The sequence below is a fragment of the Nicotiana sylvestris genome, chromosome 8 (genome assembly GCF_000393655.2).
Source record: "Nicotiana sylvestris chromosome 8, ASM39365v2, whole genome shotgun sequence".
Taxonomy (NCBI): Eukaryota; Viridiplantae; Streptophyta; class Magnoliopsida; order Solanales; family Solanaceae; genus Nicotiana; species Nicotiana sylvestris.
In genome coordinates, this window is record NC_091064.1 from 78211544 (window position 1) to 78283632 (window position 72089).

The 72089-nt window shown below is 41.6% G+C and overlaps 2 protein-coding genes across 3 annotated transcripts; both read left to right on the top strand.

Moving 5' to 3' along the window:
- Positions 1–26820: 26820 nt before the first annotated feature.
- On the top strand, positions 26821–30307 carry LOC138875256 (uncharacterized). The gene is made up of 6 exons (XM_070154079.1): positions 26821–26948; positions 27032–27098; positions 27313–27725; positions 29227–29307; positions 29559–29676; positions 29804–30307. The coding sequence occupies exons 1-6, from the start codon at positions 26821–26823 to the stop codon at positions 30305–30307; spliced, it is 1311 nt and encodes a 436-aa protein (XP_070010180.1).
- A 31306-nt stretch (positions 30308–61613) lies between these two features.
- Positions 61614–69087, top strand: LOC104230802 (ribose-phosphate pyrophosphokinase 1-like). 2 transcript variants are annotated; one of them, XM_009783683.2, is made up of 8 exons: positions 61614–61814; positions 62527–62691; positions 63624–63872; positions 65004–65153; positions 65240–65407; positions 66538–66607; positions 66957–67038; positions 68618–69014. In XM_009783683.2, the coding sequence occupies exons 1-8, from the start codon at positions 61719–61721 to the stop codon at positions 68796–68798; spliced, it is 1161 nt and encodes a 386-aa protein (XP_009781985.1). In that variant the 5' UTR covers positions 61614–61718; the 3' UTR covers positions 68799–69014. The 2 variants fall into 2 exon arrangements, with proteins under 2 accessions (XP_009781985.1, XP_009781986.1); XM_009783684.2 differs by having other exon boundaries at positions 61615–61814; positions 65010–65153; positions 68618–69087.
- The last annotated feature ends 3002 nt before the right edge of the window (positions 69088–72089 follow it).

Below are 72089 nucleotides of genomic sequence, written 5' to 3' on the forward strand. Positions count from 1 at the left end.
AAATATGTCTCAGACTGCGGGTGCATTTCATTTGGCGTGGTCCAAAGACGTGTTTTAGCTAACGTTGGAATCTTCTTAAAAATAAGTAAAAGCAGTTTTCAAAAGTTAAAATGCACATAGGTCTAAGCATGTATGAAAATCAGATAATAGGCCAATAATAACAGTTGAGCGACCGTGCTAGAACCACGGAATCCGGGAATGCCTAACACCTTCTCCCGGGTTAACAAAATTCCTTACCTGGATTTCTATGTTCGCGAACTGTAATACAGAGTCAATCTTTTCCTTGATTCGGGATTTAAACCGGTGACTTGGGACACCATAAATTATCCCAAGTGGCGTCTTTGAATTATAAATAAATAATCCCGTTTCGATTGTCACCTTAAGTTGGAAAAAACTCCCTTATATACTCCCTTCCGGGGGTGTAGGGAAAAAGGGGGTGTGACACCCTACTGAGGGAGGAGCTTCGGGCTAGAGACTCCAAGGTCTCCGAACTCAAACATTGTGAGAGAGAGACAACTTCCGAGAGGGATGCCCTCAAGGAGAAGGTGACATTAGTTGGGTGTCAGCTTAGTGATGTGAGGGAGGATAGTAACAAGTACAGAGGCTTCCATTATGAGTTGGTGGCTGCATTATCCAGGATCAAAACTGAAGCCGAGACACTTATATCTTTGCATGGAGAAGATACTATTGCGACAAGCGCTCAAGCTAGAGGGGCGCCCAAGGGGGCTGAGCCAAGATTGGCTCGGGCAGTGGAGTGTGCTCAATTAGGATCTCGGGGGCAGACTTTTGGGGACATACATGCGGGAGATATCATTTTGCCTGCCGAGTTTGAGAGGGTGGAGACCCTAGAGAAGGGAGATGCCGCCTTGCTTGCTTTCGGAGGTGCACCGAACAGTGGCTTAGGAGGTGATAAAAATAAAGGCGAAGCCCTAAATGGGGAAGAGGTCATCGAAGAGGGGCCGCTGAAGGACCCATAGTTGTCGGGGTGCAACCTTTGGTGGAGACATCGAAGATGTAGGTTCGATGGTAGATTAGGATTTTGTTCGGTTCTCTCTTTGTAAGGTTTTTTTGAAGACTTGTAAACATCCCCCTGGAGGTTATAAGAAGGCTTTTTATTTCCTATTCCTTCCTTCATTTTTGTTTTTCAGAAATGCTATGTGATGTACTTTGACTTTCAACCCAAGGTCCCAAACTTCGGGTTAGTCCCTTGGGCTTTCGCTATCATCGAGCGACTCGGCTTTTATGTATCCGTCCGGCATGACCTTTGATCTTGGCACTAGTGAGAGTGACTCATACGCACTGGGTCGGTTACCCCTTTTTAGAGTAAGCTGGCATTTGAGCTCTTATGCTTTTGCTTTCAGGCATTTTTGTTAGATTGATCTCAGTCTCCGAGTCGGATCTCGACAGAGTTCATCTGACCCTCAAGTTTTAAGAATTTCGAGCTGACCCTTATGCTTTTATGCATTGAGTCAGAGTGACCTTATGTGTGGGCTGGCGGCTATGGCTCTTACGCCTTAGGTCGAAGCAACCTTTTATGTGTATGGCCTGGCTCATTACGCTGGCGGCAATGGCTCTTACGCTTTGCTCTTAGGCATATTTAGTTAACTATTTTATGTTCAGTCTCCAAATCGGGTTACAACTTGAGCTCATTTGGCCCTCAAGTTTTGTATTTATGTGGGCTGGCGACAGTATCTCTCACGTCTTGGGTCGAAGCGACCTTTTGTGTGTATGGCCATGGGGCTCATTAGGCTGGCGACAATAGATCTTATGCTTTGGGTCAAAGCGATCTTTTATGTGGGCTTTGTTTTTCCCTCGATAAGGATTTTTGAAATAGTATTTTCCTGACTCTTCGATGGCTTAATAAATAACCTCGATTGTGAGTCGTTATATGGCGATTATCGAGCACCTCGGGAGGTTTGTCTCGGAGGCTGAGTATCTCGAAGCCGATGTTTAGGAACTGACATGGTCGAAGCTCTTTTGCCTGTATCGAGAGTAGCCTGTTTAATCGGTTCTTTTTGAAGTAGCTTCGAAGTAATTGAAGGCTTGTGATTTTGTAGCGACGGTCGGGCATCCTTGAGTCGCATTAGTTCGGCCGGTACAGCCGTGTGACCGGAGTCATTTGCATTCGGCCGGAGCCTTTGAGTCCCGAATGAGATAGTTTTGGCATCTATATCGAGGGTATGCCTTTTTAGGGGTCTTACAAGTTCGATATATAGCCGAAACTTTGAGATCGAGTTTATACATTTAGTAAGGTCTTACAAATTTTGCATGCCTTTGAGGTCTTACAGTTTTGGATACTTGGTACAAGTATTGTTCATGCCTTGCTTGAGGTCTTACAGATATTGTCACTTGGTACAAGTATGGTTCATGTCTTGCTTGAGGTCTTACGGATATAGTTGTTGCCTTATGTAGGTCTTACAAGACCGAGTCTGCCCGCTTGGGGTCTTATGGACTTGGGTTTTGATAAGTCGATGAAGGTGGCGTTTGACGGTAGTCCCCGAGTCATCAAGGGCTTCTTGACTCGGGAGCCATTATTTGCAAACTTGGTATTGCCTTATTGAGGTCTTACAATTTTGGCGATTCCGACCCTGAGGTCATGCAATTTTTGAGATTTCGGCGTTAGTCTTCGAGTGTTCGTGACACCTTTGGTTTTGGAGATGTTTTATGACCTTGATGTTATCTCGTTGAGAGCTTACGAGTTTGGAGTTTTGACCCGGGGGTCGTTCAGGTGCCGAATTGTTGATGCCAGTCTCCGAGTGTTCGGGACATTTTTGATAGAGGAATCCTCTTTGCTAAAACGTTGAGTTTCTTTTGAATTGTGAATTGCTATGATAAAAAGTGTTCTTTGATTACTTGGTACAAGTACACAAAGTTTTTGTCGTTAAAATCTTGCCTGCTCTATATGGGCACAGTTTTTTCGACCGTTTGGCCCAGTACATTACTTTTCCTATCAAGGTCCCATTTGGGGTGCCTTGGCTTTCCCGAGCAGGTGACCTTCTGGGGGGGAGGCACCCAAAATTCGAGATGGATTGTAAAAGAAATCTCGAATACTTGTTGAGTCTCCTTTAGGTGTCGTATGGCCGTTGCCTCGTTAAAAACCTTGCCGATAAAACCCTTCTAGGGACAAAATTCGATCAAAGGAAAAGAGTGCAACGGGTTCTCGAAGATGTTCTTGGAATTTTCCATCGGATGCCCTAGCAATAATATCGTTTTAGCATTGATATGTTCCAGTTGCTTGGAAGTTGTTCGCCCTCTATGGTACCGAGCTTGTAAGACCCTTTGCCGACTACTCCGAGGATGTGGTACGGTCCTTCCCAATTTTGGCCTGGATTTCCTTCATTAGGGTTTCGAGTGTTAAGGGTGACATTCCTTAGAACCAAGTCCCTGACTTTGAAATGCTGGAGGTTTGTTCTCCTGTTATAATATCTTTCGATCCTTTACTTTTGGGCAGCCATCCGGATCAGCGAGGCTTCTCATTTTTCATCTAGTAGTTCGAGGGCCGTTGCCATGGCCTCGTTGTTCGAGCTTTCAGTGGTGTGTTGAAATCTGGCACTCGGCTCCCCGACCTCCACTAGTATCAAAGCCTCGGCATCGTATACTAGAGAGAAAGGTGTTTTCCCTGTGCTTGATTTTAAAGTTGTTCGGTATGCCCACAACACTTCGGGCAATATTTCTCTCCACTTTCCCTTGGCGCTTTCTAGCTTCTTTTTCAAGTTTTGGATGATGGTTTTATTTGTGGACTCGGCCTGGCCGTTTGCACACGAGTAGTAAGGAGTCGATAGGATTCTCTTGATTTTATGATCCTCAAGGAATTGTGTTACCTTGATCTTGATGAATTGCCTCCCGCTATCGCATGTTATCTCGAAAGGAATCCCGAATCAGCACATAATGTGGTCCTATATGAAGTTAATGACTTTCTTTTCTCTTACCTTCTCGAAGGCCTGTGCTTTCACCCATTTTGAGAAATAGTCAGTCATAAATAAAATGAATTTAGCTTTATCTGGTGCCGTCGGTAGGGGTCCGACGATGTCCATCTCCCATTTCATGAATGGCCATGGCGATAAGACCGAATGTAGTTTTTCACCGGGTTGGTGAACCATAGGGGAAAATCTCTGGCATTTATCGCATTTTTGGATGAACTCCTTAGTATCTTTTTCCATGTTATTCCAGTAGTAGCCTGCCTTAATTATTTTTCCGACCAAGGAGTCGGCGTTGGAGTGATTTCCACAAGTACCCTCTTGATTTCTCGGAGTACGTAATATGTATCCCCCGGCCCCAGACATACTTCTAAGCGCCATCAAAAGTTCTTTTGTACAGAGTCTTATTTTCATCGACCGAGAACTAGGCTGCTTTGGTTCGCAAGGCCCTCGATTCCTTTGGATCCGCGAGCAATTTTCCGTCTTTCAGATAATCGATATATTTATTTCTCTAGTATCATGTTAGGCTGGTGGAATTAATCTACGCATGACCTTCCTCGATCACTGATTTAGATAGCTGAATAATAGCCCCGGGGAGTAGGTCATCTTCTTCAACAGACGATCCCAGCTTTGCAAGGGCATCGGCCTCGCTATTCTGCTCTCGAGGTACATGGACTAAATTCCATTCTTTAAAGCGATGTAATGCGACTTGGATCTTGTCTAAATACCTCTGCATCTTGTCTTCTCGAATCTCGAATCTCCCATTCACCTGGTTCACTACCAGGAGTGAATCGCATTTTGCTTCGATGGTCTTGCTCCCAGACTTTTGGCTAGTTCTAAACCTGCAATCATAGCCTCGTACTCGGATTCATTGTTAGTCAATTTTGTAGTTTTTATAGATTGTCTGATCACGCCGCCCGTAGGTGGCTTTAGGACTATACCAAGTCTGGAACCTCTCACGTTTGTGGCGCCATCAGTGAACAGTTTCCATACCCCGAAAGACGTGCCTGATTTCAGTAAAAGTTCCTTTTTTACCTCGGGCACGAGGGAGGGCGAGAAATCGGCCACGAAGTCTGCTAGGATTTGGGACTTGATGGTCGTTCGAGGTTGATACTCAATATCATACCCCCCGAGTTCGATGGTCCATTTGGCCAATCGACCCGATAGTTCGGGTTTGTGCAATATGCTCCGGAGGGGGTATGTTGTTAGAACGCAAATATGGTGGCATTGAAAATAGGGTTTCAACTTTCGCGATGCGCTTATTAACGCAAGAGCTAATTTTTCAAGGTGTAGATATCTAGTTTCGGCATCTCCTAAGGTCCGGCTTACATAATAAATAGGGAATTGCGTACCTTGCTCTTCTCGAACTAGCACGTCGCTTACCGCTGTCTCAGATACAGCCAAGTATAAATATAGTGTTTCATCCTCTTTTGGCGTGTGGAGTAGAGGTGGGCTAGTCAGACATCGCTTCTGCTCTTCTTAGGCACGTTGGCATTTTGGAGTCCACTCGAACTTGTTTTTCCTTTTGAGTAAGGAGAATAAGTGATGGCTCTTGTTGGATGATCTTGATATGAATTTTCCTAGAGCCGTTATTCAACCTGATAACCGTTGCACGGCTTTTACATTGTTTACCACCGTGATTTCTTCGATGGCTTTGATTTTATCGGGGTTAATCTAGAACTCCCTGTTTGATACCATAAAGCCTAAGAATTTTCCCGAACCTACTCTGAAGGAACATTTCTCAGGGTTGAGCTTCATGTTGTAACTTCTGAGGATGTCGACTGTTTGCTGCAAGTGAGTTAAATGGTCCTCTGCGCGCAGGGACTTAACTAGCATGTCGTCAATATAAACTTCCATGGATTTACCTATTTGACTCTCAAACATTTTATTAACTAGACGTTGGTATGTAGCCCCTGCGTTTTTTAGTCCAAAAGGCATTACATTGTAACAGTAGGTACCAGACTTTGTGATGAACGAGGTCTTCTCCCTGTCTTCGGGGTTCATCTGAATTTGATTGTACCCCGAATAGGCATCAAGAAAGGTGAGGGTCTCGTGGCCGGCCGTAGCATCGATCAGACGATATGTTAGGCAATGGGAATGAATCCTTGGGACATGCCTTATTTAAGTTTTTATAGTCTACGCACATTCTTAGCTTATTTCCCTTTTTGGGTACCACTACTACGTTGGCCAGCCATTGGGGGTACTTTACTTCCCTAATGGACCCTATTTTAAGGAGTTTTGTTACCTCATCCTTGATGAATGCGTGTTTTACCTCGGACTGGGGTCTTCTTTTTTGCTTCACCGGTTTAAACTTGGGGTCGACACTTAATCGGTGGGAGGTTATTTCTGGTGGGATACCTGTCATATCTAAGTGGGACCATGCGAAACAGTCGATATTATCGATAAAAATAGAATGATTTTTTTCCTGAGTTCGGGGGTTAATCCTGTTCCTAGGTATACCTTACGATCGGGGAGGTGTTCCATCAAAACAGCTCGCTCCAGATCTTCGATTGTTGATTTTGTTGCATCTGACTCTTCGGGGGCAACGAAAGTTCGAGAAGCGAGGAAATCTTCTTCGTCATCCTCGGGGGTCTGTATGCTACCAGACACATCCGAGGTTGGGAGTACGGGGTTTGACTCCTCCTGGTAAACCGCGAACATTTCTTTTGCTGCATGTTGTTCTCAATATATGGTTGTTATGCCATCCTTTGTCGGAAATTTAATCATCTGGTGCAGAGTCGATGGTACTGCCGTCATGATGTGTATCCACGGCCTGCCAAGCAATGCATTATACCTTATGTCACCATTGATGACTTGAAACTTTATGTTCTGAACCATGTCGGACATGTCGATTGGGAGGGTGATTTCTCCGTTTGTTACTTCGTCGGTCATGTTGAAGTCGTGGAGGACCCGGGAGGAGGGTGTGATCTGGTAGAGTAACCTAAGCTGTTCCACTACCCCTGACCTGATTACATTGGCCTAGCTGCCTGGATCCACAAGGACACGTTTAACACGAACGTTGTTTAAAGGAAATGAGATTACCAGCGCATTGTTGTGTGGTTCTATCAAGGTCTCGAGATCCTCTTCGCTGAACGCGAGGGTGTCTTTGGCCACGTGATCTCGGATCGTCCCTTCTATTGCGGCGGATATTTTTGTTCGCTTGATCATGGGCCCTTGGGGAATGCCGATCCCTCCAATAATCATATGAACGACATGCCGAGGGATCTCTTTTTGTGCCCAGGTTGGAACAACCATACCATTCTCTCCCTGGTTCTCCAGGTAGTTGTTTTCATTTCTATCTACTATGTTAGGCATTTCAACCTGAAATTTGAAGATCTTGGACAAGAACAGGTGTGAAAGATAACTTGCATTACGTGAAGAAACCAGCAAGAAAATAATCCCTATTATTTTTAATCCCACGGTGGGCGCCAAACTGTTTACCGTGAAAATGGTAATAACAATTAAATTTCATTATGGGACTCTAAAAATACGTGATCTATTTTTATGCTAGTTGTTAAGCAGTTGATGCAATGTATGTGAGACTTAGAAACGAAATGAGAGTCAAGGATAGGGCAATAATAAAATCGTTAGGCCAATTATCGGGGCCTCGAGCTTGTCGATTAGGGGCCTCGAGGTCGATTCCGGAGCTCGACTGTGAGCTATCGAAGGCAATCGAAGTATGACTAACAATTATAATAAAATTAATGGAAGCTCTTTATGGCCAATGATAAGCAATAAATGATGAACAACAATGAAGATAATAAATGAAAGCAATAATATCAAGAGAATATGTTAGAGAGAAAATATAATGTTCTTGTATATTTCGTGTAGAGTAATTGAAGCAACGGGCCTTTACAAGATGAAAAGGATCCCCTTTATATAGGAGGGGAATCCCAACATAGTACAAAATACATTAATTACAAAGATATAGGAATGGGACAGCTAGATGACACCCTGATCCAAGGCTAGGATAGTCCACTAGGCTCTGTCAGTCATAGCCGTGTACCTTGGGAACTCCCCACTCCTACCATAGTTGTGGTCGACATTGTCCCAAGGTCGGGCGTCACGAACCTCGAAGGGGAAATTCGATCATAGCCTTGAAGCCTCGAGGCTTCGAGATGATCTTCTGCGGTACCATGTAAAATAAATTCATATGCTATTATTTCATTAAAATATCCATGTAAAAATACATACATTTTCACAATTTATAATTTTCCTAATCTCATATAAAGAGTAAAAATTCTCATACGCTTAATTTTTAAAATAGTAAAAAAAATAACTTTCTTTGTGCAAAAACAATTTCTATCATTACAATAAAAAAAATCTTGTAAGCTTTTTTATATTATGTGTATAATTTAAAATATATTCGGAAGTAGTAATATTAATAACTATATAAAAAATTATATTTTTCAAACCATTTTTTTTTTGCAAAAATGTTCCACTTAAAATACCATATCAAATATTTATACAACGGTATCAAGGTTGTTAAACTTACGGGGTGTAACATCCTCCTCCCCTTTAGAACATTCGTCCTCGAATGTTAACTCTTAGAGATTTGCAAAAATTTTACTTGGGTCTCCTCTGTAACTTAAACTAAACCTCCAAACTATATCCGAAGTCTCGACTATTAACAACCTTTTGTACTTGGGTATCTCGTATGTTCTCTACTTTTACCTTTCTTACCTTTTAATCTTGAATCGTATCTTCTGTTTCTTTCATAGCCTTCCTTCCACATAGATGGAAATTATGCCTTAAAGATCTACTGTAATACATGCACCTCTGGTGCATGCAAAATTTGGTGAAAGCTTCATACTGACTTCTTACGAATCAGCTCTATAGCACTATCTGGAAACAAAAGAAGGATAACATTTCCTAAATGCCCTATAGCCTCTCAATTATAAATATGGCGCGCAACACACCCATAAGTGAGACTCTACTAGGCACGACTTTGTAGACTCCCTAGGACAGAACTGATCTAATACCACTTTATCACGCTCCAAACCTAGGGAGGCGTGGATGGCACCCGATGTCGTAGTGGCCCAAGCGAACCACTCTGTAACGCATTCATTCCTTCTGTAACTATCATAGGCCAAAATGGCCACAACTCATAATATAAAATTGTAAGTAGGAAAATATTATATCAATGAACCATCGTTCATAAAATATGAATACATATGGGCCATCAAGGCCTCTCACATACTGTACAAAATGGACCTATGTCTAGAAAGCCTCTAAGATTGTTTGACATCGAATGGGACAGGGTTCCGGCCTACCCATAAGTCTGTAGCAAAATTCTGACACGATGACTCACAGACTCGATTGCACTCCGAATGAGGTGGAGTCTTACCGATCCTTCCCTGAATACCAATTTTGTCTTCTATGAGGACACGTCAAACTGATTATATATACCTGTAGGCATGAATGCAGCGTCCCCAACATAAGGACGTCAGTACGAATAATGTACCAAGTATGTAAGAAAGAACTGAAACATAATCTTAAGTCAATATTAATTAAAGACATATTGTGACGAAAATTCAGGCATATACAAATAATCTAGAATATTAGAAATGAAAATATTGACAACAGAATAAAGCTTCAAATAATTTTGGCTAACATGTAAGACCTAAATTATCAATTCGATCTGCAATGTTATCATAGTGATTTATTAAAGGCCTTATCCCACAAAAGAAAAGACTGGAATTTTAAAATCAACACTTGCACTTTTGGGAGTTATATCTCTTATACGTACTATTCAACAATTACCATTTCCCTTTTCTTTAGAAAATTTACCAATACGATAATGCACATGTAAATTTCTTCTCTTTATCAGCCATGTATTTTCTGTTATCTTGCAACAAGGAAATTCATATATTTGAAATCACATCAACTGGCAAACTATAAAAATAAAAGAACCTGCCTGAGAACAAACTTCATTTTTTAGAACTGGAATAACTCTGTAAATAATGAAATACTCATAGTGTCATGCATATGCGTATGTATGTCATGTCGTGCATAGATACATATGTTCATAACATCATCAAGCCTCTGAGGCATCCCATCATATCATCTCGGCCACGGTGGGCAAATCATCAACATATACCAGCTGATCAGGTGGTGATACGTACATAACGTCGTAATCTTTTCTCATATCCCATATACATATATATACATATATACGCGTAAATAACGCCATCTGAGTCATGAGTAAATGCACATGTAAATGAATGCAATGCATGAGAAGTACGTTAAAAAAACTTTTGGAATGTCATAAGACCATTATGCCTTTGATTAATATCATGAAGTAAAAATTTTCAACTTGCGTATTTTTTTTAGGCCCATGAACATATGATCAAATAATACGACACATAAAAATTCAAGAACATAGGCACCTGTAATACTTCTATCAATAGAGTCATTTATAAAAGTTGTGCATTTTCTAGTTTCGTTTGTGTCATATAAATCTTTCCAAAAGAAAGAAGGGATAACCTTAATATACTTGTAAGCTTCAGTACTCGTATCAACAACCTCCTCTTGAACAACATCTAAGCTTTTTTTTCTCAAACACTTGCGCAATGATATTTTTCAGATTCAGTGAGTGGCATTCAGATAACACAACTTAAGCGGACCAAAAGAGCCATCCAATGAAACACAAATCTAGTTCATACAAAGAAGCTTATTCGATCATGAAGAGCCTTCTTGATTCTTTGATTTATTGGAACCCACTTAAATACTTCCAGCAGAAAAGTACTCCATCCCAATATTAATATTTTATCTTTACTTGATAACAGGGAAAGCTTCACTAAAGTGAACCAGCCGACATGGTTTTCCAAGATGCGTGGAAAAACTATATTGCTGCCTCAGCTCCCTCGTCCAAGGCAGAACCAGACCACTCCCAGACCGAGACACCATCCGTTACTTAAGATGGATTACTTAGTGGAATCAATATGCCGGAAAGTGAGAAATATTATTGCCACCTTATCAAACGTGTCCATGAGTCATAGTTTTAGATTGTGGCTAGCTGCCACGTTTGAGACTATCCAACCTTACCCAATTACACTAATTAATCAATTAGGTAGTATCCCGCTACTCGGTAATTAATAAATTACCCGCATAATTAAGAATTGTCTCAAATTACTTAAAATTCTATTTATTTTTAATACACTTTATACACTATACTATTACGGTCATGTGGTACCATGTAAAATAAATTCATACGCTATTATTTCATTAAAACATCCATGTAAAAATACATACATTTTCTCAATTTATAATTTTCCTAATCTCATATAAAGAGTAAAAATTCTTGTACGATTAATTCTTAAAATAGTAAAAAGATAACTTTCTTTGTGCAAAAATAATTTCTATCATTATAATAAAAAAAATATCGTAAATTTTTTTATATTATGTGTATAATTTAAATCATATTTAGAAGTAGTAATATTAATAACTATATAAAATCATATTTTTCAAACCATTTTTTTTTTGCAAAAATGTTCCACGCAAAATACCATATCAAATATGTATGCAATGGTATCAAGTTTGTTAAACTTACGGGGTGTAACACCTTGGCAGACGAATTGTGTGATGACTAGCTTAAGTATTGCCATTAGCATATGCATAGACTAACTACACTGCTTGAATTTCTCAGACAACATCAACAAAGATTTAAACAAAACAATTACACCAAACAACTTTGGATATTATCAGAAGTATCAGAAACATGATTAGGGTTCTTAGTGGGATCATATGTTATAGATTTAACATGAGTTCCTAAAGATGCTTTAACAAAATCATTTCTCAAAATGATACTCATCTTGAACAAACCACTATGTTTAATTAGTTGCAATAGAGAACTTCTCACAGGATTGTAAATTAGATTTAATCTCAGAGTAACATAAAAGATAGGTCTGAGTATAACCTCAAAACAAAAGCATGGAATCATGGAGTCATGAGGATAAACAAGGATACATGCAATGTTCAACCCATTATACATAGACACTCCAATTGAGATTGTAATCTATACAAGCAGGGGAGCTTTATATGTTACAAAATAAATCTAAACATGTCATGAAAGGAAGGGGTTATAAACAAGGAAAGTGTCATAACAAGAAAACAAGTTTAGTTCAAGTGCATAGCCTAAATTAGTATCTGGACATGAAGTAATCATGCTCCTCTCAAAAATCATCACTTGACTATAACAAATAGCTAGGTCATGCTTTTATAGAAGATCACTTAATGATAATTGCATGTAAGCTTCACTGAGTCAACAATGTCATAAAAGATTAAAGACCAGAAAGCATTACACTTAAATAAGCTTTGACTTAAACATGCAGCTAGAGTTATATCTAGATATGAGACAGCCAAGTTCAACTTAATAGCAACTACCAGTTGACTATAAAAAACATGATTATGACTTTTTTTTCTAAAAGAAGGATAACTTAATCTTAAAAGGGTGTATTTAACAGAACTATTGGTATGAAAAGAGGAGAGTTAGCTCAACAAGACTGTTTCATACAGAAGCAAACAATAATTAGATATAATCATGAAAATGTCATAGTGATAGCCCAGAAGTTGCCCTCAAAGCTAGCATATACAGATATAAAGAAGGAAAGCATCTAGATATTTAGATTTTTAAGGATTTAGTTAAGTGATACGAACTTATGAACTTTCAGGTTTATTCTTGTTAGGATTATCAAATGATAAACTCGACCACAAGACAAATAGGATGCAGGAAAACAATATGTAGAGATAAAGATCACAACAGAATCATCAGTGAAAGAAAAACATGAAGTTTAGTTAAACAAGATTAGATTAACAGAAATAATAGTAATTAAACAAAGTGATAGACCATAATAATAACTCAGAAAACATTCTAACAAACATAAGCAGAGAAGAAAGCATTTAGACACTTAAAGTTCATGCTTACGGTTAAAATACAAAGGATATAAACTTAAACAATTTCATATTTATCTTAGTGATGAATATCAAGTGATAAATTCAACTTCAAAGCTCACAAAACTATAGAGATGCAACAAGACAAAGATAAGCTTACTGCAGGTCAATGAATGTTATGAAGTTCATATTGAACATGAACATATAATAACTTAGGCATGAAGAATGTTGAAAACTCGGAACAAAGATCAGCAGGTGTCAATCATGGTTTAATTAACCATCACTTAAAGAATTATAGCAGAATAAGCTAATCACAAGGAGTCGTTAAATTAACATAGCACATGTATTAAAATATTAAATACCATAGAACAATTGCAATATACAGAACCTAACTTAGCATGATTGTAGTATTCAAATAAAACGAACAAAAGAAAAGAACGAGAGGTGCTGACCTTTTTGAGAGCAGCAGACCAAAAGAGGGCTCTTGTCAGTCGCTTAAAATCCCAGAACCCTCAAGTTTAGACCAGCGATAGAACTCAGCAAAATAAAACAAAAGCAGTAAGAAACCTAAGGCTTGAAACCCTAAACTTCTCAGTGTTTGTGTGTGTGCTTCTCTTAGATAGTAGGATCGTAATTTCTCTTGTTAGGTCTTATTAGATGAGTTACAAACTTAAAGAAAAAAATGTGAAATAGGTAAGAGAAGAATAATATACCTTAAGAGTGGAATGAATGACATCATTCATTAGAGTGATGGAGGTATGAGACTCAGGCTTTTTTCTTTCAAAAAGTACGATTAACGGTTTCAATCAAACTGCAGCTCGTTTAGACTTCTTCAACAAATTTGAGACCTCGGGGACTTCAATCAAAACCTATTTCATTCTTCTTCCACTAGAAGGGCTGGCCTCTCCACATGGAATGACAGCATGAGTCACAACAGAAGTACCAAACGGGATAACAACAGGAGCAGCAGGGGTTATAAGAAGAGTTATAAGGGGTGGCTCTTCAGAAGTAAGACCGAACTCTTCTTCTCCGCCGTCAAATACTTGAGCAAAAAGACTTTTAGTAGGCCTTATGGGGGGTTCAAAGCAGGACCAACATCTTCGTCTTCTGAGATATCTAGAGGAACATTCTCAGGCGCATCAACTAGCTGGAAAGGCATGGAGTTTGAAGGTTGATTTTGAGAAATGGTGGGTTACTATCTAGAACAACGTGCCTCCTGACCCGTGGCTTCTTCACTAAATAGACCTCATCTTCTTCTTCCTCCTCAGAGATGCAGGTTTCTTTATTTTCATCCTTGAAGAGGATACACTTAAAATTTGTTCTTGGTCAGTGCTAACTAGGAGTCTAGCTGCAGGAACAGAAGCGGGACGTATGCCATGAATAGTAAGTCCTAAGAATAATGAAAGATGTCAGAATAAGAAAAGTAACAAAAAAAAGAATTCGTGGTAGAGTAAAGTAATATACCGTAGGTCTTCACTTTCCACCCAAACTTTTGGGAGAGAAACTTCCAGGATATTTGATCCATAGGAGCGACATATAATATTTTTCCTACCTAATCACAAAAGTCAGGAAGTTCACAAAAAACATCGATGATTGCTGAAAAATAGAAAAATATGAATGAGGAAATCAAAAATTCTAAAGAGAAATTGGCGTAGTAAAAAAGGAAAAAAATACTTACGTGCAAAGTTCCACTTCTCAGGAAAAGACATGTTTTCATCACTCACTAAGTCACGAGTGGGAACAGCTACGAACTGAGCATACTAGCCCCGATCACGGTCATCTTTAGGACTAACCAAGACTCATTTTCTTCTTGCTACAAGAGAGAAAACACCTTCGCATAACAACTTCGGGGAATACAGATGGAGGAGGTGGCGAAAAGTGAAAGGGGCTGAGACTAAGCCTGACAAGTGATGAAGGAAAGTTACCGCCCTCCACATTATCAGACCTATTTGACCAAGGCACACCTCGAAGTAACAGAAAAACTTGATGATTGCTGGATCAATAGGAGGTTTGAATCCTAAAGTAAAAGGATAAGTATAAACAAACGAATAACCGTCACGATAAGAGGTTATTCGATCATCAACACTAGGATCTACGATAGGGAAGTTGGATTTCCAATAGCATTCACGGCGTATTAAAGGAAGAAGGCCGGAAGTGATTAAAGATGGGTAGTGATCGACATGTTTAAGTGTTGCTATGGAAGAAACCTCTTTCATCCACTCCTCACATTCCTATGTGAAAGAAAATTCCTGAGGAACAATCTCAGAAACTACAGACTCAGGTAATGGTTTGTTTTGGTCACTAACTTTGGAAGAAGATTTAGGTGTTGACGAAGCTTTAGCTTTTAAAGAAGTATATTTAGAAGAATTCTTCTGGGAAGGAGTAGTACTATGACTTAATATGGAACCTAAACTACGAAGTCTATCACCTCTTCTACTTCTAACAAAGATTGTAGAAAGAGGAAATTCGTCTATGATGATAGTTTTTTGGGGATCCGATGATGAAAAGGGGTACGAAGAACGGAAAGCCATTTTTTGTTAATAGTAAAAACATGAAGGGAGAAAATAAATTATAGAAGAATTATTTACCGTGAAAATGGTAATAACAATTTAATTTGTTTGATGGGATTCTAAAAATACGTGATCTATTTTTATGCTAGTTTGTTATCAGTTTATGCTGAGTATGTGATATTTAGAGACGAAATAAAGTTAAGGAGAGAGCTATAATCAAACCGCTAAGCGAGCTATTCGGGGCCTCGAGGTTGATTCCAGGGCTCGGACTCGAGCTGTCGTAGGTGATTGGGGTAGGGCTAACCGTTATAAAATAATAAACAAAGGCTCTTTATGCCCAATGACAAACAATAAATGATGAACAAATATGAGGACAATAAATGAAAGCAATATTATCAATAGAGTGTATGAGAGATCAAAGAGAGTGTTCTTCTATATTTCTTGTGGAGCGGATGGAGCAACAGCAGAGCATTACAAAGTGCCAAGGATCCCCCTTATATAGGAGGGTAAATCCCAATATAGTACAAAATACATTAATGATAAAGAAATCGGGATGGGACAACTGGCTAACTTTATGATGCAGGCTCAGACTAGCCTGACAGATTTTGTCGGCCCCGGCTGTACTCTTCGGAAACTCCCCATGCCTGTTGGGGTCACGGCCAACGTTATCCCCAGGTCGGGTGTCGATAGACCTCAAGAGAGGGTACTCGATCCGTGGTCTCAAACCTTCGAGGTGATCTTCCGAGACGCCTTATTAATAAGAAATTGGTTCCTCCGATTTCGCCGTATACAGATAATCCTCGCATTTCTTAGAGAGGAGCAACAAGAAATGATTTTGACATCCGACTCTTCGGACTTCCTGTGATGACATCATACTGATGACACAAGCCCCCATGCTTACCGAAAAGTTCTGTCGTTTCACTTCTCCAGGATCATTTAACGTATTTTAGTTTCTCATTTTCCAAAGTCATAATGTCATCGTCGATTTAGATCTCAGGGATGCATTAAATGCACCTATCGTTACATTTTTCGAGGGCGATAATGGCATCGTCGGTTATGTTGCCCCCTTTTCTATAAATGGGGGCCTCCTGGGGTCACCCTTTTATCTAAGTATATTCCCGTACCTATCCATTCTTCCTTTCTCGCTATCTTTATTCTGTGTCGTTCACCATGTTTGAGGCCCACAGCCTCAACATTGTATGGCGGTACTTCTATCAGGCATGTCACGGCCTATCTCCCGGCCCTTCTCTGGTCGAGCTAGATTATGCTATTTTTTGTTGTTGTTGTTGTTGTTGTCGTCGTTGTTGGCTCGGGAAGACGAAGTAGAGGGCCTATTTCCTCCGACCCAAGGAAATATTTGGATTATACACCGTTTCTCAAGAGGGGGCTCGGACTATACACCGCTGCTCACCTTCCCTAATTATCCGCTGCAGCACCTCACTCCCTTCGCTTTCCATGGAGTAAGGTGGTACTATCTACTAACTGTTGCATCCCTCGCCGGGGCAACGTCTCAAGAAGTGGATTTACAATAATAGCCTGGCAAAATCCATACTAGCCAGATTTTTCGCCCAGTCACTTCTTCGTTCCTTCCTGCCTCTTTCGTGTCACTTTGCTCTTCTCCATTTCTTTCCTCTTCGTCGTCTCCCTTTTTGAAGATTCCATTCTGGGGAATTGAGATAAGACTCTCGAGGGGATTGTGCTTGGAAGATATTGTCTTTGAGGATGTGTGCCTGAGGAGATGATGCCCGAAAATGTTACTATCAAAGACGCACCTTTGAGAATAGTCTAGGCTCTTAGGCTTTTATTATACGTACACCTTCCTGCTTCTTTATTTCTGTGTAAGGACCCCTTGTGGCTTTTTTAATTATATGTAAGGACCCCTCGTGGGCTTTTGTAATCGGATGTTTCATGAATACAAAGATATTTCTCCAATTTGCCTTCAATGTTTGCTATATTCTTTTATGTTTGTGGAGACTCTGAATGCGTGACTATGTCTGTTGTTGCCAATATCAAGCCCGGGTATGAGCATTCTTTCTGGACTTTGGTTGATAAAATGGCTTCCTGTGGGATCTTTTGCCGTTCCTCGGGCCAAACCTGGATTGATCCGATAAACTCGGGACGTCGGGACCCTTACTTTGAGTGGAAAAGAAGTAGGGCTTCGAACCCCTAAACTGAGACTCAGCCTTTAGACCTTTGAGAACAGTCCTCGAGTGAGGGTTGATCCGGGGCATTTGGAGACTTGTCTTGAACTTAATGTATGCAATCTTAAGGCATTGTAGATAGGTCCCAAATGAGGCACTGCTCGGTTTAGGATGATATCTATAATGTTGTTTAAGGCATCTTGGAGCCTAACATATTTTGGATGGAGGTCCTCGAGGTCGGGTACCACCTCGGGACTGGAGAAGGTGTTATTGGCTTTCTAGATCCTAACCTTGTTCTAATGGAGGTCCTCGAGGTCTTGTACCACCTCGGGACTAGAGAAGGTGTTATTGTCCTTTTGAAGCCTAACCTTGTTCGAGGTCGGGTACCACCTCGGGGCTGGCGAAGGCGACATCGGTCAGTATTCTTAACCAGCTTTGAACTAGGAGAATCGTTGTCATTTTTTCCATACATAAATAGGGTGTTTCTGCTTTTTTGGGGTTCTACCATTTTAAGCAATTCCCTTCTTTTTCTCCGCCAGACTTTCGGCACTTCAGCACTAACGCGTCTGCACATATTCCTGCTTTTTAGTTCTCCAATTTTGTCACCGCCACGGCCGCTATGTCGGGGTCTGTCCGATAGGGAGGAGAGAGCTCCTCTTTCGGCCTTCAAGACCAACGAGAGTACGCCTTGAAGACCACTTCATTGATAGGAGAAGAGCATCTTGAGTTAGTGACAAAAGACTGGATGTGGGAGAAAGTGATGTTATAGGCATTTTCCCTGGGTGAGGGCATCATGGATCGTGCCAATGGGTTTTTGAATGTATACACGTATCCTTTCACACTGGGCCCCCTTGATTGGGTTGTGCTCAACTTCTGCTTAGCGTATCGGGTTACCTTGGTGCAGGTCAATCCGTCATTTTGGCAAACAGTGCTGATGGTGAGATTTTTTGCGGAGAAGGCGGGGCTTGAATTTTTGCTCAGTCACCTTATTAGGCTGTACCGACCTTTTCACCATCAAGGTCTGCTGATCTTGTAATGTCGATCGACCACACCCTTTGTTGTTCATGACGAGGAAGATGGAGATCGGGGGTGGATGAGTCGTTTCGTCTGAGTGTGGACCGCTAACATTATCCCCGTGGAGCTTATGCCATTCCCTGAGGGATGTAATTATACACGTAAGTAGTGCATTTCGCGTTTTCTCAGTTTTGCCTATAGCCATAACTGGTTTCGTAATCGTGCCTTCCTTTCTTCTTCTGTAGTGGTTTCGTGGGCATCGGGTGATGATACTGATCTACTGGATTGGGTCTGAGAATTGGCGACCCATCCACCTGTGATGAGTGCAAGTGGCGAGCTTTTTCTCGAGGCAGATGGGAAGCAAAATAACATGGTGAGTGTTGTGCTATTCTTTCCTTTCCCTTCTTTCATGTGGAGAAGCATATCCATTTTACGCATATTAATCTTGTTGTTGTAGGCATTGGAGAGCCTTATGAGGTGAGGCCACGCTTCTTTAGAAAGGGGGAAGGGTTGCCAACTTCCAGGCTGAAGAATGGTAGCAATGAATGAGAGGTGCTTTCATAGGGCGATGGCTCTCAAAGTAAGGCAGAGGGGGACCGGGGCTTCGGAGTAGAAGCATCATTCGAGCATGTCGTGTCCGCAGCTCCTGGTTTTGGAAAGAGGGTTTCTCCGTTGATGTCACCTTCTTTTTCCATCGATAGCATTTCGGGAGATACTAGAAACCCGGGTGGCATACACCGAGCGACCATGCTTCGGTCGGAGTAGGCTCTTTTAGGGCTGAAGGGACTGGATTGGCAGGTGTGCATTCGGCCTTCGAGGAAGCCCAGTGGCTTCACTTTACTGTGAGTTTCGGCACAAGTTTTTCGAGTTTCACGCCTTCTCTTCCTTATTGAGTTTTCTTTTGTAGGCATTCGACAAGCTTAAGTCCGGGCTGCTTTGTTGTGAAGCCAGGCTACGGAAAGATCTGGATGAGGAGAGATCCCTGAGGCTCTTTTGTGATGAAAAAGAAGTCGAGTTGGTACATTTGCAGTATGAGGTGGGCCGGATCTTGAATTACGAAAACCACCTGAAGGAGCAGGTAGTTTTTTATCCTGAGTGAGTGTGTATTCCGCCTCCTAGCTCCTAGGGCTAATACTTAGTTTATTTTAGGTGCAGAGAAAGATGGAGGCCCTAGAACGCCTTCGAGATGAAGTTGGCCAGGCCAGGCATGAGCGTGATGAATTGAAAGCTTGGGCGGAGGCTCAGGCTTTAAGGGGGAAGGATGCTCTGGCCAAAGTTCCTGCTTTTGAAGCTCAACTTCGCCTAGCTCGCGACAATGCTTTGGTTCAGACAGAAATGATTGCAAAGCTCGAGTTTGAGCTTTCAAAAGTTAGGGCTAAGATCGTTGATGCCCATGCAGAAGTTGCAATGAGCCGAACTAAGGCTGACCAGGAGATGGTGATCTACTCAAAGAATGTTGCCAATTCTCAAGCCAAGCTGAGAAGGATCCTTGACCGCGAAGGGAGGATTAAAGAATATGCTCGTTGTAAGTCCCGAAGAAAGACCCTCAAGGAGATCCGTGATAGGGGTTTTTCCCTCTCGGAAGGATTGGCGCTAGTAAGGGCAAATGAGCGTGATGCTCGGTTGCTTTTGCCCAATGTTGAGGAAAGCGAGGATGAGACCCGCAGGCTGTAACCCCTGGGGGGAGCATAGGTTTTGTCATCTGTATGTAGTATTTTCAAAGCATGTTTGTAGCTGGATGTTGCGTTTCTTGCACGTGTATGAAAGAAAACCTTGCGCCTTTACTCCTTTCGTATCTTTTCCTGTCTTGATTTTTGACCAGGCAAGCTGGTGTTTGTGTTGGTAGTAATCCTCAGAGTAGTGATGTGGCCCCGAGGCGCATTGGACTAGCCCGTAGGCTCTTACGTACTTTCGCTCTTAGGCATACTTAGGCCACCTATTTTGGGCTCAGAGTCGGGCGTCGATTAAGCTTATTTGACATTCGAATGGCCGAATTTTGGGCTGGCAATAGTGGCTCTTATGCTCTTGGTAGATGCAACCTTTTAATGTAAGTGGGCTGGCAATAGTGGCTCTTACTTTTTGTGCCGATGCGGCCTTTTAATGTATGTGGGCTGGCGATAATGGCTCTTATGCCTTGGGCCGACACAGCCTTTTAATGTATATGGGCTGGTGACAATGACTCTTATGCCTTGGGCCGATGGGGGCTTTTGGATCCAATCTTCGAATCGGGTTACGTCTCGAGCTCGTTTTGACCCTCAAGTTTTCAGATTTTAGGCTGGCGACAGTGGCTCTTACGCTCTTGGTCGATGCGACCTTTTGTGTGTGTGGCCTTGAGGCTCATTAGGCTGGTGACTATGGCTCTTACGTGCTTGGTCTATGCGACCTTTTATGTATGCTTTATTTTCCTCTCGTTAAGAACTTTTGAAGTAATTTTTGCCTGGCTCATCGTCAGTTTGGGAAGAACCTCGATTTAGAGCACCTTGCGGCGATGTTCGAGCACCTCGGGAGGTTTGGCTCGGAGGCTGAGTAGCTCGAAGCCTGTGATTTGGAGCTGACATGGTTGAAGCTCTTTGGCCTATGCCGAGGGTAGCTAGTTTAACCGATTCTTTCCGAAGTAGATTTGAAGTAATGGCCTATGATTTTGTATCGACGGTCGGGCATCCCCGAGTCGCGTTAGTTCAGCTTGTACAGCCTTGTGACCGGAGTCACTTGTGATTGGCTGGAGCAATTTTTATCCCGAATGAGATAATTTCGGTATCTATATCGAGGGTATGCCTTTTTAGGGGTCTTACAAGTTTGATATATAGCCGAAACTTTGAGATCGGGTTTATGCCTTTAGTAAGGTCTTACAAGTTTTTCATGCCTTTGAGGTCTTACAGTTTTAGATACTTGATATAAATATTGTTCATGCCTTGTTTGAGGTGTTACAGATATGATCGTTGCCTTATGTAGGTCTTACGAGACCGAGTCTGCCCGCTCGGGGTCTTATGGCCTCGAGTTTTTATTAGTCGATGGAGGTGGAGCTTGACAGCAGTCCCCGAGTCGTTGAGAGTTTCTTAACTCAGGATCCATTTTCTGCAAACTTTACATTGCCTCATCGAGGGCTTATGGTTTGGAGATCCTGACCTTGGGGTCGTGCAATTTTGGAGATATCGGCGCCAGTCCCCGAGTGTTCGGGGCACTTTTGGCCTTGGAGATGTTTCGTGATTTTCATGTTGCCTTATTCAGGGCTTACGAGCTTGGAATCCCGATTCGGAGGTCGTTCATGTATTGAATTGTTGACACCAGTCCCCGAGTGTTCGGGACATTTTCGGCGGAGGAGTCATTTTTACGAAGGTGTTGAGGTTCCTTTGGAGTGTGAGATGCCTTGATAGAAGATATTTTTCTATTATTTGGTACAAAGTACACATGTATTTACCGTCAAGGGCTCCGTCTATACCGACACGGTTCGTTCGGCCGTTTAGCCCGGTACATCGTTTCCTACTGGGACCCATTTTGGTGCTTCTTAGCTTTTCCGAGTGTATGACCCTCCGGAGGAATGCCCCTAGTGTTCGGGGTCAATTGTAAAAGAAGCCTCGAACACTTTTTGAGTCTCTCTTAGGTAGCATGCAGAGGTTGCCTCATTAAAAACCTTGCCGGTAAAACCCTTTTCAGGATAAAAACTCGGTCGAATGAAAAGAGTGCAACAGATGCTTTAAAACCATAAGGTCTTCGAGCTGGGTTAATGCTCTGACTGGTTCGATCGGGCGCCTACACAAGGATTAGTACAAAATATAAAATGAAAAAAGAGATGGTTATACCTTAATATAGAATGTGCTGGCGACGTTTCGAGAAATGATACGTCCTAGTTACCCGAGACGAGGACGCGATACATTCCTTTACTTATTTTGATCGGGTTTAATGGAAGGTGTGGCTTGATTACCCTTTGGCTCTTTTGCGAGCGGAGGTATGATGTCGGTGCCATGTCGTGCACCAAGAAACATCTCCTTTGCCGCATGTTGTTCTCCTTAGACGGTTTGATCCCATCCTTTGTCGGGAATTTCATCATTTGGTGTAGGTGGATGGTACTTCTCTCATGCAATGTATCCACGACCGTCCGAATAAGGTGTTGTACCTTATGTCTCCGTCGATGACATGGAATTTGGCATTTTGGGTCGTGCCGGCCACGGTGAATGGGAGGGTGATTTCTCCTTTTGTTGTTTCACTTGCCATGTTGAATCCATTGAGGACTCGAGTGGCGGGCATGATTTGGTCAAGCAGTTGAGCTGCTCTATCACCCTCGACTTAATAATGTTGGCTGAACTACCTAGATCCACGAGTACATGTTTTATTTGGAAAGAATTTACAAGGAAAAATATTACCAGCGCGTCGCTGTGAGGTTCAAACAAGGTCTCGGTGTCCTCTTCGCTGAATGTGAGGGCATCCTCGGGTATATAACCCTAGGTTCGCTTTTATCTGGTGATGGATATTTTTGTCCTTCTCATCATGGGTTCCTACGGGGCATCGACGCCTCCCAAGATCATGTGGATGACATGTTATGGCTTGTTTATTTCGTTCTTCTTGGCCGCTTCGCTTTCTCGGAACTGATTTTTGGTCCGATCGCTGAGGAATTCTTGGAGGTGACCTTTGTTAAGTATTCGAGCTACCTATTCTCAAAGTTGGAGGCAATCATCGGTCTTGTGGTCGTGTGTGTTGTGAAACTCGAACACTAAGTTATGATTTCTGTGTGAAGGATCCGATTGTACAAGCCTGGGCCACCTGGCATCTCTGATTTTACCGATGACGAACAAGATGTCCGATATATCAACATTGAAGTTGTATTCTGATAAGTGAGGTGCCCCCATTGGTCCTACATTCCTATCGAATCTGGCCCAGTTGATGAGTCCCGAGGATCCTGTCCTCAGTCTATTCTTCGATCATTGCAAGGTGGGTTACGCTTCGGGGCGTTCCTCTTGTCTTCAGCGTATAGTTGATACCTTTCTTTGTTTGGCTTTGGTTCCTTCTTCGGAAGCCTGGTTGGGTATACTGAGCCCGAGGAGGCTCCCAACTGGTTATCTTCAGCCCTGAGCTTCTACTGGTATCGGTTGTGGACGTCCGACCACGTCACAGCGGGATATTCGATCAAATTCTGCTTCAACTATTTTGAAGCCACCGAGCTTCGTTCATTCAGAACTTGAGTGAAATCCTGCATTGCCCACTCATCGTAGACTGGCGGTAGTTCCATCCGTTCCATTTGAAAGCGAGGTACGAATTCTCGCAGCATCTCGTTCTGCACTTGCTTAATTTTGAAAATGTCGGATTTCCTTGTTGCTACTTTGATGGCACCGACATATGCCTTTATGAAGGAGTCTGCTATCATGGCGAATGAGTCTATGGAGTTAGGAGCTAAGTTGTGATACCACATTATGGCTTCGAGAGTGTTTCCCTGAACTTTTTCAGTAATATGGACTCGATCTCGCCATTGTTTATATCGTTGCCCTTTACTGCGCAAGTATAGGCAATAACGTGTTCATTGGGGTCTGAGGTCCCGTTGTACTTTGGGAGTTTCGGCATTCTGAACTTCTTCGGAATGGGTTTCGGGGACGCTTCCTCGTGGAACGGCCTTTGTATGAACCTCTCTGAATCCATACCTTTCAGGACGGGGGGTGCGCCCGGAATTTGGTCGACCCTGGAGTTGTAGGTTTCGACCTTTTTGTCGTTGGCTTCTATCATTTTCTTGCCTGATTTGATCCTTTTGGTGAGGTCCTTGGGCATTTTTATGATGACAGGTGTTTACCGTGAAAATAGTAACAGCAATTAAATTTGTAAATGGGATTCTAAAAATACGTGATCTATTCCCGAGCTAGTTGTTAGAGTTGTTGATGCTAATAAAATGGAGTTTAATAATGAAATGCAAGCTAAAACGAGATAGTAATCGAACCGAAGGGCCTGCTGCCCGGGTATAGGTCTGGTCAATGGGGGACCTCGGGGTCGGTGTTAGGGTCGAGTTTGAGCTATTGGGGATAATCGGGAATGGAATAACAACTAAGGATATAATTAAACAAGGCTCTTTACGGCCAATACTGAGCTATATAATGAAGAACAAGTAAGAGAACGATGGATAAAGGTGGGCCTCGGGCCAGTGAGAACAAGCAAGTTAGAAAGAAAACAAAGAGAGAGAGAGAGAGAGAGAGAGAGAGAGAGAGAGATTATTGCACTCGTGGAGAAAATGGAGCAACAACAGCCCTTTACAAAGTGGCATGGATTCCCCTTATATAGGAGAGGGAATACCATATAGTAAAAAGTGTATTAAATGTAAAGACATGGGGATGGGATGGCGAGGCATGGTACTAGTGTCTATTGGCTCTAGCCGCTTGCCTCGGGAATCCCCCATCTCCGGAACCTTCGTTGGGTCGCGGACAGATTCCTTATCCTCGAAATCTCTGCTAGGTCACGGATGATCCTCGAGGGAGGGAGCTCGATCGTAATCCTACAATCTCGAGATGCTGACATGACTTCCCGAATGTACCTTAATGGCGGGAAATAGACCCCTCTGATTTCACCGCATACAGATAGTCTCCGCATTTCCTAGAACGAAGTAATAGGAAACGCTATTGAATCGTCGTCTCAAGGCCATTATTGCTATTACGTCAACCGTCTAAGAGCATTATAAATGTCATGCCCCCGAGAACCGTGCAGGGCTGCCGTTAGATGCGGTAATCGAGAAACCCACGAACTGCCATCGGCTCGTCTCTTCTGCTTCCCTAACGATTCCTATAAATGCATCGGTTGCTAGATACTTCCCATCTTCTCCCTTCTTACAAGCCTGCGAGTCAGAATTCTGTTATTTGACACACTTTCCTCTTTTCACAGAAGGGGTTTTACTATTGTACATGGCTAGGACTTCTAGGACGGTTCCCCGACGGAACGACACTACATCGTAGTCCCGATTACCTGTGGGAGAGAACAGATCGGTTCCCACTTTAGAACAATGTACCCCACCTGATCTTGACACGTCGAAGGATTTTGACATCGAGACTCCCTCGTCTATGTCGGGCCGGTGTGAGCATGTGTCTCGATACGTTAGCATCATGACCGATGTTAGCAAGGTGAAGGAGGACTGTCGATAGAGCAAGGTAGTGGAGGTAGAGATTCCCAGCCCCAACGATAATATTACCGACTTCAAGGGTGGCTTCCTTTATATATACACTTACCCATTCACCCTGGGCCCTGATAAATCCATCGAATCTCCTCCCTTGGAAATCGACCCGGATATTCTTGACTTCTGTGCCCGATACCAGGTGACACTTGGTCAGAGCTATCCATCCTTTTGGAGGATAGTGTTAATGCTTAGACATTTCACCGAAGGGGTTGAAGGTGAGGTTTTTACCCTTAACCATCTGATCAGATTGTACCACCCTCGGCTGTATCGAGGCTTAATCAAGCTCCGCCACCGGTCCAAAAAAATCTTTTTTCATGAGTGTTGATGAGGGGAAAGACCGAGGATGGATGAGCAGGTTTATCCGAGTGAGGACCTCGGACATCATTTTGGCCTGGAGAATGCCCTTTCCGGAGCGTTGGAACGCCCGACGTAAGGGATTTTCCCTCTAACCGCTTTTCGACTACTTTTTCATTCGTCATAATAACCTTTATGTGCTTTCTGCAGCCGTTGCTTGGCATCCGGAGGTGGTCCCAGATTTGTCGGGATAGATCAGGCGTTTGAGCGAGAAGTTCTCGTACTGCGTTGGGTCTTGGACCATCCTGGCTAAGGAGCGTTGGGTGGCCAAGAATCATGGTGAGGTTCCTTCACCCCTTGTGCTTCGCATTTCGTGTTTCCTTCTGAGCCCTTAGCGAAAACGTATCGCGGTTATTGTGCTGGTGCATGTCTTGGCGAGAATATGCAGATGAGGCCGCCCCTGACGGTGAAGCAGAGGCCTTGGAGCCTGGTATGAACAAGAAAAGGAAAAGTAGGGCAGTCGTTGCCCGACCTGATGGGACTGCTGCTCTAACCTCCAGCTCGAATCCTGATATCGAAGGGGAGGACGATAATGGAGGTCCGTTGAGGAGGAGAACAAGGTCCAGTGTGAGAGATTTGCAGGCGCCCCAATCGGAGGCTGCTGAGTCCGGAACGGCTGGCTCCGATCAGGCTGGTGAGCCGAGGGTCCTTAAAGAGGATGTTGATGTAGCTTCGAATCGTATGGATGGATTCGATGTAGCTTCTTCTAGGAGGACCGTTGGCATTGATCTTGAGGGATCGGAGCTCAGTTCCTTCCAGGAACGTGGGTTGCCACTTGGAGAAATCGGCGAATCGAACGACTTATTTCGAACTTTCCAGTTTCATCAGGGGAGCTGAGGGATGCCGAAAGGATGATCGGCCTCACAGGTGAGACTCTTCCCAAAGGGGGAGATTTTATTGCCAACATTTTTGATGGCGTAATAGACAGGGTTGATCTCGATATTTCTGGCGCCGTTAAAGTGGCGGAGAAGTCCATGCAGTAGGTGATAGTTTTCCTTCGCGTGTTTCTTTTCGTTCTCAGGCGTTATTCATTGTCTTTCTAACTTTCCCATTGTGCCGCAGTGTAAGGAGATGTATGACCATGCCATTCTTCGGCTCCGCGGGGAACTTTTTTGCCACAAAAAAGAGCGTAAGAAAATTACTTCGAAGCTACAGGACTCGGAGGCTCACTTTGCCCGGGGAGATAAAGAGTTGGGAGAACTTCGGGCCGCTTTAGAGGTGGCTTTCCGGGAGAAGGCCGCTCTTGCTACTTAGGTACTCTGCCTCGCACATACCCGCCCTTTTACCTCGTATTCACACATGTTTTGGATTCATATATTCATCGACTTGCCCTTGTCCCATAGGTCGAGCAGAGTGACTCACGGATTAGTCAGTTGAAAGCGGAGATCTCCGGGATGAAAGAGCAAAACAAGATTGTGGTCGGGGAATTGGTGACATCTCGAGATCTTCTCACGGACACTCGCAGGGAGATTGTTACTTTGGCCGCGGCTAAGTCTGAAGCCGAACAAGATGTTGCCACTTATAAGGAGGATGCGACCACAGCGCATACAATGGTTCGTGACATATCCATGGCAGCTGAGCAGAGACTAATTCGAGTTGTCGAGCATGCCAAAGCGGAGGAGAAGAGGGAGAACCTGGAAGAACTCGAGGCTAGAGGTTTCGAGTTGGCTGCCGATCTGCAGGACGCTCATGCGGCAGAGGGAAGATTGGCGCTCTGGATTGCCCCTGATAAGGGTGAAAATGATAGTGGCGAGGAGTAGTCTCCGAGCCCTTTTTGTATGCCTTCCTTTTTGCTTCATGTGTTCCCCTCCCACTCAGGAAACAAATAGTGTAAAGACGTTTTTTCTCTTTGCCAATGTATAAAAGGAGCTTTTATTCTGTTAGACCTTCTCCCTGCCTTTTTTCTTTTATGTTCCGGTATCGGCCTTTCGGGGCCTTTTTATGGGACAGACTTGGGGCCCCGAGGTTAAATCGATAGCTCCTCCCGAACTGATATTTATGATGTCAAGGATCTCCCAAGGTCCCTCAGTTTTATGAGTTATGTGGGAGCCTAGAATGATTTTGCTAGTGCACTCCCCAAATAGAAGGTTAATGCGGCCAGAATTAATTGGCCCTCTTGGGCAAACGAGAAGTTGTCGCTTAGCCTCTATATATTTGCTCATCCGCCCCCTTAAGCGACGATTTTGCAGTTCTTGATAAGCCTATCTTCTCTGCAAAGCCCGGTGCTTTGTGTTATTCCTTCTACTTCCCTGCTTCAGAAAGTTTTTGCCTAGATCCTCATCTTCTTCCCCTTATTCTGCTATAATCATGGTCGCCGCTTCGACGCCTGATCCTCGGACGAAGGGGAGTCCCTGCTGTGCTCCGACTTTGGTCTGTACCAGCGGCTTGCCCCCGATATTGGGAGAGCAAGACTCGGGTTGCCCTACCTCGAAGAGGGCTGTCACACCGGGGAGGCCTCAAAATGTTCCGAGCCATCGAGAGCACGTGTCGAGGATTATTTCATCGGTGAGGGAGGAAAACCTCGAGATGATCAGGAAAGAATGCGGATGGGGGGAAGGTGTAATTTTTTGAGCACCTTCCCCCGAGGAGAGTGTCATCACATACGTTGAGGGGTTCTTGTGTGTGTATATTCATGTTCTTGCGTCAGGTTCCCCGGACCGGGTCGTGCTTGATTTCTATAGAAGATATCAAGTAACGTTGGCGCAGGTTCATCCCTTTCTTTGGAGTATAGTGCAGTTGATGAGATATTTTGCTGACAAGGCCGGGATAGAATTCACCCTCAGCCATCTTGTGAGGTTGTATCGGCCATTACGCTATCGGGGCATGATTGCTCTTCAGCATAGATCGACCCGAGCTCATGTGATCGGCAGCGAGGAGGATGAGGACCCCGGATGGATGAATCGGTTCGTTCGAATCCGGATGACCGATGTTATCCTTGGAGAATTTTTTCCTTTCCTTGAGAAATGGAACTTCACACGTAAAAGCTTCGTGTGAACTGTCTTTATCTCAACATGGGGTTGGCCCCATAACGATATCTTTCTATTCTTTGTTTAAAGCAACTCATTGGTTGCCCAGCGAGGTCCCTGATTTAGCCTAATGGTCTCGTAAGCTAGCATCTTGCTCGACTTACGATAGGCGCCGGTGGCGAGATCTATCAAAAGGGAGATGGGAGGCGAAGCGTCATAGTAGGTGCCTGGCATTCTGCCCCCTAAGAGGTGGCTTCCTTCTTGTTGGCTCATCTGATTTATCTGCTGCAGGTACTGGGAGTCCTTTCGAAGTGAGGCCGAGTTCCCTGAGCGAGAAGGAGAGATTGTTGGCCCCGGGTTCAAGGAGCGCCGGTAAAAGGAAAGATGCCCCGGGGTGTGAGAAGGCTTGTGGTGAGGCGCCTTCTTCACAGCGGTTAAGGGGAAGTGATTAGGCCGACCGGCAACCTTCCGGGGTTGGTACATCGTCGGACATTGCTTTGACCTTCGGCGAGGCTTAATGCTTTGGCCTTATGGTGAGTTTTGGCCGCTATAAGGATATTCTAGCCTTGCGCTCCTCTCTTTTCTTTTTATTTACCTGGCTTTCTTTCTCATGTTTTTGATAGGCTTAAAGCCGAAATGCTTCGTTGTAAGGCCCCGTTGCGGGATGCTCGAGATAGGGAGAAATCCCTCAAACTTCTTTGTGCGGCAAAGGAAAGTGAGTTCGTCTCTTTACGGCGTGAGGTGGACCGGAGTCGGGCCCAAGAGGCCCTCTTGAACAGGTATCCTACATCTCGTGCTGGCCTGCATTCCCTTTTTGTCTCGTCGTTTTGACATGTTGCTGTTTTAGTTGAAGGATAAGGCGGATTAGCTGGAACAACTCTGGGGCGAGGTTGGAAGAGCCAAACGTGAATTCACCGAGCTGCAGGCGCATGTGAATGCCCATTCTGAGGCCAAAGAGAGGGCTCAGGCCGGGGCTTCCACTCTTGAGGCGCAAATCCAGGCCGCCCGAGCGAATGATTCTGCTTGGGCGAATATGATCGTGAGACTCTCATCTGAGCTTTCAAGGGCGAAAATCGAGGTGGTGAATGTCCGAGCCGAGGTTGTGATGAACAACACCAGGGCAGGACAGAAAATGGCGGCTTATTCAAGAAACGTTGCCACTGCTAAAGTTAAGCTGAAGAAGACCCTCGTTCGTGCAAACAATAGCAAGGAGTACGTGAGGTGTAGATCCCGGAGGGAAATCCTTGAGGAGATTCATGCCAGGGGCTTTGATCTCTCGGGGGAGATCGAGCAAGCCAAAGGAGAGGAGTATTATGCCAAGTTCCTACTGTCCGATGTTGAGGACGATGAGGAGGAGACCGCCAGCCTATAATTGCCAGAAAAAAGCAGAATGACTATTCCCTGCCTTCTTTGTTGTGTATATATATATCTTTCATTATATGACGTAGGTTGAGATTGCGCTTCGTTGTCAATATGTAGAAATAAGAGGGGGAACCCCGCAACTTGTATCTTCAATATTTCTGCTCATTAGAATTTCAATTGGATCGATTCGACCCCGGATTTGCCCTTAGGCTTGCGTGCTTTAACCGTCTTTGGGTTCAGTCTCCGAGTTGGGATCTGACTCGAGCTTAATTTAACCTCAAGTTTTGCATTTGTTCGGGCTGGCGATTATGGTTTTTATTTCTTTCCCTTGGGCATTTGTTGTTTCGACTTTTTTGGGTCCATTCTCCGAGTCGCGTTGTAATTCGAGCTTTAATTGACCCTTAAGTTTTTTCGATCTTCAAACCAGCGATAGTGGCCCTTATACTGTTTGTTCGTTGAGACCTTTTGATATGCGGCCCTGAGGCTTGTATAGTTAACTATTTTGGATCCGGTCTCTGAATCGGGTTACGACTCGAGCTCACTTTAATTCTCAAGTTTTCAATTTTCAAGCTGGCGACAATGGCTCTTACGCTGTTTAGTCGTAGAGAACTTTTAGTGTGCGGCCCGTAGGCTCGTTTTTGCTGGAAACAATGGCTCTTTCGCTGTTTTGCCCGTGGGCTTTTTGTAGGCTTTGTTTTTCGCTCGTTAAGGTCTTTTGAAATAGTTTTGCATGACCTGTCGTTGATCTGGAAGAACCTCGACTTCAAGTCATTATCTGCGATGTTTTGAGCACCTCGAAAGGTTCATAGTTCGTAGGCTGAGTAGGTCGAAGCCTTGTGATTTGGAGCTGACATGGTCAAAGCTCATTTTTGCCTCTTGAGGGAAGCCTATTTTAACCGGTTCTTTCTGAAGTATATTCAAAGTAGTGGCTTGCGATTTTGTTTAGCTATGGTCGGGCGTCCCCGAGGCACGTTAATTTGGTTGTATTAGCCGTTTTGACCGTAGTCATATGTGTTTGGCCGGAGCCATTTTTGATCCCGAGTGATAGTTTAGGCGTCTACACCGAGGGTATGCCCTTTCAGGATTCTTACAAATGCGATGTATAGCCTGAACTTCCGAATTTTTATGCCTGTTGAGGTCTTACAATTTGTCATGCATGTTGAGGTCTTACAGTTTTTGTTGTAATGTGGAATAGATCTGGTTACGCCGAGTCTGCCCGCTAGGGGTCTTACAGTTTTAGGTTTTCCAGTGCATGGCGATTAATGACAGTCTCTGAGTCATTGAGTTTGTTTAAGCTTGAAGACCGCTTCTTGTGAGCCCGAAGTTGGCTTATAGGGGCTTTATGAGCCCGGGGTTCCGACCCTGGGGTCGTGCGGGTGCTGAATTACTGACTCTAAGTCTCCAAGTATTTTGAGACGTGTTTGGTGGAGAAACCTTCGTCGTGAGCATGTTGAAATCCCCCTTTCTGGAGTATGAGATGCTGAAATATATTCTTTATTGCTTGGCATAGATATATGCTGTAAATACATGCCGTTTTGTTGTTGCGAGCTCGGCTCCTTGGACCGTTAGGTCCGGTGCATTATTCCCTATTGGGGGCTTCGTTCGTCATTTTCCGGCATAGGGCCGGTTGTAAAGAAAGTCCCATATGCTTAGCTGAATCCTTCTTGGGAAGTGCATCGATGTTGCCTCATTAAATACCCTTACCGGTAAAAAACCCGTTCCGGGATAAAAAAATCCGATCAAAGAAAAAGAGTGCAACGAACGTTCTGAAGCCTTGGAATCTTCGAGCCGGGGCGCCATCCTGATTACCTTGGTTGTTGTGCTGCACAAGAGTAACCGTGAAGTAGAAGATGGGAAGAGGGATGGGCGCTTATAACTTGGTGGAGACGACGTTTCTCGAGTTCTGGCACCTATTTAGCTGTTGCTAAGTGGTCTTTTATTTGAACGCATTCGGGGCGATCGTCAAAAAATCGTGTGGACAATGTGTTGAGGCTCGTCTGTTTTGTTTCCTTTTGCCATTTCTCCTTCTCGCGATTGATTTTTAGCCCGACTGCTGAGAAGTTCCCGAAGGTGCCCGTTGCCGAGCAATCGGGCCACTTCCTCTCGGAGCTGCCTGCAATATTTGGTTCGATGGCCGTGCGAGTTGTGAAACTCGCAAATCAAATTGTAGTTTATGTGGGAAGGATCCGAATGTAACGGTCTGGGTCATTTGGCGTCTCTGATCTTGCTAATGGCGAACACAATGTCTGACACATAGACATTGAAGCTATACTCTAATAGGCGGGGCGCCCCCATCGGCCCTGTGTATCCGTCGAAGCCACCCCCGATTGAGGTGTCGCCGAGGGTTTTGTCCTTGGTTTATTGGTCGGCCATTGCGGGGTGGCTTACGCATTGAAGCGTTTCTCCTGTCATCGGGGTATGGCTGGTACCTTTCTTTATTCAATCTTGACTCCTTCGCCAAAATCCTGCTTGGGTATACTGAACCCGAAGGGGATCCCAGCTGGTCGTCCTCAACCCTGATCTTTGACTGGTATAGGTTGCGAACGTCGGACCAGGTTATGATGGGATACTCGATCAAATTCTCTTTCAGCTGCCTCGATTCCACCGAGCTTCATTCATACAGGCCTTGAGTAAAGGCCTTCACTACCCAGTCATCGGAGACCGGGGGAGCTCCATTCGTTCTGTCTAAAAACGAGACACGAATTCTCGTAGCATTTCGTTCTCCCTTTGCTTAATCTTGAATACGTTGGACTGCCTTGTTGCTACCTTGATGGAGCCAGCGTGCGCTCTTATGAAGGAGTCCGCCAGCATGGCGAACGAATTTATGGAATAAGAAGCCAGGTTGTGGTACCACACCATAGCCTCCTTTGAAAGCGTTTCTCCGAATTTTTTCAGTAACACAGACTCGATCTCGTCATTCTTTATATCGTTTCCTTTTACTGCACAGGTATAAGCAGTAACGTGTTTGTTAGGGTCAGTGGTACCGTTGTACTTAGGGAGTTCCAGCATTTTGAACTTTTTAGGAATAGGCTTCGGGGCCGCTTCCTCGGGGAACGGCCTCTAAATGAACTTCTTCTAATCCAAACCTTTTAGGATCGTGGGTGCTCCCGGGATTTGATCCACCCTAGAGTTGTAGGTCTCGACCTTTTTATCTTTGGCTGCAATCATTTTCTCACCTGATTCGATCCTTTTGGTGAGGTCCTCAAGCATTTTTACTATGGCAGGGTTGGCCACCGACCCGTTATTGCTTGATCTTGCTGGTACTTGCTCGGCGAGGGGAGTTGTCTCTGGTGCCGCTATGTTGGGAGTCCTCGGATGGCTTTGCAACTGAGCAATGGCCAGTTGTTGTGCCTGCAACATTTCAAAAATAACATAAAGACTAATTTCTTGTTCTTCCCGGGCCAGGGTTTTAAGCTTCCTGTTGGTGTGAGAAGTTTTGTCGACTTGTTGTGTGTCCTGTGAATCTGTGTCCGCTAGAATCGATCCGGGCGCATTATCGGGATTCTGTATTGGTGCTCCGGTGGCCGGGACAGCCACGCCAATTTTCCCGTGATTTTTGAGGTTGTCGTTCTCGACTCCGTTTACCGAGCCAGACATTTTGACCTGAAATCAAAGGATCTTGGACAAGAAAAAGTGTGAAAGATAATGTGTGTTTGTGCAATGAAACCAGCAAGAAAATAATCACTATTATTTTTAACCCCACGGTGGGCGCCAAACTGTTTACCGTGAAAATAGTAACAATAATTAAATTTGTAAATGGGATTCTAAAAATACGTGATCTATTCCCAGGCTAGTTGTTAGATCAGTTGATAATAATATGGAGTTTAATGATGAAATGCACACTAAAACGAGATAGTAATTGAACCGAAGGGCCTGCTGCCCGGGGATTGGTCTGGTCGATGGGGGACCTCGGGGTCGACGTCAGGGTCGAGTTCGAGATATCGGGGACAATTGGGAATGGGATAACAACTGAGGATATAATTAAACAAGACTCTTTATGACCAATACTGATCTATATAATGAAGAACAAGTAAGAGAACGATGGATAAAGGTGGCCTCGGGCCAGTGAGAACAAGCAAGTTAGAAAGAAAAGAGAGAGAGAGAGAGAGAGAGAGATTATTGCACTCACGGAGAAAATGGAGCAACATCAGCCTTTTACAAAGTGGCATAGATTCCCCTTATATAGGAGAGGGAATACCATATAGTGCAAAGTGTATTGAATGTAATGACATGGGATGTGACGGCTAGGCATGGTACTAGTGTCTATTGGCTCTAGCCGTTTTCCTCGAGAATCCCCCGTCTCCAGAACCTTCGTTGGGTCGCGGACAGATTCCTTATCCTTGGAATCTCTGCTGGGTGGCGGACGATCCTCGATGGAGGGAGCTCGATCGTAATCCTACAGTCTCGAGATGCTGACATGACTTCCCGAATGTACCTTAACGGCGGGAAATAGACCCCTCTAATTTCACCGCATACAACAGGGTCGGCTATCGACCCGTTATTACTCGATCTCTCAGGTACCTATTCGGCTGGGGGAGCTGTCCCCGGTGCTACCGTTCTAGGAGTTTTCTGGTGACTTTGCAGTTGAGCAATAGCTAGCTGTTGTGCCTGCAATATTTCAAAAATAACATGAAGGCTAACCTCACGTTCTTCCCTAGTTGGGGTTTTCTGTGCTTCTTGTTGATCCCCTTGGTGCACGCTCCTATGAGTGTGGGAGCTTATGTCGATGCGCTGGGCGTCGCGTGAGACCGCATCCACGGGGATTGGCTCTGGCGCATTCCCAGGGTTTTGTGGCTGTGAGCACGTGATTTTTGCCCTATGAGAACTACTCCCAAAAATTTAAAATAAAATGGTTTTGTGTTGTTTGTATTTGTATTTTTGTCTGTGCGTGTTTATTTCTACTTTAATTAAGAAAAATACAAAAATATTTGTTGCATGTGCATTTAGGATTTAATTTTACAATTTAGGAATTAATTAAACAATCAATTTTGTTTTAAAAAATGGAAAAATCACAAAAATATGAATTTTTGGTAGCTTTGTCATTTTTAATGTTTAATTGTGTGATTTTTATTTTTTATCAATATTTGATCTTGTGTGTTAATTGTTGTTAAGGGTTAATTAATATCTTTTTAGAATAATTTTGGTTTTACAATTTAATTTAGGAATTTTGGGTTTTTAGGAATTAAAGAAAGTAAAAGGGAAAAGAAGAAACAAGAGAAGAAAGGGTAAAAATTCGGACTGGGCCAGTTTAAAAGGGAAACGTTCAGGCCCAAATGTCACCCCCAAGTCAGCCCATACCTGCCCCAAATCCAGTCCACCTGCGACCAATCCAAAACGACATCATTTGGGCGTTGTGAATCTGGACCGTCAATCTCATACGATCAAACGGTCCAGTCCGTCTCCAGATATATCCAAACGGCGTTGTATCTGGCCAATAAATCCAAGCCATTGATTTGTGTTGATCTAACGGTCCCAGGCTCCCCCCATAACTCGGTCCATTTCAACCCAGATCGACCCCGCCCCAGTATTACTCCAAACGACACCGTTCCCTTTAAATGAATTGATCCAGGCCATTGATCGTGCTTGATCCAACGGCTAGGGTTCAACCACCCCATTCATATATAAGCCCAACCTCTCACCTCACACCCCCCCCCCCTAAGCCATACTCCTGTTCATCGTCTCCTTCAGAGACAAACCAAATGACCCTCGAAACCCTAGCCTCCATGAAACCCTCTCGCCTGAAAGCCGGCGGCAACAACGCCGATGACCATGAAACCAACATCCCTAGAGCACCTAACCACCCTCTACACGAATCCCTTACCCGTTTTGCTTGAACCAGACTGTAGCTTCTCGAATATTCAATCGAAGATTCGAGCAAAACTTGAAACCCACCCCAACCAGTCCCAAACTCACACCAAGGCACCCCTTGACCTCCCTCATTACGGATCTGTTAACCAATTACCTCGAATCAACCTCCAGCTTCTCGAATCTTCAATCGAACATTCGAGCAAAACCTGGACCTACCCCAATCCGCCCTGAACTCACACCCTGGCACCCCCTGACCTCCCTCGTGCATAAAACGCCCTTGGTCGGGCTCGAATCTTGCTAGAACTGATCGAGTTCCAAATCAAACCCCCCAAGAACCCTAGAAAACCAAAAGTCAAAGTTTGTCCGAAGAAAAGGAATTTGGGTGTCCAGTGGACCTTAGTCGAAGTGTTCTCAGTTGAGAACACTCGATTAAGGTCCGTTAGACCTCAAAAAAGGTCTGAGTCAGAGTCCAAGTCAGGATCGTCTAATGTCCGAGTTCTTGAGGTATTTTTTCCTGTTCTGTTGGTTCCATTGTGTATGTGTTTATATCTGTTTATTTGTGTAGTTTAGTTTTACTGACTTTTTATTTCTTTTGTTGATTGATTCTGTCCTTCTTCAATGACCCTTTATTTGGTCGAACTTTTTCTGGTCATGGTCAATGAATATGATAAAACTATATAATCGATGTGAATGAGTGTCGTCGATTAGTTACGTTTTATTATGAATCCCTGTTTCTATCAATACGATTCGAATCACTTGTGTGCCTGTTCGATTCTTATTTGCTATTGATTGTATGTATTGTAATTCGTGTAGTCGATTGAATAAGTGTCGTCGATTAGTTTTACATGCTTCAATTCTGATTGAATAACCTGATAATAATGTGATTCGTACTGCTTTAATTCTGATTGAATCATTGTATGAATTTGATTGTGAATTGGTTATAGCTGTAATACTTTAGTGATCAGTTAAAAATCAGTTATCAGCTTTGTAACTTAGAAAATAGATCGATGAAGCTAAGGGCATGTCAGTAATACACAGGGGTTAAGGGGGTATTTTGGGGTTTTAAAAGATCTGAAAATGGTTTAAGATGAGTGGGCTGATAGTAGGGTACTAAAGTACCATTAAACTAATGCAATTGTTTAGTGCTAATGGGGAACAAAACATAATGGTGGGGGAAAGGTTTAAAGGAAATGGATTAAGAAATAGGTACCCATACCTATTTGATTATAAATAAAGAAAAGGCAAGGGTAGTGGGGAACAAATGAATTAAACATATAGTAGTGGAGGGGGAATATCATGGGCAGAAGTACTTTCTTAATTAACTTAATGCTCCTAAGAGCTGAAAGGTGAGTAAGGTTTGGCTATAAGTGAAAGGATCTTGAGACAGTGGAAGGGATCTTTTTCTTGGAGAGTGGAGTCTGGGCTTGGTTCTTTCTTCTAGGCTGAACTGGTTGTGTTCGTGGCTATTTGAATTCCAAATCTGCTATTATGCCTGGCTGCTTGCTACTACTGATTGCTCCTTCTTCATTGTTGTAACTCCCAGTTTTGAACTAGAATTCAACCCCTTTACATATTTGCTTCGAGTCTGTTGGTTCGAGTTAGTGGATAGATCAGTTGACTGCTTATACTTTAGTCCCTGATTCATTCGTGGGTTTTGGCATTGTTTGTGTTGTTGTTGATATTGCTGGAATTCTGTTGGTGCCTTTTAAATCTGTTACTGGGTTATTTCTACTGGTTGTTGCTGGTTATCGTTGTTGTCGCTGAGTTACATACTACTCTGCTGATCTTCTTCTTCTTATATTGCCATTTCCATGTACACAGCTGTAACCCCGGTCATTTGTAAGCTGAAAAACATAAGCATGAATATACATGAAGATTTGAAGCTTTAAGTTGATCTAGCATTTCTATTGATTTGTATATTAGGATATCTCACTCACTAATATCATGTAAATGCCTGCGGGATGTATAACTGGACAGTTCTTGTAACGATTTAATTTGTGAACTTTCAAATGAACTTTATATCATGTATCTGCTCTTGTCTATTTCGAATGTATAGCTGTAGTCAATAATATTTGGTTTGCTTTAGCTTGATTATTAGGTAGTGTATTTCGAATGCATGTCTGTTATATTCCGGCCTAATAGACTATTTAATCAACCCAACAATCTAACTGTAACATCAATGGCTTGAGTTTAGGATCAGGAATAGACATCTAAATTACCTCTTTCTAACTATTTCTCTTCTAAAACCTGTAGTAATATACTTAATTAGATATAATCATTTCACCTTTCTGCGTGGCAAATTGTTGAATATGTGTAGAATAACTTAAGTAAGTTTCATTAAGTGTTTAGTTCATTTAAAATCGGAAGAGTGATGTGTTTTGTCGAAAAGAGATCGATTGCCTGTATTTAGGCGGATTGGGCCTCAGCACTTGAATAAGATGGCCCAGGTCCTGTTTTTAACACTACATTCGTTTGGACCTGGGCCCAGGTTGGTGAATAGCCATGCCCATCTGCGTACTTAGGTTCTGGTTTTAAACGGGTGGTGTTCATGACCCAACTATAATAGCTCTTAAACCATATAATTAATTGGGACTCCTCCTTTTATTTTAGAAACGAACTAAGCAGAACATTATAGATTACTTTAGGTTGGCCCTTTAAAGATAGTAAAAATGAGATGAGCCTCGCTGAATAAACACATAAATGGTGGGGCCCTCACGATTGTATATATTAATTACTTAGAACTCGGGATCAGCCGCTTAGCGAATTTCATGGCTTTCTTCCCAAAATAACAATGCGTTTGTCTCTTTAGGCGTGTACTTTAAATAATATTACCTTCTTAAACCCGGGTGCACATTTATGTGACCCAAATCCAAATCTCAACGAAGTCGAAATATGTCGATATTCATGGGTACATTGATGTGACGTGATTCGAAATACGTTCTCACAACATTGCAATTCTCTGCTAAAATAATAATGATAATAATAAAAGCGGTTAAAAGTTAAAATTTGCACATAGGTTCATAATTGTATAAAAATCAGATAATTAAGCCGAATATGACAGTTGAGCGACCGTGCTAGAACCACGGAACTCGGGAATGCCTAACACCTTCTCCCGGGTTAACAGAATTCCTTATCCAGATTTCTGGTTCGCGGACTGTAATATAGAGTTAATCTTTTCCTCGACTCAGGATTCAACCGGTGACTTGGGACACCGTAAATTTCCCAAGTGGTGACTCTGAATTAAATAATAAATCCTGTTTCGATTGTCCTTTAATTGGAAAAACTCCCTTTTACGCCCCCTGCGGGCACAGGTGAAAAAGGAGGTGTGACAGCTCTGGCGACTCTGTTGGGGAGTGAACCCAGAATCTCTGGTTTAGGGTTCAGAATTCGAGCTTAGATAAATTTTTATATTTGGCTTTATCTGATTTTTTTTGCATGTTTGGGCCTAATGTGCTAAATGCTGCTTTTACCGCTTTGATATTATCTGAACTGTATATAAACTGTGCCGAAACCCTTCTCTTCTTACCTCCGGGGATGTGCTTGCTGGTTGAGACTCCCTATTCTGTTAGTGTCATACCTTGAAATAATAAAGAGGCCAGACAAGTTACAAAGCTGGACGATCTCGCGGGTCCCCGGTACGTAGCCCCCTCCTCGACTCGAGTTGTCCGCTCGGGTACACAGTCTAGAACAAATACCCAGGTTACGAACCTAGAATAACTCAGCTTCATGCCGGATCCCTAGTAGGAACGTTTGTTTGCATCATGTGCATTTGACTTTGGAGGCTCAACACAGGGGTTGGGTCTGTCTAGGACAGGTGTACCAAAACGACAAAAGACCATCCTGATGCATCCAACTTGCTACCTGTGCATTTGTTTGTTTCGGACTCGCTTGCTGACCGGCTTTCGAATACTTTGAGGAAAGAGAGATAGAGGTAGTTAATCGCCTGTTTTGAAAAAAAAAATCAATGTCCAAATAGCATCGAAACTCTGTCGAATTTTTGAAAAAAAGAGGTCTTGTTTATGAAAAGGGGTTTTATTTGTCATTGAAAAGAGTCTTGTTTTCAAAAGAAGTTTGTTTTACCTACCCGAACTACGCTGGTTTGATTCTCACATGGTGCGAGATACGTAGGCAACCCTCATCGGGTCCAACCTCCCCTTTTACAAAAATAGCCAAAAATGTCAAATTTTAATTGTCAACATAAATAAGTCGGGTGATGCCGTTTTTGGCAAGAATAGCCGAATGTTCCCGAAAGGGACGCCGGAAGGCTGACTTTGCATAAACGACCACTTTTAGTCATTTTTGGATTTTTGAACCGAATGACTCACCCAGCTTTAAAATCTTCGTTCCCGAAGTGCAGAAAAGTCGTGTGCGGAGTCGGATCTTCCTTTTAATCTGTGAAAAATTAAAAATAGTCAATTTGTGGAGTCAAATAAATTTTATTTCTTAATCACCTTAATAAATGTGCAGGATGAGCACGATGCAAAATGAACCTTTTTCAATAATGACTAAAATCCCTATCAAGTTGCGGCTATGGTGGGATGATTTAGGTAGTGAAGGGCAAGATGAGGTCAAGAAATATCTAAAAGGTCTTACGGGTTTATTGGAAATCTAGCCACGGGGGATATCATAAGAGATTTGGTCACCTGCTGGGACCCGGCACACAATGTCTTCCACTTCTCTGATTTCGAACTCACTCCGACTTTGGAGGAAATAGCCAGGTACATCGGAAATGTTGAAGTTCCGTTGAGGCAAAAATACCTGGTTGCTCCAAGAGCTATCACTACGCATCGGTTTTTGGATTCATTAAAGATACCCAGGATGGTCCATAACCCAGATTTAGCCGCAGGTTTTTGTAATTCGCGCTTCATATACGATAGATACGGTCATGTCGGAGGATTCAACAACCCGGGTAACAAGTTATGCAGCAAAAGTAACCGTCAGAAATGGGACGAGCATAGATGAGTGGCTTTTATGGTAACCTTTTTGGGCCTTTGGTATTTCCAAGGAAAGACGGAAACATTGATCTGAAAATAGCCGGGGTCATCAGTACCTTGCTCATTCAAGATAAAAGCACTCTTGCGCCTATGATAGTATCTGATATCTTTCGAGCTCTCACAGCCTGCAAAGCAAGAGGGAACTTTTTCGAGGGGTGTAACTTGTTGCTACAAATATGAATGACTGAGCATCTCTGCCACCGTTCCCAGCTCTTGAGTTATGGCTCCTCGAAGAAAACTTGCATAGAAGAGTTCTACATAAGAATCAAGGGGGTCAGTCTACCCGAGGGAGTTACGGTATGGACATCATTCTTTCGGACCCGCACCGCCATCCAAATATAGTGGACGCTAGGATGGTTTCCCATTGACGAGGTCATCCATATGCCGGCAGTAGGGACCCACTTTCTATTGATGGGTCTCAAGAGCATTCAGCCTTACGCGCCATATCGGGTTTTGAGACAACTCGGGAGATGCCAAACAGTGCCACAGGAGGAAGATCTTAGCGCTCAAGTAATTGAGATTAGCCCTGACGGACAGTTCCCTGAGGTAAGAGTCCGTCAGATCTGGAGTGAATGTCAATGTTTAAAAGCAGATACATGCGTGCAGGATCGGGCCAAAAGAGAAGTGGTGCCATGATACCTTGCTTGGTACGTGAGAGAACATGAGCACGAAAGGCCGGCTAAAAGACCCCATCTCCAGGAGTTTGTCCAGGCGCCGCAAGAATAGTGGGGTTGGTTGGCTAAAGAAGAGAGCTACAAGGCAAAAATAGGTAAGCTGAGGCAACATATTGGAGACCTGGAATTTGAAAATAGTCTACAATTTGATGTCGATTGGGGAGAAAAGAGCAAATTGCCCCAAACAAATGAGGCATTGAAAGCCCAAATCTGACAGATGAGGAGAGATGCTGACAAACAACAAAGGAGTCGGTCGGATGAGCGGTTAATAAAAGGGTTAAAAAAGGAAATCGGTGAGTGCCGGGATGATTTTAAGGAATCTGAGGATACCATAACACAACTCCAGGTGCAATGGGCGAAGAGAACAAAAAAACGCACACAGTACTTACAGCAGGTAAAGAAAGATTATGAAAAGACCATTGTCAGCCTAGAAAGGAAGGTGACCACCCTAGAGAGCAAGGCGGCTCAACAAGCCAAGGCTTTTGAAACCAAGAGTAAACATCGCTGTATTCTGATGGCCTCGATGGAAGATGAAATACAGCAGTTACGGAAACAACATCTGCATGATTCTCGGGTTGTGAAGGCTAGAGGGGATCAAATAGAATGCCTACTCCTAGAGAAAGACCGAACTAGGAACAAGATTCTGACTATTGCTCATGCTATCACCAGGAAATGTCGGGAGTGTGAAAGCATGACCTGTACTACCTTCTTCTCAGCGGTGATGATATTTGTGAAACAAATCATGCATGAATTGGAGTAGCTGGAAAGGAACCTTACACCTAAACCTGCGGCAAGGCCGAATGACGCCCCGCAGGCACCCAAATTCAAAACCTTAATGTATTCATAGTTTGAATCTGAATTTTCTTTCTCTTAGAGTCTGTTGTCTATTAGAGTCTGTCTTTATTTCGCATCAGAGTATGTCAGTAGTTATTGAGTTCGTACTTGGTTTGGTTTCGAGTCTGTTATGTTCCTTTCCAAGAAGCGTCTGGTTTGTAATAGAATGTTTATTAATAAAAAATCAAAAATTTCCAAAAATTATCTTTTTCCTTTTCGCACTTATAGGGCAGAACTATGCCCGGTCTGATTCATGCGGGGACATGATATGTAGGCAATCCACATAAGATTGGACCACCACTAAAAAAAAGAGAAAAGGTAGAGTGAATAAAAGAAAGGAAAAGAAGAAAATAAAAAGAGAAATAAAGAAAGTTTCAGAAACACTTAAACGAGGCACAAACAAAGTAAGCCGGAACGACGCATGCGGTCGAATCAAAGACATCTTAGAAATGGTTAAACTGCCTAGGAACATTGCATCCCCCAATGTGAAATTGCAATATGTGTTAAACTCTAACGCTAACAAGTTTGTTGTTTTACCAGAGATTTCGAACCAGTTGTTTGTTAGAACGTTCTGGCATATTACCATTACCAAACAAGATCCAAAGGGCTCGTACTAAAAAGCATGACTAGTTCAGACCAAAGTGTCGAGGATGAAAGGACGAAGAATCAAATGCTGAAGGAGGAAATGGATAAGATGAGACAGGAGATGAAAGAAATGCAGTTGGTCTTAGCTAGGGTACAAAAGGTGCCTAACCCTCTCATTATTCCCACTCTCCCACCAGGACACACGCCGGAATACCCTCCCCCCGGCCCTTCGACAAGCTTCCCCAGTCACCAATAATATTAGGGAAGAAATGCCTATGATCCCCAAGCTTCACAACCCAATCAGAACCCTCCTCCACCAAATGTTCCTGTTTTTGTGGCACCCCCACCAGCCACGCTGCAAAGATCATCTAGCGAGCTGTTGTTTCAGGCTCACGATAACCAATATTACCCCCCTGAACCAACCTTCAAAGCACCCGAGCCTCATACCAATAATACTCACTTCGAGATCCCGGTGGAAACTGAGAGGCCGACAAAGAATCCGGAGCAAGACGAAGTGCTTCGCAAAGTGAAAAGCCTGGAGCAGTCCTTCAGGAATATGCATGGATTGGGCAGCCAAGTCAGTGTGGCCTACAAAGATCTGTGCCCATTCCCAGACATTCAATTGTCGGTTGGGTTCAAAATGCCAAAGTTTGATCTATACGAGGGGCACGGTGATCCAATAGCACATCTGCGTGGTTTTTGCAGCAAGATGAGAGGAGCAGCTGGTAAAGATGAGCTGCTGATAGCTTACTTTGGTCAGAGTCTGAGCGGGTCTATACTGGAATGGTACACAAGACAGGATCCGAGCAGGTGGTACACTTGGGACGATCTAGCACAAGCCTTTGCAGGTCACTTCCAGTACAACCTTGAGATCGTCCCTGACCGTCTCACATTGCTGAAACTTGAGAAGAAGCCCGGGGAAAGCTTCCGAGAATTTGGGTTCCGCTGGAGAGAGCAGGCGGCAAGAGTTGATCCTCCGATGAGAGAGGGGGAAATGGTGGACTACTTTCTGCAGACTCTGGAGCCAACTTACTTCGGTCACCTGGTGACGTTAGTTGACAAATCTTTCAATGAAGTAGTAAAGATGGGCGGTATGATCGAAGAGGGACTTAGGTCCAACAAAATCCTGAGCTATTCGGCGATTAAAGCAACCACTCAAGCCATCTAGAGTGGCACGGGAGGTGCGCTCGGAAAGAAGAAAAGGGAATATGTCGCAATAGTCGAGGTAGGTACTTGGTCCAGATCCAGAGGTCCCCCCCCCCTCACTACCAACCTAGACCCCATCACTCAAATTACTCACACATTCCATACGACCCTCCACAGCCCTACTACCCACCACAAGAGCCACATTTCTCTGTCCATCACGCCCAAACTTACACCCAGCCTCCGGCTCGCCCGCAATGGCGTGCGCCGGCTCCCCATAATGCATATCCACCTCCACAAAACACATATCCACCTCCACAAAACACGTATCCACCACCAAGGGCCTACAGGAATCCTTCGGGACCAGGTTTCCGTGGGAATCAGACTTTCAGGAAATAAAGGGTGCAGAGGCCGAGAACATTCACTCTGCTAGGAGAAACCTATACTACTCTGTTCCACAAATTGAGGCAGTTAGGCCTATTGAGTCCTGTGGAGCCCAAATTGCCAAATCCCCTTCCCAAAAATTTGGACCACTCGGTAAGCTGTGAATATTGTTCGGGGACTCCCGGGCATAATACTGAGAAGTGTTGGAAGTTGAAGACTGTCGTACAAGATCTCATTGACACAAATAGGATTGAGGTCCAGGAGCCGGAGGCACCTAACATCAATCAGAACCCGTTGCCGACACACCATGAAGCCCACATGATCGAACTAGTGCACGAAGGAGGGAGGCTCAAGAAGCCCTCACAAACGGTAATGATGATCCGTGCCAGTCCAAAAGAAAAGTTGATCAGTGGAAAAGCGGTAGTACAGTCGGAAAGGGTAGAAGACAAGCCAGTGGTGGCGATGGGGAAGAGTTTGTCTGATGTTGCCAAGAATCCAGAGCCGGTCAAAGTAACGGTGCAAGGGATATCAAGCAAGCTAGTAGCCGTGAAAGGGGCATGCACAGGACCAGTTATTATCAGGCCAGTAATGCAGTTGCCGATAATCAGTGAGAAAGCTGTGCCATGGAGCTACAGTCAAGTAATGGTAATGCATAAGGGGAAGGAGGTTGTGGAAGAAATATGTGAGGCACAGGGTTTAACTCGTTCGGGAAGGTGTTTTGCTCCCGCAGAGTTGAAGGGCCAATCCAGTAGCAACAAAGAATCCAGTTACCGAGGAAGAGGCGGAAGAATTTTTAAAGAAAATGAAGGCGCAAGATTACTCCATTGTGGAGGAGTTAAGGAAGACCCCGACACAGATCTCATTGTTATCATTGTTGATCCATTCAGATGAGCATCGGCAGGTGTTGATGAAAATTCTGAACGAAGCCCATGTTCCGGATATGATCTTTGTGAATCATTTGGAGAAAATAGCAAACAAGATTTTCGAGGTCGACAGGGTCACTTTTTCAGATGATGAGTTGCCCGTGGAGGGTACAGAACATAATAGAGCCTTTTATTTGACGGTGAAGTATGAATACTCGGTAGTCACTCGAGTACTGATTGATAATGGGTCCAGTGTCAATATCTGTCCTTTGGCCACATTGAACAAACTGAAGGTCGATGGTGACAGGATTCACATGAACAACATCTATGTTCGAGGGTTTGATGGTGGTGGTACAGACACAATGGGTGACATCATACTTGAATTAACAATTGGTCAAGTCGAGTTCACCATGGAGTTTCAAGTGTTAGACGTGGCAGTGTCATATAATCTTCTGTTGGGGCGACCCTGGATCCACGCCGCCAAAGCAGTGCCTTCTACATTACATCAGATGGTCAAATTCGAGTGGGATAGGCAAGAGATCATAGTACATGGGGAAGACAATGCAAGCACCATAAGTGATGCCATCGTGCCCTTCATAGAGACTGATGATGATAAAGGACCGTGGGTTTACTAGGTTTTTGATACGGTTTCAGTGGATAAAATTTATGAAGGCGAGGACCTTCCACTTCCCAGGATCGCAGCTGCAACTGTCATGGTAGCCTCGAAGATGTTGAAGAACGGGTTTGTGCCAGGCAAAGGTTTATGGGCTGATCTTCAGGGTATTGTTCAGCCGATTTCTTTGACCAAAAATTTGGACACCTTTGGGTTGGGGTTCAAGCCTACAGCGGCGGATGTGAGACAGGCCCGCAAGGTGAGGAAAAGAGTCTGGGTCCTTCCTAAGCCAATCTCGCGCCTATCCAGATCATTTGTCAGAGCAGGTATCAGAAAGTTGTCGGTCCCGAAAGTTCTCGGACCACTGATTGGGCCAAATAGAGATTTGAATGAGGGCTTTGAAAGGCTGTTCGCCGATGTCAACATGATAGAAGCTGGAGAAGGGTCCAGTAGATTAGATGTACATTTTGTGGGGCCTAGGGCAAATATCAACAATTGGATGGCTACTCCGCTTCCTACCCGGAGGGAGTCTTGGTAGTGGGCTCTGATTTTTCTTTCTTGTCTTTTTGGATTATTCCAGGGTTGTAATCTAGTTTAGTTTTGTATTCGGCAAAGTGTGAAACTCTGTTATCTCGTATTTTAATAAAGTGAAAGCTTTTGTTCTTCTTATTTTGTTTTAACTTTATTTTCTTCTTTTCTCTTTCTGAACAGTTCTCTTTATATTGGTTCTAATGACATGGCATGCACAATGGATCTTCAACCCAGTCTAAGAAATCAATCTGATTCCGGACTAATTGTACAAGAGGTCAATTATGATGATGAATCGGAACACGATGAGGATGAAGCCTTCGAAGAGATAAACAGAGAGTTAAGCCAGTTTGAGGAGAAATCCAAACCCAACTTAAATGATATGGAAGCCATCAATTTAGGGGATGTAGATGATATCAGGGAAACTAAACTAAGCATCCACATTGCACCAAATATCAGGGAAGAACTAATCAAAGCACTTATTGAGATCAAAGACGTTTTTGCATGGTTGTATGATGACATGTCGGGGTTAAGCACGGATTTAGTGGTTCACAAATTGCCCATTAACCCGGCATGCCCTCCCGTCAAGCATAAATTGAGGAAGTTCAAAACAGACATGAGTGTGAAGATTAAAGAGGAAGTAACCAAGCAGCTGCAAGCAAAGGTTATTCGGATCACTCGATATCCCGATTGGTTGGCTAATGTGGTGCCAGTGCCGAAGAAAGATGGGAAGATCAGGGTGTGTGTCGATTACCGCAATCGGAACAGGGCAAGCCCAAAGGATAATTTTACATTACCCAACATCCATATCTTGATCGATAATTGTGCCGGACGTGAGATCGGGTCTTTTGTGGATTGCTATGATGGGTATTATCAGATTCTGATGGATGAAGAAATGCGGAAAAGACGGCCTTCATTACGCCATGGGGGACTTATTGCTACCGGGTAATGCCATTTGGTTTGAAGAATGTTGGGGCAACGTACATGAGAGAAATGACTACTGTGTTTCATGACATGATACACAAAGAGATTGAGGTATACGTGGACGATGTGATCATAAAATCCAAGCATCAGGAAGATCACGTGGCAGACCTAAGGAAGTTTTTCCAAAGACTTCGAAGGTACGATATTAAGCTCAACCCGGCCAAATGTGCATTTGGTGTTCCATCTGGAAAGCTGTTGGGATTCATCATCAGTCGGCGAGGCATTGAGTTGGACCCGTCAAAGATCAAATCCATCCAAGATTTGCCACCGCCGAAGAACAAGACAGAAGTAATGAGTCTGTTGGGAAGGTTGAATTATATCAGTAGGTTTATTGCTCAACTCACAACAACTTGTGAACCCATTTTTCGGCTACTGAAGAAAGATGTTGTGGTAGAATGGACGGCAGAATGTCTGGAAGCATTTGACCAAATTAAAGGATATTTATCAAATCCACCTGTGTTGGTTCCACCTGAGTCGGGAAGACCATTAATTCTTTATCTAACGGTCCTGGAGAATTCGTTTGGCTGCGTACTGGGGCAACACGACATTACAAGAAGGAAGGAGCAAGCCATCTATTATCTCAGCAAGAAGTTTACGGGCTATGAGGTTAAGTATACTCAACTCGAGAAGACATGTTGCGCCCTAACTTGGGTGGCCCAGAAATTGAAGCACTATTTATCATCATATACTACTTATCTCATTTTACACTTGGATCCACTGAAGTATATTTTCCACAAGCCTATGCCCACAGGGAGATTGGCGAAATGGCAGATATTACTCATAGAATTCGACATCATCTATGTGACGAGGACGGCCATGAAGGCCCAAGCATTGGCTGATCACTTGGCTGAGAATCCTGTTGATGAAGAATATAGCCTTTGAAAACATATTTTCCTAATGAAGAAGTGATGCATATAGATGAGTTGGAAATAACCAAGGAACCAGGATGGAAGCTTTTTTTCGATGGAGCCGCAAATGCGAAGGGAGTTGGAATAGGAGCGGTACTTATTTCTGAAACAGGACATTATTATCCTGTTACGGCTCAGCTGCATTTCTATTGTACCAACAACATGGCTGAGTATGAGGCATGCATTTTGGGTCTACGGCTAGCTGCAAACATGGATGTCCAGGACGTCTTGGTCTTGGGAGACTCGTACCTCCTGGTGCATCAGATTCAGGGTGAATGGGAAACAAGGGATTTGAAGCTCATACCATATCGACAATGTTTGCACGATCTGACCAAGCGATTTCGATCAGTGGAGTTCAGACACATCCCAAGAGTTCATAATGAGGTCGTCGATGCTTTGGCCACCTTAGCATCGATGTTGCACCACCCAGACAAAATTCATGTTGACCCGTTGCATATTCAGGTTCGTGATCAGCATGCTTATTGCAACATGATAGAGGAAGAAATGGATGGCGAGCCATGGTTTTATGATGTTAAGGAATACCTCAGGATGGGGATATACTCAGAGCAGGCCACCGGAGATCAAAAGAGAGCCATTCGGCGACTGACAAATGGATTTTTCCTCAGTGGAGGAGTGTTGTACAAAAGAACGCCAAATTTGGGATTGCTGAGATATATAGATGCTAGTCAAGCCGCAACAGTTATGATAGAGGTACACGCTAGAGTTTGTGGGCCACATATGAGCGGATATGTATTGGCGAAGAAGATTCTTCGAGCAGGGTACTATTGGCTCACTATGGAGCGTGATTGTATCAGTTTCGTGCGGAAATGCCATCAGTGTCAAATACACGGAGATCTGATTCATTCTCCGCCGATAGAATTGCATACAATGTCAGCACCATGGCCATTTGTTGCATGGGGCATGGATGTCATTGGACCGATTGAGCCGGCAGCTTCCAACGGTCATAGGTTCATTCTAGTCACCATCGATTATTTCACTAAGTGGGTTGATGCTAAGACTTTCAAGTCGGTAATCAATAAGGCAGTGGTAGATTTTGTTCACTCCCATATCATCTATAGATTTGGGATCCCAAAAGTGATCATCACGGATAATGGTGCTAATCTTAACAGCAATATGATGAAAGAGGTATGTCAACAGTTTAAGATTACACACCGCAATTCCACCCCATATCGTCCCAAGGTGAATGGAGTAGTTGAGGCGGCCAACAAAAACATAAAGAAGATACTTCGGAAGATGGTAGAAGGTTCAAGGAAATGGCATGAAAAACTACCATTTGCATTGTTGGGTTATCGCACTACTGGCTGTACTTCAGTAGAGGCAACCCCTTATTTGTTGGTATATGGAACTGAAGCAGTAATACTGGCGGAAGTTGAAATTCCATCCCTTTGGATTACCTCTGAGGCTGGGATTGATGACGATGAATGGGTCAAAGCCCGATTGGAGCAGTTGAACTTGATTGATGAAAAGAGATTGGCAGCAGTATGCCATGGCCAGTTGTATCAGAAGAGGATGGTAAGAGCATATAATAAGAAGGTGCATCCCAGGAAATTTGAAGTAGGACAGCAGGTGCTGAAACGCACCCTCCCACATCAGGCCGAAGCAAAAGGCAAGTTCGCCCCGAATTGGCAAGGGCCATTCATTGTAACTAGAGTGTTGTCCAATGGCGCTTTATGTTTAACAGATATCGAAGGGAAATGCGTCGACATGGATATTAATTCTGACGCAGTTAAGAGATATTATGTATGATTTCTTTTGATTATAATTGTTGTCTGTTTGTACTTGGCATTTATCGGAGAATGAAATGACGGAGGCAATTCTTTCTTCTATCCAAACACTTTAACCTTTGCTTCCCCTCTTGAGCCTTATTTATTCTTTCATACCCCTTTTGGAATTAGTAATGAAAATGAAAGAAAAAGAGAAGAGAAAATAATGATAATAAAGACAAAAGAAAGTCACAAGAAAAACAAAGGAATTGGGAACTACGTTTGACCTGATTCCTCAAAGAAGGATACGTAGGCGCCTCACGGCTCGGTCATAGTGTAACAAAAAATAAAATCCCCAAGCAAGAAAAACTGGGGCAGAAGTTTGTGTTTGTAATATTGGGAAGAAAGTTCGATTCCAAGAGTTGTAATATTTTACCCATCAAAATGATTTTGAACCCTTTTGATACCCCTTTTCTTTTAGCCATACACAAAAACCCATATTGATGTCCAAAAAGACCTCCCGATCAGTATCCGAGAAGTGCCAAGTCATGCAAACTGAAGTCGGGAATAACACTCTGATCCGTAGCAGAGAAGAAGATCATAGGCTGGAAATGAATTGGTAGCCGAAAGAATCCCCAGCAGAGAGAGTCATATCGGTAACACTCTGATCCCTAGCTGGAAAAAATAAAATGAGAGAGTCTTATCGGTGAAAACCTTCACAGGCACCATAAGGCGACGGAAGTTGAGAGAAATGAGAGAGTCTTATCGGCGAAAACCTTCACAGGCACCATAAGATGATGGGAGTTGAGAGAAATGAGAGAGTCTTATCAGTGAAAACCCCTCGAAGGGCACTATGAGGCGACAAGACAAGATTGGCGGAACGGATCCGCATTTGACAAAGAGTTGAGTGCCTGTTAATCCCCAGCAAGTTGAGGCCGTTCTAAAGATTGATTGATACAAGTAGATTGGGTTGATTAATCTGGAATGCATGACATGATCATTGGGATAGGTTATATCATTCAGATAAGTTCTTTTCTTTTCTTCTCCCCAGCATTCGTTCGGAAAGACTTCTTCTTTTCCATCTTTTGAAATCATCACTTTTCATTTCTTTTGTTTTAAGACTTTATCTCCCCAGCAGTTTGTTTTGAGAAAGATTTTTCAGAGCTTACTACCAGTTGCCAAAATGGTGCAAAGCAAAATGCGAATAGGACAGGCCAGAGATAAGACGCCAAAGCGAAAAGAAGTTTGTCGTAAGACCAAATGAATGGGTCTAGATTCCAAGGGGACCAAATTTCCAGGGGAAGTTGGAGAAAAACAGAAATTAGGAGGTTGAGAAGTTATGGATCAAATTCCAAGAGGATCCCCAGCAGATTTGCTAGATGCAGGAACAACTCCGACAGATTATCGACCAAGTTCCGCGATGATCGGACAACACAAAGCGGGGAAGGAAGAGAAAAGAAAAACCATCCCCAGCAGAAATATCATCCCTAGCAAATAATATCATCCCCAACAAGTTTTGTAATAAAACGCAAAGCAAGGAAAGGAAAAGGGAAAAAACCATCCCCAGCAGGAGTGGCACGACCACTCACCACGTTTTAAACTAACAAATTTTTCTTTGATTGAAGCAGGGAAAGGAAATGTTATTGACAGCGGGAAGACATGGCCGCAAAGAAGATTATCAAACTGGGCCAAAAAATTTTCTCTCATTGCGAAAATTTTCTTGAAATCAGATACCCATTGGGGGAAGATGGAAGATAACACAAGTTTGAAGGAAGTGGAATCCCCAGCAGTTCACGGGAGAAGGCAATACAAATTTTAAAGAAAGCAATCTTGGAAGAAGCAAGATAACCCGAGTTTTAAGGGTAGTGGTCTTTGAATCAGTGTCATCCTCAACATTGTTAAAAGGAGGAAAGTAACTAGTCTTAAAGAAGGAAGATAATTCCCCAGCAGTGTTATCCCCGGCAGGTTTCAGAGAAGTGAAAGCACCAGCTTTAAAGGAAGCAGTCTTTGAAGAAGGAAAATAACATATTTATGAATAAAATATCGGTGTTACCCCTAGAAGTTTTTAGAGGAATAAAACACCAGTTTTGAGGGAAGCAGTTCTGAAAGAGGATGATTCAAGTTAGAAGGAAAATGGTTCGGGAGGCAGGAAGGAACAACAGCAATAAAACGCATTGTTTAAGAAGTAGTTGAAGTCAGGAGGCAGGAAGGAACAACAGCAATAAAACGCATTGTTTAAGAAGTAGTTGAAGTCAGGAACCCGCTTGGAGAATGGAGGTATTACATTTTACGAAATAGTTGAAGTCAGGAGCCCGCCTGGAGAATGGAGGTGTTATATTTTAAAGTTTATTGAAGTCAGGAGCCCGCCTGGAGAATGGAGGTGTTATAATTACAAGAAGTTGTTAAAGTCAGGAGCCCGCCTGAAGAACGGAGGTGTTACATTTTAAAGTTGTTAAAGTCAGGAGCCCGCCTGAAGAACGGAGGTTTTACATTATAAAGTTTATTGAAGTCAGGAGCCCGCCTGAAGAATGGAGGTATTATCTTTAAATTGTTTATTGAAGTCAGGAACCCGCCTGGAAAATAGAGGTTATTATATTCTCAAGTTGTAGTTGAAGTCAGGAGCCCGCCTGGAGAATGGAGGTATTACATTATGAGTTGTAGCTGAAGTCAAGAGCCCACCTGTAGAACGGAGGTTGTTACAATTTCAAGTCGAAGTCAGGAGCCCGCCTGTGGAATGAAGGTATTACGTTTTGGGAAGTAGTGAAGTCAGGAGCCCGCCTGGAGAATGGAGATTGTTGTCATTTCAAGTTGAAGTTGAAGTCAGGAGCCCGCCTAAAAAATGGAGGTGTTATGTCTTTAAGAAGTTGTTGAAATCAGGAGCCCGCCTGAAAAATAGAGGTATTATATTTTTAAGAAGCTGTTGAAGTCAGGAGCCCGCCTGTAAAATGGAGGTTTTTAAATTTTAAGTTGATGAAGTCAGGAGCCCGCCTGTAGAACAGAGGTTGTTTATTTTGAAAGTTGAAGAAGTCAGGAGCTCGCCTGTAGAATGGAGGTTGTTAAATTTTTAGTTGATGAAGTCAGGAGCCCCCCTGTAGAATGAAGGTTGTTTATTTTAAAAAGTTGAAGAAGTCAGGAGCCCGTCTGGAGAATAGAGGTTGTTAAATTTTAAGTTGGAGTCAGGAGCCCGCCTGGAGAATAGAAGTATTATATTTTTAAGAAGTTGTTGGAGTCAGGATCCCTCCTGGAGAATAAAGGTATTATATTTTTAAGAAGTTGTTGAAGTCAGGAGCCCGGTATTATATTTTTAAGAAGTTGTTGAAGTCAGGAGCCCGCTTGGAGAATAGAGGTGTTATATTTTTAAGAAGTTGTTGAAGTTAGGAGTCCGCCTGGAGAATAGAGGTGTTATATTTTTTAAAAGTTATTGAAGTCAGGAGCCCGCCTGGAGAATAGAGGTGTTATCTTTAAGAGGTTATTGAAGTCAGGAGCCTGCCTAGAGAATGAAGGTGTTATATTTTAAGAAGTAATTGTTGTTGAAGTCAGTAAAGCAGAGGAATACAAAAAAAAATCCCCAGCGGGAAACAACAAAAATCCCCAGCAGAGGAAGGCAGTTCAAGATTCAAAGGAAAAATAATGCGAAGCTCACAAGAAGGAAATAAGCAGTTCGAGATCGGCAATCAAGGGAGAATACGAGTCAAATCAGAAGTAAAGAAATACCAGAGGAAACACAAGGCAACATGGCAGCAACAGTCACATGACCAAGTTTGGGAATAAATCTTTGTAATTCATAGATCATAGCTTAGTATAACTTCTTTATCTTTCATCAGGGTGTAATAAGGAGGTCAGTAAGCGGTAACATCAGCAGCAACAGCAGTAACAGCAAAAGGCAGTCCCATGGTAGTCCCAGCTTCCGAAACTTCCCGAACTACATTAACCTGATTCCCTTTTAGCCAGGGATATGTAGGAAACCTTTGAAGCAAAGGTTCGGTTAAATCTTTTCAAAAATGCTTCACACGGGGTATTCCAACGGGCAAAATCGCTCGTATCCGCTCTAACTTTATCTTTGCACGAAAACTCTTTGTGTTTTCGGACAAAGAGGGGCAGCTGTGAGCACGTGATTTTTGCCCTATGAGAACTACTCCCAAAAATTCAAAATAAAATGGTTTTGTGTTGTTTGTATTTGTATTTTTGTCTGTGCGTGTTTATTTATACTTTAATTAAGAAAAATACAAAAATATGTGTTGCATGTGAATTTAGGATTTAATTTTACAATTTAGGAATAAATTAAACAATCAAGTTTGTTTTACAAAATGGAAAAATCACAAAAATATGATTTTTTGGTAGCTTTGTCATTTTTATTGTTTAATTGTGTGATTTTTATTTTTTATCAATATTTGATCTTGTGTGTTAATTGTTGTTAAGGGTTAATTAATATTTTTTTAGAATAATTTTGGTTTTACAATTTAATTTAGGAATTTTGGGTTTTTAGGAATTAAAGAAAGTAAAAGGGAAAAGAAGAAACAAGAGAAGAAAGGGTAAAAATTCGGACTGGGCCAGTTTAAAAGGGAAAAGTTCAGGCCCAAATGTCACCCCCAAGTCAGCTCATACCCGCCCCAAATCCAGTCCACCTGCGACCAGTCCAAAATGACATCGTTTGGGCGTTGTGAATCTGGACCGTCAATCTCATACGATCAAATGGTCCAGTCCGTCTCCAGATATATCCAAACGGCGTCGTATCTGGCCAATAAATCCAAGCCATTGATTTGTGTTGATCTAACGGTCCCAGGCTCCCCCCATAACCCGGTCCATTTCAACCCGGATCGACCCCGCCCCAGTACTACTCCAAACGACACCGTTCCCTTTAAATGAATTGATCCAGGCCATTGATCGTGCTTGATCCAACGACCAAGGTTCAACCACCCCTTCGTATATAAGCCCAACCTCTCACCTCACACCCTCCTAAGCCATACCCCTGTTCATCGTCTCCTTTAGAGACAAACCAAACGACCCTCGATACCCTAGCCTCCATGAAACCCTTTCGCCTGAAAGCCGGCAACAACAACGCCGATGACCATGAAACCAACACCCCTAGAGCACCTAACCACCCTCTCCACGATTCCCTTACCCGTTTTTCTCGAATTAGACTGTAGCTTCTCGAATCTTCAATCGAAGATTCGAGCAAAACTTGAAACCCACCCCAACCAGTCCCAAACTCACACCAAGGCACCCTCTGACCACCCTCGTTACGGATCTGTTAACCATTTGCCTCGAATCAACCTCCAGCTTCTCGAATCTTCAATCGAAGATTCGAGCAAAACCTGGACCTACCCCAATCCGCCCTGAACTCACACCCTGGCACCCCCTGACCTCCCTCGTTCCTAAAACGCCCTTGGTCTGGCTCGAATCTTGCTAGAACTGATCGAGTTCCAAATCGAACCCCCCAAGAACCCTAGAAAACCAAAAGTCAAAGTTTGTCCGAAGAAAAGGAATTTGGGTGTCCAGTGGACCTTAGTGGAAGTGTTCTCAGTTGAGAACACTCGATTAAGGTCCATTCGACCTCAAAAAAGGTCCAAGTCAGGATCGTCTAATGTCCGAGTTCTTGAGGTATTTTTTCCTGTTCTGTTGGTTCCATTGTGTATGTGTTTATATCTGTTTATTTGTGTAGTTTAGTTTTACTGACTTTTCATTTCTTTTGTCGATTGATTCTGTCTTTCTTCAATGACCCTTTATTTGGTCGAACTTTTTCTGGTCATGGTCAATGAATATGATAAAACTATATAATCGATGTGAATGAGTGTCGTCGATTAGTTAATTTTTATTATGAATCCCTGTTTCTATCAATACGATTCGAATCACCTGTGTGCCTGTTCGATTCTTATTTGCTATTGATTGTATGTGTTGTAATTCATGTAGTCGATTGAATAAGTGTCGTCGATTAGTTTTACATGCTTCAATTCTGATTGAATAACCTGGTAATAATGTGATTCGTACTGCTTCAATTCTGATTGAATCATTGTGTGAATTTGATTGTGAATTGGTTATAGCTGTAATACTTTAGTGATCAGTTAAAAATCAGTTATCAGGTTTGTAACTTAGAAAACAAATCGATGAAGCTAAGGGCATGTCAGTAATACACAGGGGTTAAGGGGGTATTTTGGGGTTTTAAAAGGTCTGAAAATGGTTTAAGATGAGTGGGCTGACAGTAGGGTACTAAAGTACCATTAAACTAATGCAATTGTTTAGTGCTAATGGGGAACAAAACATAATAGTGGGGGAAAGGTTTAAAGGAAATGTATTAAGAAATAGGTGCTCATACCTATTTGATTTTAAATAAAGAAAAGGCAAGGGTAGTGGGGAACAAATGAATTAAACATATAGTAGTGGAGGGGGAATATCATGGGCAGAAGTACTTTCTTAATTAACTTAATGCTCCTAAGAGCTGAAAGGTGAGTAAGGTTTGGCTATAAGTGAAAGGAGCTTGAGACAGTGGAAGGGATCTTTTTCTTGGAGAGTGGAGTCTGGGCTTGGTTCTTTCTTCTGGGCTGAACTGGTTGTGTTCGTGGCTATTTGAATTCCAAATCTGATGTTATGCCTGGCTGCTTGCTACTACTGATTGCTCCTTCTTCATTGTTGTAACTCCCAGTTTTGAACTAGAATTCAACCCCTTTACCTATTTGCTTCGAGTCTGTTGGTTCGAGTTAGTGGATAGATCAGTTGACTGCTTATACTTTAGTCCCTGATTCATTCGTGGGTTTTGGCATTGTTTGTGTTGTTGTTGATATTGCTGGAATTCTGCTGGTGCCTTTTAAATCTGTTACTGGGTTATTTCTACTGGTTGTTGCTGGTTATCGTTGTTGTCGCTGAGTTACATACTACTCTGCTGATCTTCTTCTTCTTATATTGCCATTTCCAGGTACACAACTGTAACCCCGGTCATTTGTAAGCTGAAAAACATAAGCATGAATATACATGAAGATTTGAAGCTTTAAGTTGATCTAGCCTTTCTATTGATTTGTATATTAGGATATCTCACTCACTAATATCATGTAAATGCCTGCGGGATGTATAACTGGACAGTTCTTGTAACGATTTAATTTGTGAACTTTCAAATGAACTTTATATCATGTATCTGCTCTTGTCTATTTCGAATGTATAGCTGTTGTCAATAATATTTGGTTCGCTTTAGGTTGATTATTAGGTAGTGTATTTCGAATGCATGTCCGTTAGATTCCGGCCTAATAGACTATTTAATCAACACAACAATCTAACTGTAACATCAATGGCTTGAGTTTAGGATCAGGAATAGACATCTAAATTACCTCTTTCTAACTATTGCTCTTCTAAAACCTGTAGTAATATACTTAATTAGATATAATCATTTCACCTTTCTGCGTGGCGAATTGTTGAATATGTGTAGAATAACTTAAGTAAGCTTCATTAAGTGTTTAGTTCATTTAAAATCGGAAGAGTGATGTGTTTTGTCGAAAAGAGATCGATTACCCGTATTTAGGCGGATTGGGCCTCAGCACTTGAATAAGATGGCCCAAGTCCTGTTTTTAACACTACATTCGTTTGGACCTGGGCCCAGGTTGGTGAATAGCCATGCCCGTCTGCGTACTTTGGTTCTGATTTTAAACGGGTGGTATTCATGACCCAACTATAATAGCTCTTAAACCATATAATTAATTGGGACTCCTCCTTTTATTTTAGAAACGAACTAATCAGAACACTATAGATTACTTTAGGTTGGCCCTTTAAAGATAGTAAAATGAGATGAGCCTCGCTGAATAAACACATAAATGGCAGGGCCCTCACGATTGTATATATTAATTACTTAGAACTCGGGATCAGCCGCTTAGCGAATTTCACGGCCTTCTTCCTAAAATAACAACGCGTTAGTCTCTTTAGGCGCGTACTTAAATAATATTACCTTTTTAAACCCGGGTGCACATTTATGTAACCCAAATCCAAATCTCAACGAAGTCGAAATATGTCGATATTCACGGGTACATTGATGTGACGTGATTCGAGATACGTTCTCACAACGTTGCAATTCTATGTTTAAATAATAATGATAATAATAAAAGCGGTTAAAAGTTAAAATTTGCACATAGGTTCATAATTGTATAAAAATCAGATAATTAAGCCGAATATGACAGTTGAGCGACCGTGCTAGAACCACGGAACTCGGGAATGCCTAACACCTTCTCCCGGGTTAACAGAATTTCTTATCCAGATTTCTGGTTCGCGGACTGTAATATAGAGTTAATCTTTTCCTCGACTCAGGATTCAACCGGTGACTTGGGACACCATAAATCTCCCAAGTGGCGACTCTGATTTAAATAATAAATCCTGTTTCGATTGTCCTTTAATTGGAAAAACTCCCTTTTACTCCCCCTACGGGCGCAGGTGAAAAAGGAGGTGTGACAGTGGCGGCACAATAATACCTGGAACAACTACACCATTTTCCCCATAGTCCTCAATCATCTCCGTTTACCAAGTTAGACATTTTTGACCTGAAATGGATGATCTTGGAAAAGAAAAAGTGTGAAAGATAACTTGCGTTATGTAGTAAAACCAGCAAGAAAATAATCACTATTATTTTAGCCCCACGGTGGGTGCCAAACTGTTTAACGTGAAAATGGTAATAGCAATTAAATTTATTGATGGGACTCTAAAAATACGGATCTATTTTTATGCTAGTTTGTTAAGCAGTTGATGCTGAGTATGTGATATTTAGAGATAAAATAAAGTTAGGAAGAGAGCTATAATCAAACCGCTAAGTGAGCTATTCGGGGCCTCAAGCCTATCGATTTGGGACCTCGAGGTCGATTCCAGGGCTCGGACTCGAGCTGTCGTGGGTGATTGGGGTAGGGATAATCGTTATGAAATAATCAACGAAGGCTCTTTATGGCCAATGACAAACAATAAATGATGAACAAATATGAGGACAATAAATGAAAGCAGTATTATCAAAAGAATGTATGAGAGAGCAAAAAGAGTGTTCTTTTATATTTCTTGTGGAGCGGATAGAGCAACAACAGAGCATTACAAAGTGCCAAGGATCCCCCTTATATAGGAGGAAAAATCCCAACATAGTACAAAATACATTAATGATAAAGAAACCGGGATGGGACAGCTGGCTAACTTCATGATGCAGGCTCAAACTAGCTTCAGACTAGCCTGACAGATTTTGTCGGGCCCGGCTGCACTCTTCGGAAACTCCCCATGCCCGTTGGGGTCACATCCAACGTTATCCCCAGGTCGGGTATCGATATACCTCGAGGGAGGGTACTCGGTCCGTGGTCTCGAGCCTTCGAGGTGATCTTCCGAGACGCCTTATTAACGAGAAATTGGTTCCTTCGATTTCCCCGTATACAAGAATCTTGGAAAGGAATGCAAGAAATTAGAAGAAGTTTTTGAATGGTTGTGATGCGGTATTTATAAGAGAAAGACATCATTATGAACTATCACTTCAAACTGACACGGCCGCAGAAAACCTTAAAAAGATGTTGTAAACTGTAGAGACAATCATATCAAAACACGTTTCTCGAGCATTAAGTGGAAAAAACGTACATCTCTTCGCTTTTGAAGAAAATATAATGATATTGGGAAGAGGCAGCAAGACATTCACCCCATAAATAAACTTATCACTTCCCGAATATTTAGAAAGTGAGGAGAATATCTGTATTGGCGGAAAAATAGATATGCCACGTGAAGTAATGATATGTTGACAGGTGGCATTTGAATAAGAGCAATAAAGAGGAATGATGTACAGGATTATTTATAAAGATACCGTATCTTATAATCGGAAAGAAGAGATAGACATGGGATGCATGAACACCACAAAAGAGGAAGATTCATCAACAAATACGAATATGAAAAAGGAATTAGCATAATCCCTGATTATACACGATTGTTTGCTATTACCATAACCGTTACGAATAATTTCAATTATGAGCAATTAATGAAGTTAATATTAGTAATGGTCAAGAATTAAGTGGGAAAAACAGTTACGTATTGTATCCTTATATAAACTTCCATTGCCATGCTTTGTACGATCATCATGGAATCCACAAATATACGCAATCAATTTTTCTCTGCTTGATTGAAGATTCTTACTTTCAATCCTTGGAAGGAAGCTACAATAATCTATAAGATTTCCTTTCCTTTTATTAATTAAATATTTAATTTCTATCATTTCATATTCTCTTATATTTAGAAAAGTGAAATAAAATTGGTTATTAGAAATCCGATTTATTTCAATATTTGCTTTGACCACAAAAATTATTTTTTGGTTAAATATTTACTGAAGTGAGCTATTGTGGTGCTTCTTTCTCAACTAGTGCTTAGAGTTCTTTTTCTTCTTCTTTTTAGTTGCAAAATGAGCTTGTTAGATTTGATATTGTTTTGGCCAATTGATGATTGAGTTTTTTTAATAATATTTGAAAATTTTGTTTCAAATTTGAGTTTATTTGGAGTAGATTTAGGTAGTAAATCGCATGTTGGATTGTTGAACAAATTTGTATTTCTGGGCAATTTGCACTTAAGACTAAAACGTCTTAAGTGGATGTAAAATTTTTGATGCACTTCAGACTAAAACATTTCAAGTGCAAAAATTTCAAACTAAAATATCTTAAGTACATGTAAAAAATTGGCTGCACTTCAGACTAAAATATCTTTCATTTTTTTTCTTTCTTCTTTCGCTTCAAAAACTTTGCTCGGTATTGGCTTGTATTGTAAATTTCGGTAGATTTCATTGTTTTTGGGCTTATTTCATACTGAAAAGGAATAAATTACATTGCGGTAATATGAGTGAAAAGAATGAAAGTACTATGAGTGACACAAATGAATGTAACTTCAAACAAATTTTTGATATTTTGTCTGAAGTTAGGCTTACTTTAGACCCGTTTTTATGTCTTAAGTTTATAACTTCACATGCAAATTTTTTCAACTTCAGACCCTCTAGTCTAAAGCTAATCCCAAAACAAGTAAGCTTGTAAATTTTTATGTAATAACATTAACGGTGATCCTTAAATGGAATATATATGCACTTGTTCCCTCAAGCTATGGTGACCAAGAGAACTCCTCTAGCACAAATTGAAGCACCTTTTTGGGTCCAAAATGTGCACTTTATTCCATACTACCTCTCTCAACTAGTATGATGTTAGATAGTTGACTAAATTACGTCCAAACAACAATACAACACTTGCTAAAAAAATAGAAAACCAAACGACATTGTACCATCGACCTATGCCTATTTCCAACTCATCTTGAACTGCTATTCACCTAAGAAACAAAATCCTAAGGAGAGAGTGGACAGAACAAAAAGCAGCGCCATACAAATAGGAGAAACAAAAGAAGCCAAAAATTCCCATTTCAATGGCTTCTTCCTTGGCTTTGCCTTCAACTTCAACAAAAAGCTCTTCTCTCTGTCAAAGCTTCGTCCCTAAAAGGACCCATCAGCCTAGCTTTGTTGTAAGTCCTTTCGCATTCCCTTTTTTCTTTGTGTGGTTCCTTTAAACTAAATCCCTTTTAGAAGATTTAATCTGTTAAATGGAAAACATGCCTGCTCTATTTTTGATGAAGGGGTTCAGAAAATATTAATAATTCTTTATATTGATTTTGCAGTTTAGTGCACAGTAGGGATGGAATTTACATAGTATTTCTAATCGTTTGTGATTCATTTTATTAGTTAAAGCTCCAATTTTGGCCGATGAAAAGTGTATGCTGCTTATTGATATTTATTTGCTTTATTATTAAGATCCTTTACTTTTTTGTTTTTCACTTTTCCGCTAGTAGTAAACCATTGATGTGTGTGTTTAAGATGACTAAACTATATTTACAAAAACAATAGAAATTGAAAAGTGTCTTTACAAGGAGAAATGGAAATGGAGTTTTTTGGATTAATTAATTTTGGTTTATAAGCACTTGACAAGTGCTTATGAGTTGGCCTTGACCAGGTTATAAGCTTGACTTGACGCCCTCTTATATATCTGTCCTTTTTAAGGGGTTATATTCTTATACTCTTAAGTGAAAAAAATAATTTAGTGCAACTTGAGTTTGCTCTGCTTTCCTGGATTTAGTGTTATAAGTTGAAACTTTGATAAAGCTCCAAAATTTATGGTGCTTGCTTGTTTTATTGCTGTGCCCTCTTAGATATCTGCCCTTTCTTTTGTTTGGATATCAGAGTTGTGAAAGAAGTGAACCAGTGAATGGGAAGCCTCGCGTGCCAATTATCAATGATGGAACACTTCCAAAGTTCTTGCAAGCAAAACGCCTAGAGAATGCAGTTAGTAGAAACAATAGCAGGCTGAAGATATTCACTGGAACTGCAAATCCTTCTCTTTCTCAGGTAAACCAGACGATTGTTATGTGTATACATGCTGTTTTCTTGTCTGCCAAATTCAGTCTAGTGACAACCAAGATCTTCTTATTTGCTTTGTACAGTGTAAACAGTGACATACTGAAATTTGCTTCCCGAGTTTCACACTTCAGTAATTCCTCAACTTCAAATACTAATCTAGTGTCTTAAAATTTGTTATCAAGTAGTAGTATTTAGAAAAAATTGGAATAGCCTTTCCAGCAGGACAAGAAAACAAATCCTTGGGAGATTGCCTCCAGTTGTACATTGTTTTTTTTTTTTTTTTGATTTGCACCGGGTGTCCGAGTCTCTAAGAGCCCTGACTAATCCCTGGGGTGCACCGGCCCTCGGCAAGGAGTTTTCCGCAAGTGCACCACGGTTAATTCAGGTTTTACCCAGTCCGATGGTCCTCAGAAATTGTTTGCACCCAGTAGGTTTCGAACTTGAGACCTTGAAAGGGAGCAAACCCCAAGGCTCAAGTCAATTGCCACCAGGCCAACCCCTGAGGGTTGCCTCCAGTTGTACATTGTACTTGACTGTTCCAGCCCACTCAAGGATATAGTTTCAGGATTTGGGACTATGGAGAATTCTGCGGTTTCGGTCTCGATAATTCAGCTTTAGATTTTCATTCCTCGTTAAGCATAAAGAATTTTCCTCCTTTTAAATATTGCATAAGAAGTGGGGATTAAAGGAACATTCATTTGTTTTCTCTCTTCTTACGAAAGATATACAATTACAAAGATATCTGAAAAATCCGTTGTAAGAATTCCTAGGATATTATTTTATTTGGTAATTATTTACTTTTCTCCTCAATCGTCAAAATATACGAATTATTGTCACTTCTAGCAGTGAATCTATGAAGCTTCTTTTAAGTTAATGCTGTGCTTTTCTTTTCAACTGATGCAACAATTTTTGTCACTTAGGAAATTGCTTGGTACATGGGCTTTGATCTGGGAAAGGTCAACATAAAGCGCTTTGCTGATGGTGAAATTTATGTCCAGTTGCAAGAGAGTGTTCGAGGCTGTGATATCTACTTGATTCAATCCACATGTCCTCCGGCCAATGAAAACCTTATGGAGCTTTTGGTAATGATAGATGCATGCAGAAGGGCTTCTGCCAAGACCATTACTGCCGTGATTCCATACTTTGGATATGCCAGAGCTGATAGAAAGGCAAGCTAGATTCCTTTGCAAATTTTATGCTTGCAAGCTTCAAATTTTTATTGGTCAATTTTATCAGCCACCTTTGTCTTTGTTTCTATTCCACATCGAGGTGGGAATGGGTGTGGCGTTTACCTCTATATATACCTGTATAATAATACCCAAAAGGTGATTACAAAAGGAGAGGGAGTCAGTGTTGTGAAGAGCGTGAAGCCAGGAAAAGCGACAAGCCCCTTTTCGCTTAAAGCGAGAAGCGAAGTGCTCGCTTTTTTGAAGTGAAGCGGAATTTTTTAAAAACAATATTAAAATAAATACTGCGTAGACAATGAAGAAGAAGAAGAGGAGAATAACAATAAAATAAATACTGCATAGACAACTAAGAATAAATGATATGAAAAAAATGGCAGTAAGTATGCCAAAAAATGGCAGTATAACTGAAACAAAAAATGGGCAGCATTTCGCTGCAATTTATCACTGAAACGGTGAAGCAAATGAAGAAGAAGAGGAGAGAAAAAGAAGAACCGAAGGGGAAAACAATTTCGCCAGCTATTTGCTGCTATTTGGACACTGAAACAGTGAAAGAAAAAGAAGAAGAAGGAGGAGGAGGAGGAGGAAGAAATCACATACCTGGGACCAAACTTGACGATGTTGAAGTTAAAAAAAGAGAGCCTTTTTAATTAATTAACGTTGGCAGCCCAGTTATAAAGAGAAGCGCTCGCTTCTGTCGCTTTGTTCGCTTCCTCGCTTCTGGCTTTTTCAGGGGAAGCGATCGTTTTTGTGTACCTGATACGCTTCAGATCAGAGAAGCGCCAGATGCCTCGTTTCGCATCGCTTCTCGCTTTAAGCAAGGAAACGGTCGCTTTTAACAACACTGAGGAGTAGAGCCTAACCTGACATTTCCCTATGCTCTTATGATTACAAGTACTGCCACTATTTTCTTGCATCTTCTTCTGGGTCACTATTTTAGTGTTCTTTACTCTTGAAATAGTGCAACGATTATGTCGAACAGTTTGTGTCCTTTTTTACTACTTTCTTTTCATATGCTTTGAGGTTTTCTCAGTTGTCTTTAAGAGTTACAACTTACAGATGAGAACACAATTTTTAGTGCATTTATTATGTTCTAATAATCATAATTTTTTTTAGTTACAGACACAAGGTCGTGAATCCATTGGCGCCAAATTGGTTGCGAACCTTATAACTGAAGCAGGTGCAGATCGTGTTCTAGCTTGTGATCTGCACTCCGGGCAATCAATGGGTTACTTTGACATTCCGGTGGACCATGTGTACTGTCAGGTAATCTCTTATGTACTATTGACAATGCTTAAGTATTTCCCATTTTAAATTAGCAAATGAGCAGTCTGCATTCTTTGCATGCACAGCCGGTTGTCCTTGATTACCTTGCTAGCAAGAAGATTTCTTCCAATGATTTGGTAGTGGTCTCTCCTGATGTTGGCGGTGTTGCTAGAGCACGTGCCTTTGCAAAAAAGTTATCTGATGCACCATTAGCCATTGTGGACAAAAGGCGGCAAGGACATAATGTCGCCGAGGTAGATACAAAGCTAAACCTTGGTACTGCAGTTTATTGCATTGTCATGGAAACAATGTTTTAAGTTCTGGTCTCCCAATAGATGAGATGAAGACCCCCTTTAAAAATTCTATTTGTGAGCTACGTTGCTCGAACTCTCCAAAAATATTGTCGCACCCATATCGGATCCTCCAAAATTTTACTACTTTGGAGGATCTGGCACACACCCGGCGGGGGCATTTTTGAATAGTCCGAGCAACATAGCTTGTGAGCAATGTGTTGTCCTCACAGTTTTGGAGTATCATTTAGCAAGATGTATTTCCACAAAACTTATTTAATCCTCTAATCAAGGGTTTCTACTCAAAGGTCAATTCCCCTCTTTGGCTGGACTAACCAACGCTATTGCTTCAATCCTTTCCCCTCCCAATCCCCCCCCCCCTTTCCCTTTCCTTTTATTTTTGCTTTTCCACGTTTTTTGGGGAATGTTGGAAGGTGAAAGGGTCCTTTGAGAGCATTCCTATCTAAAAGTGCTGTATCGGTTCAGGACTATTCATTTGGCTTGCAAGTGCCTAGCAGTCTCAAAAAGTTCTTTTTTGTGGAGTAGGCTGTATTTCCGTGTTCAGCCTTGGTCTCATAGTTTATAAGCATTCCTCCCAAGTCAAGTAAACTGCTACATTTTTTTTTTTTTTTTTTTTTGGGGACCAGTAAGGTAATTCATTAACAGAGTACTAAGAAGGTACTTTAAATGTATGAGCTCTATACCCAACTCCTTTATGCGATGCTTAATAATTAATATTGGTTAAGACATCGAATACTTTTTTTCATGGGTCACTGACTGTGTTGTGACGTGCATCTATCTGCACTTCTTCTTTAGTGTACCTCAACATGATTTTGGTGCTTTTAGATATGGTTTGCTCTATATGAGGATCATCATCCTAATTATTCTTTTTAATTTATCACTTACATCTGTTGATTAAGCATCCAACTACGGAGGGGAAAAACCCGTAGCAGATATGCTTGAATTCAGGTGAAAACAATATTATAGAGCTATTATACTACACAAAGTAGTAAACTCTGTTTGCATTTCTTCTTCCAACATCGCTTTCAACACATCCTATCTTGTCCTGGAGCCATTATTTTGTTCTGTTGCAGGTTATGAACCTGATAGGTGATGTTAAAGGAAAAGTTGCAGTTATGGTGGATGACATGATTGACACAGCAGGTTAGTTGGATGCATAACTCTAGTATTCATGTCGATCCAAAACCTGGAAACATAAATGGTTTATTAGTCTTAGTTCTTTCTAGCATGGACACTAACTGACTCAATGAACTATGTGGTGATCTGTTTAGTATCCTCTATCTTGAGTTATTCGCCCTGAAGGTTTTATTTTATTTATGTTTCTCTTTCTTCCATTTGCGCATCTTAAGATTATGAAATTGTCACAACTAGAAGTTCCACTAGGTGCACATGTGCAGTGTGGAGCTTCTTTTGCTTTTGTTAGGCTCATTTTCTTGTTCTAAGGAGGTCAGGTTTGAAAATCACTTGTTAACTTTCTGCTTATGGGTCTTAGGGACTATTGCCAAAGGCGCAGCGCTTTTGCATCAGGAGGGCGCACGCGAAGTTTATGCATGCTGTACGCATGCTGTTTTTAGGTAAAATTTCCCATTTATTTGACACGTTATACAGCATTAAGAACTCTATATATATACACATTATACCCTTAGTAGAGTGGTTAGCTGGGTGAATATGGATACACTTCAACCAATCTATCTCGGCTGATGTTTTAGCTTACAACTAGACTGTTGCTGTGTGAAAATTGTTCTATTCTTTGGCAGACCTTCAATCATTTTTTTTAAGCTGAACACGTTTCTATTTTAATAATGGTTGTAACTTGTTGTGGAGTGGAAGTATTGTATAACTTTGTGCAAATTTGGCCTAGTCACTTTTCTTTGGTATATGAGAGTAGAATCTCTGGGAGCAGCTCAGACTCAAACTTTCACTAATATTATTGTAGTTTAGTACTACCTCCGGTCCAGTTTAATGTTCGTCTAAGATTTTGGCATACCCATGAAAAACCCAATATAATATTATTAATTGTAAGGATTATTTGACTAAGTTACCCTGATACGATCCGAGATACACAAAGCAACAGAAGTTGAAAATAACAATAGTTGAAGCAAAACTGAAGATAGATTTCCATTAAAGTAATCGAAAGTAGTTTGGATAATCAAATCAAGAAGAAAAATCTAGAACCTAGATGAACGTCTCAGGCAACAACCAACTTACGTGTTCGATCGCCTCCAAAGTACGACAAAAAGAAACCCTAGATATAAAGAAAGGCGAAGAAGATTACCCTGAAGAACCTAATTCTTTAAAACAGGTAATCCAAAGTCGAATGTGAATCAAGAGGCTCAAAATCTCTCTGAAGAGTTTTCTTATGTCAAAATATGCTAAGTGACTAATGAAATAACCCTACATTATTATAAATATTAAATACCCAATGGGTAAAATAGGAAAAAGTTCCAAAGATGATTTTCCAAAACAGCTCGTAGGCCCAACCGTGTTCTCAACGGTAGCCTCAACCGTGTCACATAGCTAAATCGTGTGGAAATTCATAAGCTTATTTTCTTCGGCTCTTCAGGCCCCTCTTGAACCATGGCCAATAGTTGGTGCAACTGTGTTTCACTGTTTGGCTTGGGTCTTGATACTTCAATTCCCAAGCTTCCAAATATGGTATTCTTTGCAAGAATTCTCAAGTTGACTCTCCAAATACCTTCTAATTCTTTGTTGAAGATCATGCAACTCCTTAGCGTGCATTCCTTGAACGTTCTTGGACTTGGAGTGAGTCAACGGTCCACTAGATAATTCGAGGTACTCCTCAATGTTCTCCGTTCCTTCCGGGCTATCTAGGATCGTATCATACCCTTTATAATCTCTTCAAATTACCCTTTGTCTCTCAAACTTTTTAGATCATTTATTGGAGGAGGGGTTGATTTGGAAAAGATAATTAATGCCTTCCTGAGGTTAAAACAACATTTAAAATGGACATCAAGTAGTATTAATTCGTATGTCATTGATGTTGAGACTCATAAGGTGTTATTTTTTGAATATTAGAAACAACTGCAATTTTTTGTTCCTATGGTTCCAACATTCTTGATATATGGTTCCAAGTTTACGCATATCTTGAGTTACCTTTATATTAATTCACTATTAATATTCTTGTTCTGACAGCCCCCCTGCGATCGAGAGGTTGTCAAGTGGCCTTTTTCAAGAGGTCATCGTCACAAACACAATTCCTGCCATGGAGAAAAACTATTTCCCACAGCTGACTGTTCTCTCAGTCGCAAATCTTCTCGGTGAAACAATTTGGCGAGTGCATGATGATTGCTCTGTGAGTAGCATTTTCCAATAGGCAGGAGAGATGGTGGCAACCCCTCAAGCCAGGTTGTCGGAGTTTTCATTTAGCTTCTGCATGTTATTTGTTTTCCTTTTTTTATTTTTCAAATCATCTCCCTCTTTTCACTCTTCCATCAATTAGACGCCTCCATTGGCATGAATTTCCTTTACCCTTGTCCATCTTTAGAGGTGACTGACATGCTAAGCGAGTGAACAAATTCTTCTCTTGTTCCATGCTTGTTTTTCGTTGTAGCCAAGCCAGAGTAAGTTCTACAGTTTTAGAATATTTTGGTCTTGTTAAGTTAGATAGTTGGAAGGATAGGAAGATGGAAACGTCATGTTCTTACTTTCAAGATAGGATTGATCCATGTTCTGACATCTCATGACTATCAAGCCATAGTATTAATCCAGAAAATACTGCTCCGACATTGGAAACAGCCTCTCTACTCCCTCGGGTAGGGGTAAGGTCTGCGTACACACTACCCTCCCCAGACTCCACTAGTGAGATTTTACTTGGTCGTTGTTGTTGTTGCTGTTGCTCTGACATTGTCCATATGAAATGCCGAAACTGAAATAGTGCTATTTTTGGCACAAAATACGTTTCTACTGTTTTAAAAAAAAGTTACATTTCTACATAAAACGCAGTATAATACTGCGTTTTACTTTAACGGAAAATTAGCCGTTCAAGTTAAACGCAGTATTATACTGCGCTTTATTAAAAAATTAATTTTTAATGTAAAACGTTGTATTATACAACGTTTTACTTTGTCTGCATTTGCAGTTTTGCACCGGGCTATTTTCCTTTGCTCTTAATTCTAACCTTTTATACATGGGTCCCACAATTTCCCCTAGAATTTGGTGCACAACTTTCTTAAACACAAAGGAGTTTTAACAGTAAAAAAAATGTTGATTAACCATATATATTTAATATTAAATATATATATATGGAAATGTATTTAATATTAAAAAAATATTAAAAAAGTAATACCCTAATTTATTTTGGTGTTACTATTACTTTGTTGGCGTTTGTACATAAGAATTATAAAATTCCAAAAAAAGTCTAAATTATTTTAAGTGAAAATAGTATTTGAAAATTAGAGTTGTGTTTGAACATGAGTATAGTTTTTTCGGTTATTTTGAACATTTTGTGAGTGATCTAAGTGAATTTTGAAAAATAACTTTTTGGAGTTTTTAAAATTTTTGAAAATTTTCAAAATTCATCTTCAAGTAAAAATTGAAAAATTTATAGCCAAATAGTGATTTCGAAAAAAAAAATGAAAAAAAAATCGAAAAAATCAGCATACTTACCTATGAAAAATAGTAATGATTTATAATTGTAGTATCCACAAGTTAGCAATTACAGGAGAAATCAGCATGCTTACCTATGAAAAATAGTAATGATTAATGACTTGTAACTAGCGAGCAAGTTCAAACGGTCCTTAAAAGTTAGCAATTACAGGAGAAATCATATCATTATTTAATTCGAAGTGTTCCGTAAACTTAATGTATTAAAATTCTAGAAAGCTGCAGCGTTTTATTCAAATCAATATTTTCTAGAAAAAATTTCACTTTTTTTTTCGAAATCAATATTTATCTATAAAATTCTTATTTTCATTTGAAGATGAATTTTGAAAATTTTCAAATATTTTTTAAAATTTTTACTCAAATCACTCACAAAAATTCCAAAACAACCCAAAATTAATTCATGTCCAAATACAACTCTAATTTTCAAATATCATTTTCACATGAATTTCTTTTTAATTTTTTTGGAATTTTACAATTCTTATGTCCAAACACCCACTAAAAATGCACAATACTATCAAACAAAGCATAATTAGGTAGTCTCACGCTAGAGTTATTTTCTAGAATAGTGGGTATCATATTATTGATTATATTGTTACAAAAAATACGACAGTATTTTTATTGTTTTGTTCTTATATCTTGTTAGATGACTATTTAAGTAATTAGCACACCTCACTTGGCCAATAATTCTACTGATGGACCTCATTTCACTACTAGAGAATGGAGAAATATTTCCGGGAAATCAAAACTCTAAAACATGAGAAATAAAAAAGTATTGTTGCAATAACAAATAAGAAACAAAACATAATAAAATAATAAAATAAAAACAAAGAAATAAGTAGATACCTGGATCAACATTTTTTTTACTGTTAAAACTCCTTTGTGTTTAAGAAAGTTGTGCACCAAATTCTAGAGGAAATTGTGGGACCCATGTATAAAAGGTTGGAATTAAGAGCAAAGGAAAATAGCCTGGTGCAAAACTGCAAATGCAGACAAAGTTAGTAAAACATTGTATAATACAACGTTTTACATTAAAAATTAATTTTTTAATAAAATGCAGTATAATATTGCGTTTAACTTTAACGGCTAACTTTCCGTTAAAGTAAAACGCAGTATTATACTACGTTTTATGTAGAAATGTAACTTTTTTTTTTTAAAACACTAGAAACGTATTTTGTGCCAAAAATGGCACTATTTCAGTTTCGGGCTCTGGACCTGCCTGATTTAGGATTCTTGGAACCTGTGGAGCTTCGTTTTATTGTGTCATTAATTTGTTTTAAAACATGCCAAGAAACTGGTCCAATGAGACCAATTGGAGGAACGACAAGTTGATTTAATGTGATGGTGCTTGAATATTGGTTAAGAAGTTATTGTTATTTTTCTTGTTAATTTTCCCAAGTTTTTGGTTGTGCTTTTAACATTCCAAACCAGAGACTGAACATGTAATTCTCCTGTGGACCTTGCATGAATGAGCCACTCCCTTGATCAACAGCAAGACCGACTTTTGGACACATGCCACCACACAAGTAGAATATTTTAATGATGAAAGCAGTAAAAAGTACTTCGGAAATTGTACGTTACGATTTGGTCTGAAAAACAGATTGTTTTCAAGATATCAGGAAGAAAAAAAAATCTTCGGAAAAAGTAAAACAAACTCTCAAATGTTCCCTAAAAACGTTTTTCTTTCCTTTTCAGAAACTAATCCAAATATAATTTTTTTGCTAGTACTTTATCCAAGCTTGATATGATATATAAGCGCCATAGATATAAGGTAAGGAATAGAGCAACGGCGTGAACTTCAGTCTCCCACGTGATGATTTTAATCTGAATTACAATGAAGTTATGTCATGACCCAAAATCCCATTAAGTGTTAATGATATTTAACTCAATCCACTAAGTAAGCCAACTAACATAATTAACATATACATCAATAAATAAATAAGAATACAAAAATTATTACAAATCCCAAAAACTACTGGTACAAGTCATGAGCAACTAAGATTTG

Excerpts from the sequence above, each read along its gene's own strand:
- LOC138875256 (XM_070154079.1), top strand. The coding sequence starts at position 26,821 with ATGATCGGCCTCACAGGTGAGACTCTTCCCAAAGGGGGAGATTTTATT. Across the intron at positions 26,949-27,031 it reads GTGGCGGAGAAGTCCATGCA|TGTAAGGAGATGTATGACCA; the intron begins GTAGGTGATAGT and ends ATTGTGCCGCAG. Across the intron at positions 27,099-27,312 it reads TTTTTGCCACAAAAAAGAGC|GTCGAGCAGAGTGACTCACG; the intron begins GTAAGAAAATTA and ends CTTGTCCCATAG.
- LOC104230802 (XM_009783683.2), top strand. The coding sequence starts at position 61,719 with ATGGCTTCTTCCTTGGCTTTGCCTTCAACTTCAACAAAAAGCTCTTCT. Across the intron at positions 66,608-66,956 it reads TGACATGATTGACACAGCAG|GGACTATTGCCAAAGGCGCA; the intron begins GTTAGTTGGATG and ends TATGGGTCTTAG. Across the intron at positions 67,039-68,617 it reads TGTACGCATGCTGTTTTTAG|CCCCCCTGCGATCGAGAGGT; the intron begins GTAAAATTTCCC and ends TTGTTCTGACAG.